This window comes from Microtus oregoni, unplaced genomic scaffold (assembly GCF_018167655.1).
Source record: "Microtus oregoni isolate MIOR12 unplaced genomic scaffold, Mior012 000050F_000, whole genome shotgun sequence".
Classification (NCBI taxonomy): Eukaryota; Metazoa; Chordata; class Mammalia; order Rodentia; family Cricetidae; genus Microtus; species Microtus oregoni.
The window spans coordinates 829,679-901,767 of NW_024543224.1; positions in this window are offsets into that span (position 1 = coordinate 829,679).

Genomic DNA, 72,089 nt, shown 5'->3' on the forward strand with positions numbered 1-72,089 from the left:
CACCTGTATAAATATCATCATTGTGGATGAGTTGTTATTTCTCCTTTCCAGGAGGTTTCTCCTCTTCAAATCGTAACTTTATTAATTTTGATTGTATCTACAATTTTTCTTCTCCTGTGGCAACAAGAACAAAACCCCTTCCCCAACGTGGAACATCTCCTGGCTTCCATTGAGTGGTCAGCACATCTTTGAAATAAATCGGTTGATTTAGTTCAACAGACTTTTCCATTATCCAATGTCTTTCTGCTGCTGTCATTCCTTTCTCATTTGCGTTAAGAAAATTCAATGTTAATAAAGCATTACGTAATCTATTTCTGGGGGTATTTTCGGTCCCTTTCTGTTTGTTCAGCATATCCTTTATAGTATGATTTGATGTTTCTATAACTGCCTGACCTGTAGGATTATTTGGTATACATGTAATGTGTTTTATATTATAATAATCAAAAAAGTGTTTCATTTTCTTAGATACATATGCTGGACCATTATCTGTCTTTATTTGTGCAGGTATACCCATGATGGCCATGACTTCCAAAAAATGTGTGATTACTGAATCAGCCTTTTCTGAGCTCAGGGCAGTAGCTCATTGAAAACCTGAATATGTGTCTATGTTGTGGTGTACATATTTTAATTTACCAAATTCCATAAAGTGAAACACATCCATCTGCCAGATTTCATTCCTTTGAGTACCCTTTGGGTTACTCCCTGTAGGCAACAGTGTTTGATTATAGAAAGAACAAGTAGGACATCTCTCTTTAATGTCCTTAGCTTGTTGCCAAGTAATGGAAAATTCTTTCTTTAGGCCTTTACTATTGACATGATGCTTTTTTATGAAATTCTGAGGCCTGCAACATGATTCCAATTAATAATTGATCAATCTCCGTGTTACCTTTTGCTAGAGGACCAGGCAGACCTGTATGGACAGGATGTGTGTTATATACATTGGACAAAGCCAATTCCTGATTATGTCTTGTCTCTGGATAAAAAAAAAATGAAGTCAACTCTGAGTCATCTGGTATAATTTCAGCCGTTTCAATATGCAAGGTAACTCTTTCTGCATATTGTGAATCTGTAACTATATTAAGAGGTTCTTTAAAATCCCTTAGCACCATAAGAGTGGCATATAATTCTGCCTTCTGGACAGAATTATAAGGTCTTTGTTCCACATTACTCAATTCATCTGACTTGCACCCTGCTTTCCCTGATTTATTTGCATCAGTATTGAATGTATGGGCTCCAGTTATTGGAGCATCACGTACAATTCTAGGAAGAATCCAAGAAGTTCTCTTTATGAGGATAAGTCTACCACTTTTGGGATAGTTGCTATTAATTTCTCCCAAAAAATTAGCACAAGGTCTTTGCCACGGTTCATTGTCTTCCCATAAATTTTTTTATTTCCTCAGTGGTAAAAGGCACTATAATTTCTGCTGGGTCTATACCTGCTAGTTGACAAAGTCTCAGCTTACCTTTTATAATTAATTTAGAGACTTTTTCCACATAAATTTTTAATTTTTACTTGGTTTATTAGGTATAAATATCCACTCTAAAATAATATCTTCCCTCTGCATTAAAATCCCTGTAGGAAAATTCTGGAAGGCAATATGACTAGGGTGCTGCTAAGATTTGGGTTCACTGTATCCACATGTGCCTCCTGTAATTTTTCCTCAATCATTGTCAGTTCCTTTTCTGCTTCAGCTGTCAGTTTTCTTGGACTATTCAAATCTTTATCACCTTCCAGGACAGGCTCCAAAGCCACAGAGAAACCCTGTCTCAAAAAAACAAAAAACAAAAAACAAAAAAACAAAAACAAATCTTTATCACCATCTAAGTTTTTGTTTAAATGAACTATTAGATCAGGTGTTATCCCAACAGCTAGTCATAGACTGGATATGTCTTCTAACAATCTTTAGAAGTCATTAAGAGTCTTTAACCAGTCTCTCCTAATTTGTGCCTTTTGCGTTTTAATTTCCTCTAACCCTATTCTGTAACCTAGGTAATTAATAGAATTTCCTCTTTGAATCTTTTCAGGGGCAATTTGTAATTCCCACCTAGGCAAGACTTTCTTTACTTCTTCAAACATCCTTTCTAAAGTATTTTTATTTGAATCAGATAACAAGATGTCATCCATGTAATGATAAATTATGTACTTGGGGTTTTGTTTACAAATTATTTCCAATGGCTTACTTACAAAATATTGGCACAATGTAAGACTATTGAGCATACCCTGTGGGAGGACAGTCCATTGATACCTCCTATTAGGCTGAGAATTATTATAAGTAGGCACTGTGAAGGCAAATTTTTCTCTATCCTTTTCTTGTAACGGTATAGTGAAAAAACAATCATTCAAATCAATAACTATAAGAGGCCTTCCTTTTGGTAACAGAGAAGGCAAAGGAATTCAGGATTGTAGTGGGCCCATAGATTGAATTACCTTGTTGACAACTCTTAGATCTGTCACCATTCACCATTTACCAGATTTCATTTTTACAACAAATACAGGAGAATTCTAAGGGCTGGTTGATTCTTCAATATGGTGAGCATCTAGTTGCTCTTGCACCAGCTGTTCCTATGCTGGTAATTTATCTTCAGCTAGAGGCCACTGCTTGACCCATATTGGCTTCTCAGTTAGCCATTTTAAAGGTAGGGCTGTTGGTACCTCTAAAGGTTTGATATTTCCTGTATGTTCTTGTACAGCCTGAATGGCTGGTGACCTTTTTCCATAATATTTCATCATATCCTTCCCAGAATTATGAGTTCCTGGAACTACAGGAATGTTAATCTGGATATTCCATTGCTGTAGCAGGTCACGACCCCATAAATTTATTGCAATATTGGCTATATATGGCCTTAGTCTTCCTATTTGCCCTTTGGGCCCTATGCATTCAACCCATCCTGTGCTTTGTTTTGCACGAACTAGGGTTCCAATTCCCAAGAACTGAACATCTACCTCTTGAAGAGGCCAATTCGGATGCCAAGATTCTGGAGTAATGATACTTACATCCACACCTGTGTCTAATAAGCGTTCAATATATGTGCCATTTATACAGACTCTTAACTTTGGTCTTTGATTGTTAATAGAAGTCTGCCAAAATATACGTTTACTCTGTCCTTGGTTTTTTTACTCATCCTCCATTCGTAATGCATCATTTATACCATTATTATTTTTTGCATCAGAAATTATAGCTTTTAATTTTCTTGGTGAGGCACATTCTCCACTGTGACTGGGAATGACTGGGCCACTGTTGGCTTGGAAGCCTGCGAGAGGCCCCTCAAGGAGTTTCCCGACAGTATCGGGTTGCCTTGTCTGTCTCTTGTTGACCTGCATTCGTTGGATCAATGTCGGCCTTTACCGCATCTCCTACATGTACCTGAAGGCCGAGGTCTCCTATTTTTGTCATTTCCAGAGGAGATATTATTCTTAGAAATTCTGTGCCTGCAATCCTTTTTCAGATGCCCTAATTTACCACAGTTAAAACACCTGACAGTTTGGTGTCTCCTCATTGCTTTGGAAATCGCTTCTTCTACCCAAGATTCATCATTATAGCTAAACGTCTCAACATTCATCGTATTCTGAATCCATTCATCCATAGGTGCTGATCTAGACTTTAAAGGCCCAATTATCTTTTTGCATTCTATGTTTGCATTCTCAAAAGCTAGAGATTCAAGCAGTATTCATCTAGCTTCTGGGTCTGTTACCCCTATGTCCAGAGCCTTAATTAATCTTTGCAAAAAGTCAATAAAGGTTTCTCTCTGTCCCTGCCGAAATTTGGTATATGATTCAACCCCTTTTGCTGGATCTTGTATTCTATTCCAATCATTTAAACCTGCTTGGTGACATAGACACAGTACTTCATCGTCATAAAGTACTTGGACCTGTGGATCAGCATATTCTCCTGCACCAAGAATTTGATCTTGGGAAACCTCAACACCTTTTGCTCTTCCTTGCTGTTCCATATGCTTGGATTCTTCTCTGAAATAGATTCCAAACATCAAGGAAGGTCCATTATCTAAAACTGCAGACACTAACTGATGGAAATCATGGGGGTAGTTCTAGCTTTAGAAGCCCAAGTCCTTATCATTTCCTTAACATATGCAGCGTGCAAGCCAAATTTAACAGTAGCTTGCTTAATTTCTTTTAAATAATTCATTGCTATTGGCATCCATCTAGCTTCTCTGACTCTCTTTGAGCCTTTAGAAGTTGACGCTTTGTCAGAATTAAGTATAGGATATGTCGCTAACACTCTGGGTAAGCCAGTTCTAATAGGTGGTGGTGGCATTGTATCCTGTCCTTGTGCCTTCTTACTCTGTTCACCTGCTCCAATAATTTCTTCAATCATTTCAAGTCTTTTTATTATTGTCCCTTTGGAATCCTGAATCTCCTGACCTGCATGAGTTTCTAGTAAAGATTGTATGGTTCTTATGAGTGCCATATTTTTCCTAAATGATAGCATATTCAAAAGAATACTGAAACCTAGTAACCAGTAAATTAAGTTATCCCCATAGTCATATAAACTTTGCCTGATATGATCCATTGTATTAGCGAACAAAACAGTAAAATTTTTGTTGGAAATGAAAACCGCCATATTACCTATTATCCAGCAGGTGGCGCTGTTGCCAAGTCATGATGAAAACGGGTTCCTATTTCAGTGTCCACCTAGTATTTGTTAAAATTGGGAAATGCAAGTTGCTCAACAAAGTAAATGTAATTAAATCAATTCCGTACCTGGAACCATAAACCCAGAATCCAGGGGTAGAGAAGAGTAATCTGGAAGCCGTGTATGCCTCCATGTGACAGAGTCATCCTGAAGGGTTGCAGCTTTCGGCAACCGTGTGCTCTGGTTCGGGCCTCTTAAGAGCTGTGCTTACAAGGGAGATTTAAAAACGACTCAGAAAAGAGCAAACCGTGTGGGCAGAGACTATGCGGGCCTGTGGAGTTTAAATCCACGTAGGGATGCAGACAATAGGGTGTGTGGGGACTAGAAGTCAGTCTGAGGTGTCTAAAGGGAAAATATAAAGAACTGCAGCAAGAAAAGCCACTGAGTGATAATTTATATTAAACTGCTGGCTCCACGCATAAGGCACAGGCTGCAAGGCACAGGCCACGGCTGAGGAAGGGAGGGCTCGCAGGCAGCCGAGCAGGGGAAGTAGGGGGTCCTAAAACCAAAAGTTGGGCGGCAGATGAAGGTGTAAGTCACAAACAATGCTACACCAGTTTGGAATTATGATTAATAGGGTGGTATTTATTTAAAGGGGAAAAAACTTACAGATAACTGTCCCAGACAACAGCCCTCTGTGCAATCAGTAAGAAGTCTAGTCGCCGGAACCAGAGCAGGAAGCAAAGAGAGCGAGAAGGGAAGTAGCTGCTTTTTTAAAGGGAGAGAGACCATGGCCCAATGGGCTGGTATCTCAGCGGCTATTGGCTGGAGGAGCGGAAGGACTTCCCGCAACAGACATGGAAAGATTGTAAATGTCATCAGTTAAAGAAAGAACTTCAAACTGCATATTTTCTGCTTCAATGACAACAGTGAATGCAAAATGTTTGCAAGACAGATAGGATAATTTTCACTGTTTATTTTTTTGTTGTTGTTCCATGTGCAAACATTCAGAATTCATCCATAAGAACTATTTTCTTCTCAAGCTAAGTATTCTACTTGTTATTGCAAACATTTCTCAAGAATGCTTCAAATAAGAAGATAACCTGGCTAGTTGGATTGCATCAAAATAACAGACCATAGATATTATATTCTGATGATGTGTTTATTAATTTTTATTTTTAAAATTAAGGTTTAAAGATCTCCACAACACAGGTGGCAACAAGATGTCCAAAAAGAGTCTTAGTGGGGGCCCAGCACCCATCATGTAGTGTAGATCAGGTGGCTTGAAACAGACCAATGACTCTTTGAAATAAACACTTGCCAGTAGAAATTTATGGACAAAGGTGTATACTTTTTGGGTGACACTGCAGCTTCCATAATGAGGTTTTTAATTTTTTTCTGTATATTTTCATATATTTTCTTCCTTTTTTCTCTTCATTTATGTTCTGTTTGTAGGAGGTGTGGGGCAAAGGACAGATGCAAAGGTATGAGGAATGAATGTGATCAAGATATGTGATGTGAAAGACACATAAAATAAATAAAAATACTGTTTTTATCATTATAATGTGTATGAACAGTTTGTGTACATGTTTACCTGTGGATCAAGTGTGTTTCTAGTGTATACAGAAGTCAGAACAGACTTTCCAGTATCACTTCTGGAAATAGAGTTAAGCACACCTGGATGCTCTGGAAGAGCAGGCAGTATTCTTAGCTGCTGACTCATCTTTCCAACCCCTGTGATGATGCATTAAATGATAAGCTTGTAGAAATGATCATTGATAAGAAGTTTTCATATGTTAATAATGAAGTAATACATAAGCCATAGCATTTCACAACTGTAGAAAAGAAGTCCTACTAGGACTATAGCTCAGTGAAAAGAAAACATGTGTAGAAAGTCCTTGATTTGATTATTGGTCCTAGAAAAATGATATATATTAAATAAGAGAAATAAGAACATTGATTTTACAAAATTGGCAGAGAATGATATCAGTTGCAGTTGTTCAATGGAATTTCTGTCCATATTCTTACGGTCTTATGTGAAATAATCTTATATGAGAGTAGAATTTGAAAAGAGTTTCTGAAGTAGAAAAAGGAGATAAAAATTATAATTTTTTAGTATATTCAACACTACACCAAATCATTGTATACATTATATAATCAATAACAAAATGTAACCCAATATTAATGACTTAAAAATTCAGGCTTTGATCCTATATCTAATATTGTGGAATCCAGTTTTCTGCTTCTGTAATATGTTAATAAATTTACATAGATATAAAGTTTATTAGGACTTACATTTCTGGAGATTATTCATTTATAGTTTATTGAGATGATTGTTTCTGGACCTGTGGCAAGACAATAACTAGTTTTTGCATCATAAACAGGAGAAAACATACTTTTCAGGAAGTAAATCAGAAATAAATGAGAGAAAAGAACATATGGGTTTCCCATTATTACACTCTATGACATGACCACCAATGACCTAAGTTTTTTTCAGAGTCCCACTACTTAGTTTTCAAAATCTTTCTATAGCATATAATTAAGGACTAGCCTTTTATTACACTAGTCTTTAGTGTTGAAGCCAAGCATCATAAGCATATCACTTACCATGGTAGGGGCATGGGGGTTAGAAAAATAAGTAAAGATAATAAAGATCTAAGTGAAAATAATAAAAGAGAAAGATAGGATAGTACCAGGAAGGAGTTCCTGTTAATACTAAAAATCACCCACATTTAATTTTCCATACATTTTTATACCCCAATATAACAGGGGTAAGAAAGTAAAAGCCTTCTTTAAGAAGATACAAAGGACAACTCGAACAGTTACTTGCTTCAATACATTGAGATATCAAGCCATTAATTTTTGAGAAATTCATTCTGTTGTTTAGTCAGTGAGCCAAACAATAAACCAAGTATCTTGCATTTCTATGTCTTTTTTACTCAAGAATTAAAGACATTGATATTTAAAGTCATTACTGAAATGTGTGTGTCAATTGTGGTCATTATGTTGCTGACTTTTGGTGTTGTGTTCTCAGTAGCACTTTGTGTTTTAGTAAACATGGCTTTTGAAAATTTAATTTTTATTTGTTTTCAAATACATGCTGTCTGTAGTTTCCCCTCCCGGCACTCTTCCCAGTTCCTACTCCACCAACCTTCCTTCTTCAATGGATCCTCTGCTTCTTTCTTTCCCTTCAGCAATGAGTTGACTTCCCATGGATATCAAAGCACAAGATACTATAAGATTAGGCACAAACCGTCATCTCAAGGATGAATAATGCAACTCAGTAAGAGGCAAAAAGTCCCTCAAGCTGGTGAAAGAGTCAGGCACACCCCCACTTACATTATTAGGAGTCCAACAAAACACCAAGCTAACAAAAATAACATATATAGAGTACCTAACATAGATCGATGCAGGCCCTGTGATTGCTGTTGCAGTCTTATGCACCCTGTTTTGTCGGATGTCTGTGGGCCAAGTTTTCCTGGTGTCCTCAATCCCCCCTGACTTCTACAGTTACTTCTCTACAACTTTCTTTGTGTTTCCTGAGCTCCAAGGGGAGGAAATCAGTGGAGATCTCCAACTGGGCTCTCTTTCTTCCTAACATTTGGTTGTGAATCTCAGTATCTGCATCCAGAGGAAGGTTGTCTGAATACACTTGGACTAGTCACCAATCTATGAGTATATAACAATATTATTAGGAGTCATTTATTTATTTTTCTTTTTTTTAAATTTATTTATTTTTCCATTCAAAAATTTACATTTCCTCCCCTCCTGCCATTCCCCTCCTGCTCCCCCACTCATCTTCCTCCCTTTCCCTCCCTCCTTAAGAGGGGGCAGGGAATCCAGCCCTGTGGGAAGTCCAACCCCCCCCCCCCCCATCCAGGCCTAGGAAGCTTTGCATCCAAATAGACTAGGATCCCAAAAAGATAGTACATGCAATAGAAACAATTCCCAGTGCCTTTATCAGTGGCTTCTTAGTCAGCTCCCATTTTCAGCCACTTTTAGAGAGTTCCGTTTGGTTGCAGGTTCATTCACTCCTGGTCCAGCTGGATTTGGTGAGTTCTCATTAGAACAGGCACACTGTTTCAGTGGGTGGACCAACCCTGTGTGGTCCAGACTTCCTTGCTCATTTTCTCCCTCCTTCTGCTCTTCAACTGGACCTTGGGGGCTCATTCCGTTGCTCTGATGAGGGTCTCTGTCTCTATCTCCACCCATTGCTGGATGAAGATTCTATGGAGATATTTGAGATAATCATCAGTGTGATGGTGGGACAAGGCCAGTTCAGGCACCCTCTACTCTGCTGCCCAAGGACCTAACTGGGGACATCCCCATGGACACATGGGATCCCCATTAGAGCCAAGGCTCTTGCCAACCCTAAAATGGCTCCCTTAATGTAGATATCTTCTTCCCTGCTCCTATATCCACCCTTCCTCCATCTCCACCCTCCCACTCCCACAAATTCCCTCTAGTCTTTCCCTTTTTCCCTTCTCTCTCCCCTTCTCCCCTTCCCCCATTCCTACACCCAACCCTCCCCTACCCCCATGCTCCCAACTTTTGCCCGGCAATCTTGTTTGCTTCCAATTTCCAAAAGGATCTATATATGTTTTTCTTTGTGTTCACCTTGTTATTTGGCTTCTCTAGGCTTGTGAATTATAGGCTTAATGTCCTTTGTATATGGCTAGAGTTCACTAATGAGTGAGTACATATTATATTCATCTTTTTGGGTCTGGGTTATCTCACTTAGTAAAGTATTTTCTAATTCCATCCATTTGCATGCAAAATTCAAAATGTCATTATTTTTTACCACTGAGTAGTACTCTAATGTTTATATATTCCATACATTCTTTATCCATTCTTCGATTTAGAGGCATCTAGGTTGTTTCCAGGATCTGGCAAATACATATAATGCTATTATGAACATAGTTGAACAAATACTTTTGTAGTATGATTGGGCATTTCTTGGGTATATTCCCAAGAGTTAAATTCCTGGATCCTGAGGTAGATTGATTCCCAATTTTCTGAGAAACCGCCACACTGATTTCCAAAGTGGTTGCACAAGTTTGCATTCCCACCAAGAATGGATGAGTGTTTCTGTTGCTCCACATCCTCTCCAGCATAGGCTATCATTAGTGTTTTTGATTTTAGCCATTCTGACAGGTGTAAGATGGTATCTCAAAGTTGTTTTGATTTGAATTTCCCTGATCACTAAAGAGGTTGAACATGACCTTAAGTGTCTTTTGGCCATTTGAACTTCATCTGCTGAGAATTCTCTTTTCAGTTCAATACCCCATTTTTTAATTGGGTTAATTAGAGTTTTTATGTCTAGTTTCTGGAGTTCTTTATATATTTTGGAGATCAGACCTTTGTCTGTTGTGGGGTTGGTGAAGATCTTCTCCCAGTCAGTAGGTTGCCTTTTTGTCTTAATGACCATTTCCTTTGCTTTACAGAAGCTTCTCAGTTTCAGGAGGTCCCATTTATTCACTGTTGCTCTCCTTGTCTGTGCTCCTGGGTTTATATGCAGGAGGTGGTCTCCTGTGTTCACGTGTTGCAATCTACTTCCCACTTTCTCGTCTATCAGGTTCAGTGTGATTGGATTTATATTGTGGTCTTTAATCTATTTTGACTTGAGTTTTGTGCATGGTGATAGATATGGATCTATTTTCATTCTTCTACATGTTGACATCCAGTTATGTCAGCACCATTTTTTGAAGATGGTTTCTTTCTTCTATTATATACTTTTAGCTCCTTTGTAGAAAATCAGGTGTTCATAGATTTGTGGATTAATATCCGTGGCTTCAATTCGATTCCATTGGTCAATGTCTCTGTTTTTATGCCAATACCAAGCTGTTTTCATTACTGTAGCTCTGTAATAGAGTTTGAAGTCAGGGATGGTGATGCCTCCAGAAGTTCCTTTATTAGATAGGATTGTTTTGGCTATCCTGTTTTTTTTTTTTTTTGGTTTATCCATATTAAGTTGATTATTGTTCCCTCAAGGTCTGTGAAGGATTTTGTTGAGATTTTGATAGGGATTGCATTGAATTTATAGATTGCCTTTAGTAGAACTGCCATTTTTACAATGTTGCTCCTACTATCTTAGGTCTCTGGTCTATCCAGCCTACAATTTGTGATCACCCTGGCAATGTAAGGCATTGGCTGCCTCTTGTGGCATGGGCCTCAAATTACACCAGTCGTTGGATGGCCAGTTGTACAGGTTATGGGAGTTCCATTTCCCCCAGCATGTCTTGCATGTAAGATAGATTTTAAGTAGAAGATTTTGTTGCTGGTTTGGTGTCCCAGTGCCACCACTTGTCTGATTATAGAAAATGGTGCATTCAGGCTCTGAATACTCCATTACTAGGAGTCCTGGAAAAGGTCACTATCATAGAATCCTGAGATTTTTTTACTGAACTAGATTTTCACTTCACCCCCATAATTCCCCTCCAATTTCAGTAGTCTCTCTACAGAGTCTTCCTCCGTTCTTCTCCACCCACTGGACCATAGTGTTTCCATTCACCCCTGCCTGCAGTATACCTCCTAAATCTATTTCCCCTTCCCAATGGCATACACACATCCCTCCCCCTGAGGCTCTTCCTTGTTACTTAACTTTTATTGGTCTGTGGATTGTAGCATAATTATCATTTACTTTATAGATAATGTTTACTTACAAGTAAGTACATATCATGTTTGTCTTTCTACGTCTAGGTCACCAAGCTGAAGATAAATTTTAGAGGTTCTCTCCATTTGCCTACAAATTTCATGATATCATTTTAAAAGCTGCATAATACTCTATTGTGTGTGATGGTACCACATTTCCTTTATCCATTCTTCAATTGATGGATTTCTAGGTTGTTTCTACTTTTCAGCTACTCCTAATAAAGCTGCTTTGAGCATAGTTGTACAAGTGTTTTTATGATAGGAAGGATCATCCTTTCAGTGTATGCTCAAGTGGTATAGTTGGGTCTTTAATTGGATCCATACAGTTTTCTGAGGGATGGTCATATTGATTTACATAGTGACTGTATAAGTTTTCAGTCCCACCGGATATGTTCTGTCTTAGGGTTTCTGTTGCTGTGATAAAACACCATGACCAAAACACATGTTGTCAAGGAAAGTGTTTAAATGCTTATATTTTCACGTTGTTATTCATCACCAAAGGAAGTCAGAACAAAAACTCATACACGGCAGGAACCTGGAGTCAGGGGCTGATGCAGAGGGCATAGATGGGAGCTTCTGACTTCTTTGTTTCACAGCCTGCTTTCTTATACACTCAGGACTACCAGCCCAGGGATGGCATCATGTTCACCCACTCAACACAGGCTGATGCTTCTTACATTGTTCACTAATTATAAAAATACCTTACCAGTCTAATAAAGTACCTCATTTCTAAGGACTTTCTTATTTTAAACCCTGAAATAAAACTGTATCCTATCAAATAAACTTGACTTTGCCTCAATGCAAAACAAACAAACAAAAAAAAACAAAAAACAAAAACAAAAAACAACAACATAAGTTACCAAGTCTGGTCCCAGGTTACTCGTGTATACAGTACAGTCTACAAATTTACAGACCTAAAAGAGCACACTTGAGAACCACTTTTGTACATGACTTCTTAGTAATGTTGCAGTCAGCTGTGGGAAACCTGACGAACCAAGCCTCCCCACACTGTCTTGCTCAAGTAATATATAAGCTTGTATTTTCCTACCTGTGTTTTATACCTGAATTGAGAAATGTAATTAAAGTTTTAATTTTTTTATTATGAGCTGAACTTTCATTCCTAACACTTTTTGTGGTTTCCCCATATTCATATTATTTTTCTATGCATTTATATAATGTATTAAAATGCAATTTTTCTTATGAAACTAGGATAACTTTTTTTTATTTTTTTTTAGGATAACTTTTATAAACATTTGTAGAATCTTGTTTTAAAAACAAGAAAGACAATGCCTTACATCTGTATCTCATGGAGTCATTTCCTCAACTGGGTCTCATTGCTCTCTAATATTTATAACTTCTGTCAAGTTGATATACAAAACCATTCAGTACAGAGAGCTTATGTTTTTTTAATAGTTAATCTTGTATCCAGTTTTTTTTTTACACTGAAGTTATCAACTGTAGGATCTCTATGCTAGAATATTTGTGGGTTGCCTATGAGTACTATGATATCATTTGTGTATATTGATACTTGGACTTTCTTTCCAATTTGTGTTCCCTTCATATTTTCAGTTGTCTTATTGCTCTGGCCTAAAACTTCAAGTATTATATTGAATAGATATGGAGGGGGTGGACAAAATTTCTTGTTCCTGATATTAGTAGAATTGCTTTAAGTTTCTCTCCATTTAATTTGGTGTTGATTATAGACTCTAAAGGCCTGAAGAGCCTGGGCAGATGTCCAATAGACTCTAATAGACTAAAGATTCCAGCCAATAGAACTATACCCAGTAAAACTTTCAATCATCATAGATGGAGAAAACAAGATATTTCATGATAAAGTCAAATTTAAACAATATGTACCCAATAATCCAGCCCTACAGAAAGTGCTAGAAGGAAAACTCCAACATAAGAAGGTTAACGACACTGAAGAATTTACAGGAAATAATCTCACACCAGCAAGACCAAAAGAAGAGAAAAATGCCATCACCACTACCTAAACTTATGAGACACTATAAAAGCAGTGTTAAGAGGAAAGTTTATAGTGATAAGTGCTTAAGAAAAAAAAGATAGAGAGATCTCATACAAGCAAATAGCAGCATATCCAAATACTTCAGGGCAAAACGAAGTAAGCACACCCAAGAGGAATAAAAGGCAGCAAATAATCAAACTGAATTCTGGAATTAATAAAGTAAAAACAAAGAGAACAAAACAAAGACCCAAGTAAACAGAGTTGGTTCTTTGAGAAAATCAACGTACACAGATTTACTTTGTATTTTGGCTCCATAACATTTAGATTTAACATTTTCTTTGACTGATGAATCTATCTCTTTTATCATATCCTCACTGTTTAAGATTTTTTTCTTCCATCTCTTATATTCTCTTGGTTAAATGTATCTGTAGTTCCTGCTCACTTACATAGATTTTTCATTTCCAAAATTTCTTCATTTTGTGTTTTTTTTTTATTGTTTTTATTTCCAATTTTAGGTACTGAACAGTTCTCTCAATTTCATTTAACTGTTATTTTATTTTAGCTTTCTTTATAGGATTTATTCACTTCCTCTTTAAGGACCTCCATTATTTTCCTAAAGTTAGTTTTAAGGTCTTTTTCTTGTGATCCAGCTGTGTTGAAATATTATGACATGCTATGATAAGATAGATGGACTCTGGTGGTTACTTATTGACTTGGATGTTGTTGTTTGTGCTCTTATGCTGGTGTCAAGGCATGTGGGTTTGAGGTGACTGTAGTTCTCAAGTCCAATTTCTGGGATTGTCTTTGTAGTATGGGTACTTTGATCCTTGGTATCTGTTTCCTCTCTTGTCTTCGGGCCATTGAGACCTGTGGTTGAATAGGGGTATTCTGATCATGTTGGTAACTGAAACAGCAAGATATGAAGGGTGTGGGGCTAGAGAATAGTATTATGGTGACACCAAGAAAGTGGGGGTGGTCAAAGGGCAAGTGGCCTATCTGCATTTCTAGCAGCTAGGATGGTCTCTAATAAATATGGCTTGGTATTTCATCCCACAGTCTCTTGGTTATGCTCAATTTTCTCTTTAGCCCAAAATACTGCTTCTGTATTTTCTTTAGATTGGGTTTGTTAGATATATTTTTGAGGATATTTATTCCAGGGAAAATTTTCTTTCTCCTTCTAATATGGCACAGAATTTTTCTGGGTATACTACTCTAAGGTAGCAATCATGGTATTTGAAGATATATAGTGCATATTTTCAGAAGCTCTGGATTTTAAGTTTTCTGTTGAGAAACAAACTAGCATTACTTTTTCTTTATATATGACTTCTGTTTTTCCACTCAAATCTTTCAGCATACTTTCTTTTTGCTGCATATTTAATGTTTTCACTACAATGTGACACGGCCAATTTATTTTGTGGTCTTGCTTATTTTGTGTTCTGTGTGTTCTTGTATTTATATGAGTATGTATTTATTTAATTTGAGGATGTTTTATTCTTGGTCATGATATTGCTGAAGATCTTGTCTATGGCATCAACATTGAGTCCTTTTCCTTCATCTATTGATCTTTTAATGATATCTCGCATTACTTGTAAGTGCATTTCCTGTTGATTTGTTTTATATTTTTAGTCATGGTTTCCACTTAGAAATAAACTAACATTTTGATAGTTTTTTTTTATAGGTGACTTTTTTTCTACTTGAATATTTCAATATACTTTCCTTTATACTGTTCAATTAGTTTTTTTTACTCTGATTTGACATAGCTATTTAATTTTATATGTATATTGCTTATTTGTTCTAGATTATTTATTTCTATTCAAGTCCTAATATTCTATCTTCTGCTTGATTCTTAATTTTTTTCTTTGATCAGGAATATACTAGTCAGGCTATTGGGTTTTTTATTCCCATTTTCATTTATGGTTGCATTCACATCAATGTTTCCATGTCTTTATTGAATCTTTTGTCTTGGATTGTCTTTGTCCCTTCAATTAACCTTATGTTTGTGTTTTATTGGGCATCACCCAGGTTTTTCCTTTAAGTTATTTCTTTTTAATTTGATTGTACTGTTTGTGTTTTCGTTAAACTCTTTAAATCCTTGATGAAGATATCATTTTACTTTCAAATTCTATGTCCTGTACCCATTTTGGTATTTTTCATGGATAAATGTTCTACACAACTAGTAGATTTCAGAGGGCAGATAGTGGCTTGCTATTTCATATTTGTGCTTTTGCAATAAGACATGAGCATGTGGATTTCTTTCATTACTACTGTTTTTAATATAGGCATAGTAGTTTTAGGCAGAAGGTAGCATATGAGGGTGGACTGGCCCCGGAAGTCATAAATGTCTTAGAAGGAATGAAGTCAAGTGTACAGAAAAGAAAGGGAGTTCAGGATGGGCATCCTTATGAAGTGATGGGATTAGTTCTGGCTTTTTAGATACATTGGATCTGGAAAGGGAGGTACTTGTGCATCAGGGGTCATGCAGAATAGCTACTGGCAGTAGCCTAGAGCTCTGGCTAGGAGCTCCTGGTCCATATTCTTTGCATGTGGACATACTGAACAGACTGTGTCTATTAAATCTAATCCTCTCTGAATTTCTGGGATACTAGGAATTGCAGACCTAATAACTACAGACCCTTGGATCTTATTTTTCTACCTTACTTGTGGGAACTGCATCTTCTACCTACTGTACTTCCAGACATTCCCCTTGGATGCCTTTTGGGAAATCTTTTTACACTTAGTGCCTAACTTAAGGGCTTCTAAAATCATCCATCTTTGCAACCAATTCTGGTCCCAGTACTCATTAGATAATCAATCAAAATGACATCCTATTAGCAACTTGGATTCCAATATTATATGTGACATTTGCAACTTTTGCCCAATATTAGGCAAGTGGAAGGAGGTACTCTCTATATAAGACTTTTCCTAACTTAGCTCCAAACTTTCCTTCTGTTCTGTTGTCACAATCTGGCCCATATTTTAACTTTTAAGGGATTACATGCTCTACCTCCTTCATTGTTGAAAGAGCTGCTTGTTCATTTTCTGGCTGCTCTGCACCAAAATAATCACACAGAAACCATACTATTTAAATGACTGTTTGACACATTCACTCTAGCTTCTTATTGGCTAACTCTTACATCTTATTTTAACCCATCTCTATTATTTTGTACATCACCATAAGGTCTAGGCCTACCAGCAAAGTTTTAGCTCATCTGTCTCCAGTGGCAGCTCCATGGCTTCTCTCAGATTCTGTGTCCTTTCTCTCATCATTCAAGTTAGTTTTCCCTGTCTATCTCTGCTCTAGTTTATCAACAGACCAAGGCAAATATTTTATTAACCAATGGTATTCACAGCATAAAGAGGGGAATCACATATTACCTCTTTTCTGTTTAAATAAAAGGAAGGTTTTAACTTTAACATAGTAAAATTGCATATAAAAAACAGGTATCAAGAATGAATTACAGTTACAATATTTATATCTACTTTATCTTTTATCATAACTAAGGAAATTTTTAACTATAACTATAAATTCTTCAACATCATCAAAGACTCCAGAATAATATATTATTACCTAAGTAAACAGGAATTACATTGTAAGCAACTTCCAAAACTCTACAATTGACAGAGACATCTCACTACTTGGATAATCAACCAAATTTCTTCTGTACCACTGGGGCATCCATCTTCAGCTTACAGGCCCATAGTGTACAGCAGACTTTTTCATGAAGCAGGAAATTTCTAAAACATTTCCACCAATATTGACAGCTTGTCAGTCACTTTCTTCAGTGTAGGCAAGTTCAGCCACCATCTCTCTCCAGGTCTTATATGCCTAGTTCATCAAGCAGTCCAGGCAAGAGAAGTTTCTTGTCCAAAAGACTAACAAACTCCATAAAGAGCTTCTTTGATGCTCATCATCTTCTTGAAGTAGATTGGTGCTACCAGGATCAGGTGAATCTCACTGTCATGAAAAGCCCTATTTTTTTTTTTTGATTCTCCAAACAGGGTTTCTCTGTAGTTTTTGGTGCTTATCCTGGAACTAGCTTTTGTAGACCAGACTGGCCTCGAACTCACAGAGATCCACCTGACTCTGCCTCCTGAGTGCTGGGATTAAAGGCATGTGCCACCATCACCCAGCCCTAAATACTTAAAAAACGTTTAATGCCGTATTCTGTGGTCTTTGAAAGGTTTGAAGAATGCCTAACTAAAATATATCTCTAAATGTATCTAGAAAACCTAACTAATATGACCACAATCTTAACTATAATAAATGACCATCTATTAACCTATATTTTTTAATTATACATTACATTTTTTAAATGAGCAATCAAAAATACATATACACAATATAGCAAAATTGAACTTAAATTTGCATCAACAGACCAAGATCTACACCAATGCAAAGAATTCATATCTATAGTATATCTCCTTTAAATGTAAACAAACATTTATAAACAATTGGGAATATGGCGATAGTTCTCTAGACTGCTTCCTGATGATTGTGGGTGCTGTTAATTGGGTCTTTCATGGTGTTTCCTTGTGCTAGTTTCACCTCAGTCAGCAGTTAGGCGAAGTAATTTTTTGAGGGGTGTTCAAGATGACCTTTCAGGGGATCTTGGTCCATCAAACCATATTAGCCTGGAAAGAATCCACAGGTTCTCATCATCTGTGGCTACAAAAGAAAAGCCTCTTTTCCAAAACAACATATCCTTATACAAAAATTTAGAAGTGATGGTGCCTTTAGAACATATATGCTGGTTTAGCATAGCAGCCCATACAATGAAATCTCTCTCTGTACTTAGCTCCTTCACAGTCAAATAATTCAAAGAAAACACAATAATATATATAATCCAGATTCTCAGTGCATATTTCATCTTTATGTGACTTGTTTTTACTCTATTACTATATTTTAGATTATTTTATTGAAAAAAATTTCTGCCTCCTCCCAGCCTCCCATTTCCCTCCCCCTCCTCCCCCTCTTTTCCCCCTCCCCCTACTCCTCTCCCCCTCCCTCTCCAGTCTGAAGAGAAGTCAGGGTTCCCTGCCCTGTGGAAAGTCCAAAGTCCTCCCCCACCATCCTGGTCTAGGAAGGTGAACATCCAAACTGGCTAGGCTCCCACAAAGCCAGAGCATGAAGTAAGATCAAAACCCAGTGCCATTGTCCTTGGCTTCTCAGCAGCCCTCATTGTCCACCATATTCAGAGAGTCCAGTTTTATCCCATGCTTTTTCAGTCACAGTCCAGCTGGGCTTGGTGAGCTCCCAATAGATCCGTCCCACTGTCTCCGTGGGTGGATGCACCCCTTGTGGTCCTGACTTCATTGCTCATGTTCTCCCTCCTTCTGCTCCCCATTGGGACATTGGGAGCTCAGTCCGGTGCTCCAGTGTGGGTCTCTGTCTCTATCTCCATCCATTGCCAGATGAAGGTTCTATGATAATATGCAAGATATTCATCAGTATGGCTATAGGATAGGGTCATTTCAGGTTCCCTATCCTCAGCTGCCCCAGGAACTAATTGGGGACATCGCCCTGGGCACCTGGGAGCCCCTCTAGGTCCATGTCTCTTGCCAACCCTAAGATAGCTCCCTTAATTAAGATATGTGCTTCCCTGCTCCCCTATCCACCCTTCCTTTATCCCAATCATCCCGTTTCCCCAAGTTCCCCCCATTCTCCCCTTCTCACTTTTCTCTCCCCATCTCCCCTTACCCCCATCCCACCCCACCCCCAAGATCCCAATTTTTTGCCTGGCAATCTTATCTACTTCCCATAACCAGGAGGATAGCTATATGTTTTTCTTTGGGTTCACCTTCTTATTTAGCTTCTTTAAGATATCAAATTATAGACTCAATGACCTTTATTTATGGCTAGAAACCAATTATGAGTGAGTACATCCCATGTTCCTCTTTTTGGGACTGGGTTACCTCACTCAGGATAGTGTTTTCTATTTCCATCCATTCGCATACAAAATTCTAGAAGTCATTGTTTTTTACCGCCGACTAGTACTCTAATGTGTATGTATTCCACTTTCTTCATCCATTCTTCCATTGAAGGGCATCTAGGTTGTTTCCAGGTTCTGGCTATTACAAATAATGCTGCTATGAACGTAGTTGAACAAATGCCCTTGTCATATGATCGGGCATCTCTTGAGTATTTTCCCAAGATTGGCATTGCTGGGTCCAGGGGTAGGTTGATCCCGAATTTCCTAAGAAACCGCCACACTGCTTTCCAAAGTGGTTGCACAAGTTTGCATTCCCACCAGCAATGGATGAGGGTACCCCTTTCTCCACAACCTGAAAGCGTAAGTCACAAACAATGCCACACCAGTTTGGAATTATGATTAATAGGGTGGTATTTATTTAAAGGGGAAAAAACTTACAGATCACCATCCCAGACAACAGCCCTCTGGGCAATCAGGAAGGGAGTCTAGTTGCCTGCGGAGCAGGAAGTGAAGAGAGAGAGGAGAGGGAAGTGGCTGCTTTTTTAAAGGGAGAGAAAACATGCCCAAATGGGATGGTATCTCAGCGGCAATAGGCTGGAGGAGCAGAAGGACCTCCCGCAACACCTCCACCTTTTTTTTTAATAAGAGAGTTCTAAACCTACTATGAAATTATATACAATAAGTACAAATATCCTATTCTAACTAACTTAGGTCTTGTATAATAAATAACTTGGCGAAGTCATGAGACAAAGTAACTACATTTATATATTCTTCAACCCCATCGAAGATCTGAGAAGGGAAATAATGTTACCTGGGTAATTAGGAAGTTCAGTAAAACAACTTCCAAAACATGCAACAAATCACAGAGACAACTAGCTACCTGGGCAATCACCCAAAATCACGTTAGCAGCGTTGAAGCAACCAACTTTGGCTAAGGCCTAACATAACTGACATACCATTTTCAAATGCAAGCAACTTTTCAAAACTATCTTACCCTGTCTCGGCAGGATATGACAGTCCTGTTTTATCCATTGATGCATGCTCTGTATCTCTGTCAGTGTTTGAGGTATGGGCATTTCTTTATGCAAAGGCCAGTTCTCCCAAAAAGAAAGGCTCCAGGTGGAGTGTCTTTGGTCCTCAACATTCTCACGGGAATAGATCGGTGCTGCCAGGAGCAATTGTGTCTCACTACCACAATACTCTGAGTTTGATTAAAGGACATTTTCTCCAGCTCTTTGAAGAAGTTGAAGATTATCTATCTATACTGAGTATAATCTCTATATATCTAAAGAACCTGATTAGTCTAATTAGAAATGACAAACTTAGAAGACTATTAATTTATATAATTCTCAATATCTATCTAACTTAAAAACTAAAAAAATAAACGAGTGTGAAACAAATGAGGACAATGACCTCCAAATATAAACAATGTACAAATATACATTGCAGTAGGTAAATATATGTCAATACATAAACATTATATAAGTATCTTCATCAGAGGTAGAAATGTACACTGCAATATGATAAATATATACAATATATATATATCAATACAATATATGTCAATACATAAAAAATGTTTTAAACAGAGGTAGAAACATGTATGCATACAATAGTCAATATAATTTTACTTTGTATCAATATACAAGAATCTATACCAATATATTTGTCTAAAAGCAGTAACTCACAATTACAAATCTATTATTCCATCATCCCTCTTTTTTTTCAAAATGATTCCTGAGCTTCCCCCCTCAACCCTCGATCGTATACTAATTATAATCAACCCCTAAATGATGTCCCTAAACCCAAGGGCAAACTTTACTGGGAGAGAAGACATCATCCTCTAGAATTACTTCCAGCTGTCATGGGGGCGATGTTCTTTCTGAGGGATCCTGTGAAAGTAAAATGATGGTTAAATTTCAAGATCAATGTCTTTTAAAATTGCCAACAGTTTCTGAGTATTTTGTGCAGGTCTGGCCAAAATGTTGCATAAGATGTGCACCATTTCAGCTACCCAAGTTGGAACCATCTTGTGCAGCTGGTACCCAAAACAGGTCTTGTAGTAGCGCTGTCAATATCATGACGTCATATCAACCAGGTGGAGTTGTTGTTATGGGGCCCCATCTTCTTCCTGGAAACTTCAAATGTCACATCAGGAAAAACTCATTGTTCATTGTGAAAAACTTAAAAATTAATCATATAGGCATATATATATATATATATATATATTCACTGAAAGGTATGATAGATATATTCAATGTAAGTATGATAGATATGAAGAAAAGTAAAGATGTTTTCTAAACTCATATTTCTTTCTTTCCCATATCATGGCTCTTGACATGAGACAGAAACTCCAGAAACTCTGGGTTTTTCTCTTACTAACAGGCTTGGAATTGGAGAGGGACTGAGCCAGAGTCCAACTTCAAAACCAGCTTTATAAATTTAGAAATATGGTTTAATATATTTTATTTACACAACTCATTCAGTTTTCTTGATATTTCCTATTGGGCAGGAATTTTTCCATCTGTCAGTAGCCAAACATCCAGGGTCCCATGAATTTTTCAAAGATGAGTGTTTTTCTGTGGAGATAAGAACAGAACCCTGCCCCCATTTTATATGTTTTTCTTACCACCTGTATGAATATCATCATTGTGGATGAGTTGTCATTTCTCCTTTCCAAGAGGTTTCTCCTCTTCAAATCGAAACTTTATTAATTTTGATGGTATCCACAATTTTTCTTCTCCTGTGGAAACAAGAGCAAAACCCCTTCCCCAACGTACCACATCTCCTGGCTTCCATTGAGAAGTCAGCACATCTTTGAAATAAACCGGTTGATTTAGTTCAACAGACTTTTCCATTATCCAATGTCTTTCTGCTGCTGCCGTTCCTTTCTCATTAGCATTAAGAAAATTCAAGGTTAATAAAGCATTATGTAATCTATTTCTGGGGGTATTTTCGGTCCCTTTCTGTTTGTTCACCATATCCTTTATAGTACGATTTGATCTTTCTATAACTGCCTGACCTGTAGGATTATTTGGTATACCTGTAATGTGTTTTATATTATAATAATCAAAAAAGCATTTCATTGTCATAGATACATATGCTGGACCATTTTCTGTCTTTATTTGTGCAGGTATACCCATGATGGCCATAACTTCCAATAAATGTGTGATTACTGAAACAGCCTTTTCTGAGCTCAGGGCAGTAGCCCATTGAAAACCTGAATACGTGTCTATGTTATGGTGTACATATTTAATTTACCAAATTTCATAAAGTGGAACACATCCATCTGCCAGATTTCATTTCTCTTAGTACCCTTTGGGTTACTCCCTGCAGGCAATGGTGTTTAATTATAGAAAGAACAAGTAGGACATCTCTCTATAATGTCCTTTGCTTGTTGCCAAGTAATGGAAAATTCTTTCTTTAGGCCTTTACTATTGACAAGATGCTTCTTTCGAAATTATGAGGCCTGCAACACACTTCCAATCAATAATTGATTAATCTCAGTGTTGCCTTGTGCTAGATGGCCAGCCAGACCTGTATGGGACCGGATGTGTGTTATGTACATCAGACAATTCCTGTTCCTGTTTATTTCTTGTACCTGGATAAACAATGAAGTCAACTCTGTGTCATCTGGTATAAATTCACCGGTTTCAAAATGCAAGATAACTGTTTCTGCATATTGTGAATCTGTAACTATATTAAGAGGTTCTTTAAAATCCCTTAGCACCATAAGAGTGGCATATAATTCTGCCTTCTGGACAGAATTATAAGGTCTTTGTTCCACATTACTTAATTCATCTGACTTGTAACCTGCTTTCCCTGATTTATTTGCATCAGTATAGAACGTACGGGCTCCAGTTATTGGAGCATCACGTACAATTCTAGGAAGAATCTAAGAAGTTGTTTTTATGAGGGTAAGTCTACCACTTTTGGGATAGTTGCTATTAATTTCTCCCAACAAATTAGCACAAGCTCTTTGCCACAGTTCATTGTCTTCCCATATATTTTTTATTTCCTCAGTAGTAAAAGGCACTATTTCTGCTGAGTCTATACCTGCTAGTTGATGAAGTCTCAGCTTACCTTTTATAATTAATTCAGAGTCTTTTTCCACATAAGTTTTTAATTTTTACTTGGTTTATTAGGTATAAATATCCACTCAAAAATAATATCTTCCCTCTGCATTAGAATCCCTGTAGGAGAAATTCTGGAAGGCAATATGACTAGGGTGCTGCTAAGATTTGGGTTCACTGTATCCACATGTGCCTCCTGTAATTTTTCCTCAATCATTGTCAGTTCCTTTTCTGCTTCAGCTGTCAGTTTTCTTGGACTATTCAAATCTTTATCACCATCTAAGGTTTTGTTTAAATGAAATATTAGATCAGGTGTTATCCCAACAGTTGGTCGTAGACTGGAAATGTCTCCTAACAATCTTTGGAAGTCATTAAAAATCTTTAACCAGTCTCTCCTAACTTGTGCCTTTTGCGTTTTAATTTTCTCTAACCCTATTCTGTAACCTAGGTAATTAATAGAATTTCCTCTTTGAATCTTTTCAGGGGCAATTTGTAATCCCCACCTAGGCAAGACTTTATTTACTTCTTCAAACATCCTTTCTAAAGTCTTTATTTGAATCAGATAACAAAATGTCATCCATGTAATAATAAATTATGGACTTGGGGAATTGTTTACGAATTATTTCCAATGGCTTACTTACAAAATATTGGCACAATGTAGGACTATTGAGCATACCCTGTGGGAGGACAGTCCATTGATATCTCCTATTAGGCTGAGAATTAATATAAGTAGGCACTGTGAAGGCAAATTTTTCTCTATCCTTTACTTGTAACGGTATAGTGAAAAAAACACTCTTTCAAATCAATAAATAAAAGAGGCCATCTTTTTGATAACAGAGAAGGCAAAGGAATTCAGGATTGTAGTGGGCCCATAGATTGAATTACTTTGTTGACAGCTCTTAGATCTGTTACCATTTTCCATTTACCAGATTTCATTTTTACAACAAACAGGAAAATTCCAAGGGCTGGTTGATTCTTCAATATGGTGAGTATCTAGTTGCTCTTGCACCAGCTGTTCCAATGCCTGTAGTTTATCTTCAGCTAGAGGCCACTGTTTGACCCATAAGGCTTCTCAGTTAGCCATTTTAAAGGTAGGGCTGTTGGTACCTCTAAAGGTTTGGTATTTGCTGTATGTTCTTTTACAGCCGGAATGGCTGGTGACCTTTTTACATAATACCTCATCATATCCTTCCCAGAATTATGAGTTCCTGGAACTACAAGAATGTTAATCTTGGTATTCCATTGCTGTAGCAGGTCACAGCCCCATAAATTTATGGCAATATTGGCTATATATGGCCTTAGTCTTCCTATTTGCCCTTTGGGCCCTATGCATTCAACCCATCCTGTGCTTTATTTTGCACGAGATAGGGTTCCAATTCCCAGGAACTGAACATCTACCTCTTGAAGAGGCCAATTCGGATGCCAAGATTCTGGGGTAATGATACTTACATCCGCACCTGTGTCTAATAAGCCTTCAATAAATGTGCCATTTATACAGACTCTTAGCTTTGGTCTTTGATAATTAATAGAAGTCTGCCAAAATATACGTTTACTCTGTCCTACTGGTTTTTTTTGACTCATCCTCCACATGTAATTCATCATTTAGACTAGTATTACTTTTTACAGCAGAAATTGGAGCTTTTAATTTTTTTGGTGAGGCACGTTCTCCACTGTGGCTGGGAAAGACTGGGCCACTGTTGGCTTGGGGGCCTGCGAGATTTTCCCCAAGGAGTTTCCCGATGATATCGGATTGCCCTGTCTGTCTGTTGTTGACCTGCATTTGTTGGACCAATGTCTGCCTTTACCACATCTCCTACATATACCAGAAGGCCTAGGTCTCCTATTTTTGTCATTCCCATAAGAGTTATTATTCCTAGAAATTCTTTGCCTGCAATCCCTTTGCAAATGTCCTAATTTACCACAATTAAAACACCTTGCAGTTTGATGTCTCCTCATTGCTTTGGAAATTGCTTCTCCTACCCAATATTCATCATTATAGCTAAACGTCTCAACATTCATCGTATTCTGAATCCATTCATCCATAGGTGCTGATCTAGACTTTAAAGGCCCAATTATCTTTTTGCATTCTATGTTTGCATTCTCAAAAGCTAGAGTTTCAAGAAGTATTCATCTAGCTTCTTTGTTTGTTACCCCTATGTCCAGAACCTAAATTAATCTTTGCAAAATGTCAATAAAGGGTTCTCTCTGTCCCTGTCTAACTCTGGTATATGATTCAACCCCTTTTGCTGGATCTTGTATCCTATTCCAAGCATTTAAAGCTGCTTGGTGACATAGACACAGTACTTCATCATCATAAAGTACTTGGACCTGTGGATCAGCATATTCTCCTGCACCAAGAATTTGATCTTGGGAAACCTCAACACCTTTTGCTCTTCCTTACTTTTCCATATGTTTTGATTCTTCTCTGAAATAAATTCCAAACATCAAGGATGGTCCATTATCTAAAACTGCAGACACTAATTGATGGAAATCATGGGGCGTAGCTCTAGCATTAGAAGCCGAAGTCCTTATCATTTCCTTTACATATGCATTGTGCAAGCCAAAATAAACAACAGCTTGCTTTATTTCTTTCATTGCTATTGGCATCCATCTAGCTTCTCTGACTCCCTTTGAGCCTTTAGAAGTTGACGCTTTGTCAGAATTAAGTATTGGGTATGTCGCTAGAACCCTGGGTAAGCCAGTTCTAATAGCTGGTGGAGGCATTGTATCCTGTCTTTGTGCCTTCTTACTCTGTTCACCAGCTGCAATACTTTCTCCAATCTTTTCAAATCTTTTTATCATTGTCTCTCTTAAATCCTGAATCTCCTGACCTGTATATATTTCCAGTGATTTCACTGACGTATCAATTTTTTGTTCCCCATTCTGCACCTGTGATTCCAAAGCTTTAATTTTTTCCTTCAAAGATAACATGTCCTCCTTAAACTTTTCTTTTATATCAAGTAGATTCCCATCTTGGAGGTACATTCTGTCTGTTACCTTATCAAAACTTTGTGATAAAGTCTGAAGATCAAATTCAACAGCCTGAACCCTTTCAGGTAACTTTCTAATACCCTTTGATATGGAGTTAATTTTGTCTGTCATAGTATCCACTTGTTCATATAACCTCTGCTTTTCAATAATTTTAATCCTGTCAATTAGTTGTTCATTATTAGTTCGTAAAGATTCTATCATTCTTAGGAGCGCCATATTCTTTTTTAATGAGAAAATATGGAAAAGACATCTGAAACCTAGTAACAAGCAAATTAAGGTATCCCCATAATCATATAAACCTTGTATGATGTAATCCATTGTATTAGTAAATATAAATCTACTAAACCATTTTATTAGTGAAAACAAAGCAGTAAACTTTGCGGGTTTTTGATCCTACTGCACGTACTGGCTTTGTAGGAGCCTAGGCAGTTTGGATGCTCACATTACTAGACCTGGACGGAGGTGGGTGGTCCTTGGACTTCCCACAGGTCAGGGAACCCTGATTGCTCTTTGGGCTGACAAGGGAGGGGGAATTGATTGGGGGAGGGGGAGGGAAATGGGAAGTGGTGGTGGGGAAGAGACATAAATCTTTATTAAATAAATAAATAAATTAAAAAAAAGAAACGAAAACTTCCATATTACCTATTATCCAGCAGGTGGCATTGTTGCCGAGTCGTGATGAAAACGGGGTCCTGTTTCAGTGCCTTAGTAGATGTTAAAAACTGGAAAATGCAAATTTCTCAACAAAGTAAATGTAATTAAATCAATTCCAGAGACGGAACCAGAAACCCAGAAAACAGGGGTAGAGAAGAGCAACCTGGAAGCCGCTTATGCCTCCACGTGACAGAGTCACCCTGAGGGGTTGCAGCTTTCAGCAATTGGCAACCACATGCTCTGGTTTGCAACACTTAAGAGTTGTGCTTGCAAGGGAGATTTAAAAACGACTCAGAAAAGAGCAAACCATGTGGGCAGAGACTACGCAGGCCTGTGGAGTTTAAATCCACGTAGGGTGGCAGACGATAGGGTGCGTGGGGACTGGAAGTCAATCTGAGGTGTCTAAAGGAAAAATATAAAGAACTGTAGCAAGAAACGCCAGTAAGTGATGATTTATATTAAGTTGCTGGCTCCACGCACAAGACACAGGCTACAAGGGTGCCGCCGCCGCAAGGCACAGGTGGCAGCTGAGGAAGGGAGGCTCATGCCAAGCCAAACTCTCGGCCTGTAGCCGAGCTGGGGAAGGAGAGGTCCTAACACCAAACGTTGGGTGCCAACTGAAGGCTTAAGTCACAAACAATGCCACACCAGTTTGAAATTATGATTAATAGGGTGGTATTTATTTAAAGGGGAAAAAACTTACAGATCACCTTCCCAGACAACAGCCCTCTGCACAACCAGGAAGGGAGTCTAGTTGCCTGCAGAGCAGGAAGTGAAGAGAGAGAGGAGAGGGAAGTGGCCGCTTTTTTAAAGGGAGAGAGACCACGCTCCAATGGGCTGGTATCTCAGCGGCTATAGGCTACAGGAGCGGGAGGACCTCCCGCAAAAACAACCTCTCCAGCAAAGGCTATCATTGGTGTTTTTGATTTTAGCCATTCTGATAGGTGTAAGATGATATCTCAAAGTTGTTTTGTTTTGCATTTCCCTGAACGTTAAGGAGGTTGAGCATGACCTTAAGTGTATTTTGGACATTTGAACTTCTTCTGATGAGAATTCTCTGTTCAGATAAGTGCCCCAGTTTAGTTGGGTTAATTAGCATTTTAAAGTCTAGTTTCCTGAGTTCTTTATACATTTTGGAGATCAGACCTTTGTCTGTTGCGGGGTTGGTGAAGATCTTCTCCCAGTCAGTGGGTTGCCTTTTTGTCTTAATGACAGTGTCCTTTGCTTTATAGAAGCTTCTCAGTTTCAGTAGGTCCCATTTTTTCAATGTTGCCCTTAATGTCTGTGCTGCTGGGGTTATACCTAGGAAATGACCGCCTGTGCCCATATGTTGTAGGGTACTTCCCACTATATTTTCTATCAGGTTCAGTGTGTTCAGACTGATATTGAGGTCTTTGATCCATTTGGACTTGAGTTTTGTGCATGGTGATAGATATGGGTCTATTTTCATTCTTCTAAAGGTTGACATTCAGTTGTGACAGCACCATTTGTTGAAGATGCTTTCTTTCTTCCATTGTATACTTTTAGCTCCTTTATCGAAAATGAGGTGTTCATAGGTTTGTGTGTTAAAATCCAGGTCTTCTATATGATTCCATTTGTCGACTTCTCTGTTTTTATGCCAATACCACACTGTTTTCATTACTGTAGCTCTGTAATAAAGTTTGAAGTCAGGGATGGTAATGCCTCCAGCAGATCCTTTATTGTATAGGATTGTTTTGGCTATCATGTATTTTTTTTTCATATAAAGCTGATTATTGTCCTCTCAAGATCTGTGAAGAATTTTGATGGGACCTTGATGGGGATTGCATTGAATCTATAAATTGCCTTTGGTAGAATTGCCATTTTTACTATGTTGATCCTCCCAATCCAAGAGCAAGGGAGGTCCTTCCATTTTCTGGTATCCTCTTCAATTTCTTTCTTCAGTGCCTTAAAGTTCTTGTCACATAGATCTTACACTTCCTTGGTTAGAGTAACCCCAAGATATTTTATGCTGTTTGTGGCTAACGTGAAAGGTGATGCTTCTCTGATTTCCCTCTCTGCTTCCATAGCCTTTGTGTATAGGAGGGCGAGGGATTTTTTGGAGTTGATCTTGTATCCTGCCACATTACTAATGGTGTTTATCAGCTGTAGGAGTTCTTTGGTGGAGTTTTTGGGGTTGCTTATGTACACTATCATATCGTCTGCAAATAACGAAAGTTTAACTTCTTCCTTTCCAATTTGAATCCCCTTGATCCCCTTATGTTGTCTTATTGCTATTGCTAGCACTTCAAGCACTATATTGAATAGGTATGACGAGAGTGGACAGCCTTGTCTTGTTCCTGAGTTTAGTTGGATGGCTTTGAGTTTCTCTCCATTTAATTTGGTGTTAGCTGTCGGCTTGCTGTATATAGCTTTTATTATATTTAGGTATGACCCTTGTATCCCTAATCTCTAATACTTTTATCATAGAGGGATGTTGAATTTTGTCAAATGCTTTTTCAGCATCTAATTAAATGATCATATGTTTTTTTTCTTTCAGTTTATTTATATGCTGGATTACATTGATAGATTTTCATATGTTGAACCAGCCCTGCATCTCTGGGATGAAGACTCCTTGACCATAATGGATAATTTTTCTAATGTGTTCTTGGATTCGGTTTGCCAGTATTTTGATGAGGACTTTTGCATTGATGTTCATGAGTGAGATTGGCCTGTAATTCTCTTTCCTGGTTGAGTCTTTGTGTGGTTTTGGTATCAGAGTTACTGTAGCTTCATTAAAGGAATTTGGTAATGACTCTTCTATTTCTATATTGTGAAATACATTTAGGAGTATAGGTATAAGCTCTTCTTGGAAGTTCTGGTAGAATTCTGCATTGAAACTGTCTGGTCCTGGGCTTTTTTTGGTAGGGAGGTTTTTGATAACAGCTTCTAATTCTTTGCGACTAACAGGTCTATTTAGATTGTTCACCTGTTCCTGGTTTAACTTTGGCATATGGTATTTATCTAAAAAAGTGTCCATTTCTTTTATATTTCCCAGTTTTGTGTCATACAGGCTTTTGTAGTAAGATCTAACGATTCTCTGAATTTCCTCTGTGTCTGTGGTTATGTCCCCATTTTCATTTCTGATCTTATTAATTTGCATATTCTCTCTCTGCCATTTGATTAGTTTGGATAGGGGTTTATCAATCTTGTTGATTTTATCCAGGAACCAGCTTTTTGTTTCATTGATTCTTTGGATTGTTTTCTGTGTTTCTATTTTGTTGATTTCCACCCTCATTTTGATTATTTCCAGTCTTCTACTCCTCCTAGTTGAGTCTTCTTCTTTTTTATCCTAGAGCTTTCAGGTGGACTGTTAAGTCTCCAATGTGTGCTTTCTCTGTTTTCTTTAAGTGGGCACTTAGTGCTATGAACTTTCCTCTCAGGACTGCTTTCATAGTGTCCCATAAGTTTGAGTAGGTTGTTTCTTTTTTTTTTCATTGAATTCAAGGAAGACTTTAATTTCTTTCTTTATTTTTTCCTTGTTCCAGGTGTTTTTCAGTAGTTGACAGTTGAGTTTCCACGAGTTTGTAGGCTTTCTGCGGGTAGCATTGTTGTTGATTTCTAACTTTAATCCATGGTGATCTGATAAGACACAGGAGGTTAAGAATATTTTTTTTGTAACTGAGGAAGTTAGCTTTGTTACAGAATATGTGGTCAATTTTTGAGAAGGATCCATGAGCTTCACAGAAGGTATATTCTTTCCTATTTGGGCGGAATGTTCTATAGATATTTGTTAAGTCCATTTGATTCTTTACCTCCATTAATTCTCTTATTTCTCTGTTAGGTTTCTGTCTGATTGACCTGTCCATTGGTGAGAGAGGATTGTTGAAGTCTCCTACTATTAGTGTGTGCGGTTTGATGGCATCCTTGAGTTTTAGTAATGTTTCTTTTACATGTGTGGTTGCTTTTATATTAGGGGCATAGATATTCAGGATTGAGACTTCATCCTGATGAATTGTTCCTGTTCTGAGTATAAAATGTCCCTCTCCATCTCTTCTGATTGATTTAAGTTTGAAGTCAACTTTGTTAGAGATTAGTATGGACACACCTGCTTGTTTCTTAGGTCCATTTGCTTGATAAACCTTTTACCATACCTTTATTCTGAATGGGTGCCTGTCTTTATGGTTGAGGCGTGTTTCTTGTATACAGCAGAATGTTGGATCCAGTTTTCTTATCCAATCTCTTAGCCTGTGCCTTTTTATAGGTGAGTCGAGTCCATTGACATTAAGTAATATTAATGACCAGTGGTTGCTAACTCCGGTCACTTTTTTAGTAGTAGAATTTGTGTTTTTCTCTTCTTTGAGTTGTGCTAGTGAACGGTCTCTAGATTTTTGAGTTATTGTGGTCATTGATGGATTCCTTGGTTTGTGATTTTCCTTCTATTACTGTCTGCAAGGCTCTATTTGTGGCTACATATTGTTTAAATTTGTTTCTATCCTGGAAAATTTTGTTTTCTCCATTTATAGTGAATGAAATCTTGGCTGGGTATAGTAGTCTGGGCTTGTATCCACGTTCTCTTAGTGTCTGCAGTACATCTATTCAGGACCTTCTGGCTTTCATGGTTTCCATAGAGAAGTCAGGTCTAAGTCTGATAGGTTTACCTTTATAAGTAACTTGACCTTTTTCCTTTGCAGCTCTTAATAATCTTTCTTCATTCTGTATGTTTTGTGTTTTGATTACTATATGGCGAGGAGATGTGTGGGTTTTTTTTTGTTTGTTTGTTTGTTTTTTGTCCAGTCTATTTGGTGTTCTCTATGCTTCTTGAACCTTCAAAGGAATATCTTTCTTTAGGTTGGGAAAGTTTTCTTCTATAATTTTATTAAATACATTTTCTGGAATGTTGAGCTGTACTTCTTCCTTCTTCTCCTTCTTGTATCCCAATTATTCTTATGTTTGGTCTTTTTATTGTGTCCCAGATTTCCTGAATATTTTCTGATGAGAATTTGTTGGTTTTGCTGTTTTCTTTGATCAGTGTGTTTATTGTCTCTATAGTATCGACAGTGTCTGACATTCTTTCTTTTATCTCTTGTAATCTGTTGGTAGTACTTGTCTCTGTAGTTCCTGTTCTTTTACCCAGATTTTCCATCTCCATCCTTCCCCCGGTTTGTGTTTTCTTCATTACTTCCATTTCATTCTTCAAGTCTTGCACCACTTCCCTTACCTGTTTGATTGCTTTTTATTTTTTCTCTTTGTTTTCTTGGGTGTCTTTGAGTGATTTATTCATTTCCTCTACTATCTCTAATAGTTTATTTCAGTTTTTCACCTTCTGTTTAAGGTCTTCTATTATTTTATATAATTCACTTTTGAGTCGATTTCTTCTAATTCTTCTCGAGTAGGATGTACAATTCTTCTTATTTCGGGATCCCTGGATTCTGGTGATTTTATGTTTCCTTTTAGGTTGTTGGAGGAATTCTTGCATTGGCGCCTTCCCATCTCTTCCTTCAAATGGAGCCAGGAGAGGCTTGGTGTCTTGGTCCAGTCTTTGCTGTGACTGACTCTCTGGGTGTATCTTTTCAGTGTAGAAGCAGGAACCGTCCCGTCCAGATGGAACTCCTCAGCACCAAAACATGGACGCCTGGTAGTCCAATGACCCATGGACAAACGGGGAACTTGGGGGGCAGGGTGGGTACGAGTAGAACACAGGACACCCTGCCGCACAAGCTGAAGATGCGCATGCTCCCTTTCGGGGGTCCTTGAGGCCTGCCCGTTAGGCAGGCACTCACCGCTCTGGGTGGGTAGCCTTAGTGTAGGAGCTTACAACTGTTCTTGAGCCCTGGTCCTAGCATACAGCAGGGCAGGGTGGGGGGGTTGCTGGGGGGCTGGGTCATGTGTAAGAAAGACAGCCCTGCAGAAGGAGCTGGGGGATGGGTGTTTGTACTCTCTTCTGGGACAATCTGTCCCTGGATAGCAAACACTCACCCATCCAGATGAAACTCCTCAGCACCTAAACAGGGCCGCCTGGTAGCCCAATGATCCGGGGACAAAAGGAAGAACAGGGCAGGCTGGGCAGGATAGAGGAGAGCACAGGGGACCCTGGAGCACAAGCTGAAGGTGCCCGGGCTCCCTTACAGGGGACCTTGAGGCCTGCCCGGTAGGCAGGTACTCACCGCTCTCTACTCTATTACTTTTTAATAATTATTTTATTATCTTACTTCTTTAATCTATGACTGTCTGTAATCTGTCTCTTTAAGACTTTTAATAAACAATTACTTCCTTTTATAACTCTGTATACTCTTTTTCTTCTTTCTCCCAAGCTTATATACATTTATCTAACATTGTGACCCATTTAGAGGTCTTTTCAACTTGAAATTGTCTTTATTGTGTATTTATAATTATTTTCTGACTAGAAGTGCTTCTTAAAATGGTAAGCCCTTCTTATGAACTTAAGCAAACCATTGTTAGGGGAAATACAGCACTTCCTGCTTGCCCCAAATAGTCCTGTATGGCAGAGCTCTTTGCTACCACAGAGAGGCATCCTCACAGTCCCATTTTTAAGTGCACAGCCAGTATATGTTGCCATCAAGCAAGTTGTAGCACTTTGTTCACAAATCCATTGAAATGTTCAGATTCCTGTAAGAACCAGAGTTTGCACTGGCAGCATGGCCCAAAAAGCTGACATTACAAAACAACACAGCATTTTTTCTGTTACAGCTGAGTCAGAAAACCTCTCATAAAGAAGCCATGGCCTCTGCTTGTTTCTAGCAAACAGAGCCCACCCAAGAAAATACTGCTTCCAAACCATGCTTAACTCTGTTCTTTTGTGTCTAGGACTCCTTTTTAAGCTTTCTCAGTTTTTTTTTTAAGTTCAGCAATGACTTTTTTTATTAATTTTTTTTAATTAAAAATTTCTGCCTTTTACCCTCCTCCCTTTTCCCTCTTCCCACTCCCCAAACCCCACTCCCTCCCCCTCCTTCTCCTGTCCAAAGAGCAGTCAGTGTTCCCTGCCCTGTGGGCAGTCCAAGTTCCTCCCCCCTCCATCCAGGTTTAGGAAGGTGAGCATCCAAACCAGCTAGGCTCACACAAAGCCAGTACATGCATTAGGAACAAAACCCAGTATGATTCTCCTTGACTTCTCAGCAGCCCTCATTGTCTACCATATTCAGTGAGTCTGGTTTTATTGCATGCATTTTCAGTCCCAGTCCAGCTGGCCTTGGTGATCCCCTAATAGATCAGCCCCACTGTCTCAGTGGGTGGGTGCCCCCCTCGCTGTCTTGACTTACTTGCTCATGTTCTCCCTCCTTCTGTTCCTTATTTGGACCTTGGGAGCTCAGTCTATTGCTCCAATGTTGGTCTCTGTCTCTATCTCCATCCATCGACAGATGAAGGTTCTATGGTGATATGCAAGATATTCATAAGTATGGCTATAGGATTGGGCCATTTCAGGCACTCCCTCCTCAGCTGCCCAAGGACCTAGTTGGGTACATTTCTCTGAACCCCTGGGAACCTCTCTAGAGTCAAGACTCTTGCCAAGCCTAAAATGGCTCCCTTAATTAAGATATATACTTCCCTGCTCCCATATCCTTTCTTCCATTATCCCCACCATCCAATTCCACCAAGTTCTCCCTATCCTCCCCTTCTCACTTTTCTCTCCCCATCTCCCCTTTCCCCCATCCCACCCCACCCCCCAGTTCCCAAATTTTTGCCCAGCAATCTTGACTACTTCCAATATCCAGGAGGACAACTATATGTTTTCTTTGGGTTCACCTTCTTATTTAGCTTCTCTAGGATTGCGAATTATAGGCTCAATGTCCTATATTTATGGCTAAAAACTAATTATGAGTGAGTACATCCCATGTTCATCTTTTTGGGTCTGGGTTACCTCACTCATGATAATGTTTTCTATTTCCATCCATTTGCATACAAAATTCAAGAAGTCATTGTTTTTACCGCTGAGAAGTTCTCTAATATATATATTCCACACTTTTTTCATCCATTTTTCCATGGAAGTGCATCTAGGTTATTTCCAGGTTTTGGCTATTACAAATAATGCTGCTATGAACATAGTTGAACAAATACTTCTATAGTATGATAGGGCATATCTTGGGTATATTCCCAAGAGTGGTATTGCTGGGTCTTGGGGTAGGTTGATCACGATTTTCCAGAGAAACCGCAAAACTGCTTTCCATAGTGGTTGCACAAGATTGCATTCCCACCAGCAATGGATGAGTGTATCCCTTACTCCACAACCTCTCCAGCAAAGGCTATCATTGATGTTTTTGATTTTAGCTATTCTGACAGGTTGTAAGATGATATCTCAAAGTTGTTTTGATTTGCATTTCCCTGATCGCTAAGTAGGTTGAGCATGACCTTAAGTGTATTTTGGCCATGTGAACTTCTTCTGTTGAGAATTCTCTGTTCAGTTCAGTGCCCCATTTTTGAATTGGTTAATTTAGCATTTTAAAGTCTAGTTTCTTGAGTTCTTTATATATTTTGGAGATCACACCTTTGTCTGTTACAGGGTTGGTGAAGATCTTCTCCCAGTCAGTGGGTTGCCTTTTTGTCTTAATGACAGTGTCCTTTTCTTTATAGAAGCTTCTCAGTTTCAGGACGTCCCATTTATTCAGGGTTGCCCTTAATGTCTGTGCTGCTGGGGTTATGTGTAAGATGTGTTCTCCTATGCCCATATGTTGTAGAGTACTTCCCACTTTTTCTTCTATCAGGTTCAGTGTGTTCAGACTGATATTGAGGTCTTTAATTCATTTGGACTTGAGTTTTGTGCATGGTGATAGATATGGATCTATTTTCATTCTTCTACAGGTTGACAACCAGTTGTGCCAGCACCATTTGTTGAAGATGCTCTCTTTCTTCCATTGTATACTTTTAGCTCCTTTATCAAAAATCAGGTGTTCATAGGTTTGTGGGTTAAAATCTGGGTCTTCTGCTCAATTTCATTTTTCTACTTCTCTGTTTTTATGCCAATACCAAGCTGTTTTCAATACTGAAGCTCTGTAATAAAGGTTGACGTCATGGATGGTAATGCTTCCAAAAGTTCCTTTATTGTATAAAATTGTTTTGTCTTTCCTGGGTATTTTGTTTTTCCATATAAAGTTGATTATTGTCCTCTCAAGGTCTGTGAAGAATTTTGATGGGACCTTGATGGGGATTGCATTGAATCTATAGATTGCTTTTGGGAGAATTGCCATTTTTACTATGTTGATCCTCCCAATCCAAGAGCAAGGGAAATACTTCCATTTTCTGGTATCCTCTTCAATTTCTTTCTTCAAAGTCTTAAAGTTCTTGTCAAATAGATCTTTCACTTCCTTGGTCAGAGTTACCCCAAGATATTTTATGCTATTTGTGGCTATCGTGAAAGGTGATGCTCCTCTGATTTCCCTCTCTGCTTCTTTATCCTTTGTGTATAGGAGGGCGAGTGATTTTTTGGAGTTGATCTTGTATCCTGCCACATCACTAAAGGAGTTTATCAGCTGTAGGAGTTCTTTGGTGGAGTTTTTGGGGTCGCTTAAGTACACTATCATATCATCTTCAAATAACGACAGTTATTTCCTATTCAAATACCCTTGATCCCCTTATGTTGTCTTATTGCTATTGCTAGCACTTCAAGCAGTATATTGAAGAGGTATGGAGAGAGTGGACAGCCTTGTTGTGTTCCTGATTTTAGTGGGATGGCGTTGAGTATCTCTCCATTTATTTTGAGGTTAACTGTAAATAGCTTTTATTATGTTTAGATATAACCCTTTATCCCTACTATCTCTAAGACCTTTATCATAAAGGGATGTTGAATTTTGTCAAATGCTTTTTCAGAATCTAAACAAATGATCCTATGTCTTTTTTTCTTTCAGTTTATTTATATGATGGATTACATTGACAGATTTGCGTATGGTGAACCAGCCCTGTATCTCTGGGATGAAGCCTACTTGATCATAATGGATAATTTTCTAATGTGATCTTGGATTCGGTTTGCCAGTATTTTATGGAGAATTTTTGGGTCGATGTTTATGAGTGAGATAGGCCTGTAATTCTCTTTCTTGTTTGGGTCTTTGTGTGTTTTTTGGTATCAGGGTAACTGTAGCTTCATAAAAGTAATTTGGCAATGACTCTTCTGTTTCTATATTGTGAAATACATTAAGGAGTATAGGTATAAGCTCTTCTTGGAAGTTCTGGTAGAATTCTGCATTGAAAACATCTGGTCCTGGGCTTTTTTTTTGGAAGGCAGGTTTTTGATAACAGTCTCTAATTCTTTGTGACTAACAGGTATATTTAGATTGTTCACCTGGTCTTGGTTTATCTTTGGTATACGGTACGTATCTAAAAAGATGTCCATTTCTTTTGCATTTTCCAGTTTTGTGTCATACAGGCTTTTGTAGTAAGATCTAAAGATTTTCTGAAATTCCTCTGTGTCTGTGGTTATGTCCCCCTTTTCATTTCTGATCTTATTAATTTCTGTGTTCTCTCTCTGCTCTTTGATTAGTTTGGATAGGGGTTTGACGATCTTGTTGATTTTCTCCAAGAACCACGTTTTTGTTTCATTGATTCTTTGGATTGTTTTCTGTGTTTCTATTTTGTTGATTTCCACCCTCAGTTTGATTATTTCCAGTCTTCTACTTCTCCTGGGTGAGTCTGCTTCTTTTTTTCTAGAGTTTTCAGGTGTGCTGTTAAGTCTCTCATGTATGCTTTCTCCATTTTCTTTAAGTGGGCACTTAGTGCTATGAACTTTCCTCTTAGCACTGCTTTCATCGTGTCCCATAGGTTTGAGTATGTTGTCTCTTTATTTTCATTCAATTCAAGGAAGACTTTAATTTCTTTCTTCATTTCTTCCTTGATCCAGGTGTGGTTCTGCAGTTGACTGTTCAGTTTTCATGAGTTTGTCGACTTTCTGGGTGTTGCCTCATTGTTGAATTCTAACTTTAATCCATGGTGATCCGATAAAACACATGTGTTCACTAAATGTGTTTTTTTTTTGTATCTGTGGAGGTTTGCTTTGTTACTGAGTATGTGGTAAATTTTTGAGAAGGTTCTATGAGCAGCTTAGAAGTAGGTATATTCTTTCCTATTTGGATGGAATGTCCTATAGATGTCTGTTAAGTCCATTTGCTTCATTGCCTCCATTAATTCTCTTATTTCTCTGTTAGGTGTCTGTCTAATTGACTTGTCCATTGTTGAGAGAGGTGTGTTGAAGTCTCCTAATATTATTGTGTGAGGTTTGATGTCTGCCTTGAGTTATATTAATGCTTCTTTTACATATGTGGGTGCTTTTATATTAGGGGCATAGATATTCAAGATCGAGGCTTCATCTTGATGAATTGTTCCTGTTATGAATATAAAATGGCCATCTATATCTCTTCTGATTGATTTTAGTTTGAAGTCAGATTTGTTAGAAATTAGTATGGCCACACCTGCTTGTTTGTTAGGTCCATTTGCCTGAAAACCTTTCCCTGCCCTTTACTCTGAGTAGATGTCTATCTTTGTGGTTGAGGTGTGTTTTTTGTAAAGAGCAGAATGTTGGATCCTATTTTTGTATCCAATCTCTTTGCCTGTTCCTTTTTATAGGTGAATTGAGTCCATTGATATTAAGTGATATTAATGATCAGTGTTTGTCGACTCTGGTTGTTATTATTTTTTTGGTAGTAGAGTTTGTGTGTTTCCCTTCTTTGAGTTTTGCTGGTGAAGGGTCTCTTGTTGTCTGAGTTCTTATAGGCAATGTTGGTAATGTTGGATTCCTTGGATTGTGATTTTCCTTCTATTACTTTCTGTAAGGCTGGGTTTGTTGCTACATATTGTTTAAATTTGTTCTTATCCTGGAATATTTTGTTTTCTCCATTGATATTGAACAATAGCTTGGCTGGGTATAGTAGTCTGGGCTTGCATCCATGGTCTCTTATTTTCTGAAGTACCTCTATCCAGGACCTTCTGGCTTTCATGATTTCCATAGAGAAGTCTGGTATAAGTCTGATAGGTTTTCCTTTATAAGTAACTTGACCTTTTCCTTTGCAGCTGTTAGTATTCTTTCTTTAATCTGTATGCTTTGTGTTTTGATTATTATATGGCAAGGGGATTTTTTTTGTTCCAGTCTATTTGGTGTTCTGTACACTTCTTGAATATTCATAGGAATATCTTTCTTTATGTTGGGAAAGTTTTCTTCCATAATTTTGTTAAATAAATTTTTTGGGCCTTTGAGCTGTAATTGAAGCAAAGCAATTCCGCCGGTCCCTTTGCCCTCAGCACCACGTCCCAGCGCCCAAACAGGCTGATCCGGCAGATGCTGTGGCCCCACAGAAGGGAGGAAGAAGGGAGGATGTTCATGGTTGCAAACTGGGATCGGTTAGGGAGAGAGAAAGGCCCCAGCAGAGGGGAGCAACTCCTGCTGAATGACCGGGGAGTGAAGGGGTTCAGGTAATGTCCCTGTTCTGTTTCCGGGCTCCTGCTGCAGGTCAAGAGCACACTCACCAGTCACTCTGATGGGTCCTGCAGAACAGGATCAGGTTCCTTTGTTGGCCAGGAACCTCACTAAGATAGGGCCTACCTTGCAGCAGACAGGCTATTGAAGCAAAGCAATTCCGCAGGCCTCTTTGCCCTAAGCACCCAGTCCCAATGCCCAAATAGGCTGAGCTGGTGAATCCCGTGGTTCCACAGAAGGGAGGAAGAAGGGAGGAAGTTCATGGTTGCAAACTGGGATAGGTTAGGGAGAGAGAGGCCCCAGCAGAGGGGAGCATCCCTTGCTGAATGACTGGGGAGTGAAGGGGGTCGGGGAATGTCCTTTCTCAGGTTTTATGTGGATTTAGTTCACCATGTTGACACACCAATTTTTTTTTTTTTTTTTTTTTTTTTTTTTGGTTTTTGGTTTTTTGAGACAGGGTTTCTCTGTGGCTTTGGAGCCTGTCCTGGAACTAGCTCTGTAGACCAGGCTGGTCTCGAACTCACAGAGATCCACCTGCCTCTGCCTCCCGAGTGCTGGGATTAAAGGCGTGCGCCACCACCGCCCGGCTACACCAATTTGTTGTACAAGCTGCTTTTTTATTTTCAAGTGGCTCAGCCCTGAAGTAATCACACAGAAACAATATTATTCAAATCACTGCTTGGCCCATTGCTTTAGCTTCTTATTGGCTAACTCTTACATCTTATTTTAACCTATCTCTATTAATCTGTGCATCACCACAAGGTTGTGGCCTACCAGCAAAGTTTCAACACATCTTGCTCTGCCAGCAGCTCCAGGGTTTCTCTCTGATTCTGCCTCCTTTCTCCCAGCATTCAGCTTAGTTTCCCTGCCTATCTCTGTTCTACCATATCAACAGGCCAAGGAAGTTATTTTATTAACCAGTGGCATTCACAACTTATAGAGGGGAATCCCACATCACTTCAAAGGTTCTTTTTTTTTTAGATGGCACAAGTAGAAGATGCCATATCTATGTTCCAATCTTTACCACCCCACAATATCTCAAATCTTCTTCTCTGACCAAACACCAACTCTTCTTCATCTCATTATTACATTTTCAATCCCACCAGACCAGCAACACTATAATCTCTTAGGGAAACTGTAGTGATATTTTGTTTGTAATAAAAAAAAAAACTTATCTAAAGATCAGAGTTCAGAGCTAAGTCACTAGTTAGCCATAGAGGCCAGGCAATGGTGGTACACACCTTTATTTCCAGCAATTGGTAGCTTCATAAAAGGAATTAGGTAATGACCCTTCTGTTTCTATATTGTGGAATACATTAAGGAGTATGGGTATTAGCTCTTCTTAGAAGTTCTGGTAGAATTCCGCATTGAAACCATCTGGTCCTGGGCTTTTTTTGGTAGTGAGGTTTTTGATAACAGCTTCTAATTATTTGCGACTAACAGGTCTATTTAGATTGTTCACCTGGTCCTGGTGTAACTTTGGTATATGGTATTTATCTAAAAAAGTGTCCATTTCTTTTACATTTTCCAGTTTTGTGTTATACAGGCTTTTGTAATATGATCTGATGATTCTCTGAATTTCCTCTGTGTCTGTGGTTATGTCCCCCTTTTCATTTCTGATCTTATTAATTTGCATATTCTCTCTCTGCCGTTTGATTAGTTTGGATAGGGGTTTATCAATCTTGTTGATTTTCTCCAGGAACCAGCTTTTTGTTTCATTGATTCTTTGGATTGTTCTCTGTGTTTCTATTTTGTTGATTTCAGCCCTCAGTTTGATTATTTCCAATCTTCTACTCCTCCTAGGTGAGTCTGCTTCTTTTTTTTCTAGAGCTTTCAGGTGGGCTGTTAAGTCTTCAATATGTGCTTTCTCTGTTTTCTTTAAGTGGGCACTTAGTGCGATGAACTTTCCTCTTAGCACTGCTTTCATAGTGTCCCATAAGTTCGAGTATGTTGTTTCTTTATTTTCATTGAATTCAAGGAAGACTTTAATTTCTTTCTTTATTTCTTCCTTAATCCAAGTATGGTTCAGAAGTTGACTGCTCAGTTTCCATGAGTTTGTAGGCTTTCTGGGGGTAGCATTGTTGTTGAATTCTAACTTTAATCCATGGTGATCTGATAAGACACAGGTGGTTACTAATATTTTTTTGTAACTGTGTAAGTTAGCTTTGTTACCGAGTATGCGGTCAATTTTCGAGAAGGTTCCATGAGCTGCAGAGAAGAAGGTATATTCTTTCCTCTTCGGGTGGAATAATCTATGGATGTGTGTTAAGTCCATTTGCTTCATTACTTCCATTACTCTGCTCCTTGAAGTTTCATTTTAAACATATGTAAAGAGGAGATAAAAATAGTTCAAATAAGGTTATTGGGATTGAAATACCTCCCATCCCAAGGACCCAAATAAATTAGCTGTCATTTTAACATGAATTTGTTAGAATAGAAACTCATGCTGATACCTAGGTGAACCTTTTTAAGAGAGAAATAAGAACAGTAAAGTTTCTATTTTATAAATTTGCTTTGTCTTGTTTTTTTTTGTAAGTACAGGGACAGATATTTCAAGAATATTGCATAGCCTCATGAAGTGATCACTGTTTTCTTTATGTGTGACATAACTTCCAAGGCATCAGGAAGATGTTTAAGTAGATAAGGATAACTCTTTAAAGGCAGAGGGGTATTATTTTCAGTACTGTCATGAGAAAGCTTAGAAGCAGCATTCCTGGGAAAAGAAATTATTTATTCATAAGAAATTTTCCATCAATTCAATGTATCTAAATTTTAAAGTCTCCCAAGTATGCAGCAGGTTAATATGAAAACCAAAATTGACACAGCAACCATCATGCTGCTCAGCTTTGCTGGATCTTTGTTAAGAAGATGTGCTGGCTTTATACATTTGTCATTCCAATCATTACTCTTCCATGTAATCTCTCAGAATTTATGCTTTTATTCATCCCAGGCCTTTTAAGAAAAATCTTAAGCATTGTTTTAGACTTATATGTGTTGTCACTTGTGCTTTACAACATCCTAAGTGACTTGTATGTTACCTTGGGGCCAGGCCAATCCTGACACCCACTGGCAATATATTTACTTCAATCAAACTCTCTAAACTCTACATCCTGGGCACTATCTATGAGACTAAAGAATATCAATTCTTGTGAAAGAATCCAAATGTACTTTGTAAGGTATCTTAATGTAATCATGTCTCTAATCATTGTGCCCTTGTGACTGAGTTGTTATCAGAAAACATTTTTTTTTCTAAAATTGTGCTGTGCTTAAATGTGAGAAAAGTAAAATAATCTGGACCAGACTCTAGAAGTCTTGGTCCAGCCCTGGTTATAATAAAATCTGGCTCTTCTAAGTTTCTAATATGGAATAATATTCTTGTACAAGTTGGATTAATAAAATGCTGACTGGCCAGTAGTCAGGCAGGAAGTATAGGTGGAGTGAGGAAACTAAAAATTCTGGAAAGAGAAAATTCAGAATCAGAGAGTGGCTGGAAAACACAGAGAATCAAGATGAAAACGCTGTACTAAGAAAAATTACTGAGCCATGTGGCTTAACATAGATAAGAATTATGGCTGAATTTAAGCGTAAGAATTAGCTAGTAAATATATTCCATACTTTCTTCATCCATTCTTCCATTGAAGGACATCTAGGTTGTTTCCAGGTTCTGTCTATTACAAATAATGCTGCTATGAACATAGTTAAACAAATGCTCTTGTCATATGATCAGGCATCTCTTGGGAATATTCCCAAGATTGGCATGGCTGGGTCCAGGGGTAGGTTGATCCCGAATTTCCTGAGAAACCGAAACACTGCTTTCCAAAGTGGTTGCACAAGTTTGCATTCCCACCAGCAATGGATGAGGGTACCCCTTCCTCCACAACCTCTCCAGCAGAGGCTATCATTGGTGTTTTTGATTTTAGCCAATCTGACAGGTGTAAGATGATATCTCAAAGTAGTTTTGATTTGCATTTCCCTGATCACTAAGGAGGTTGTGCATGACCTTAAGTGTCTTTTGGCCATTTGAACTTCTTCTGTTGAGAATTCTCTGTTCAGCTCAGTGCCCCATTTTTAATTGGGTTAATTAGCATTTTAAAGTCTAGTTTCTTGAGTTCTTTATATATTTTGGAGATCAGACCTTTGTCTGTTGCGGGGTTGGTGAAGATCTTCTCCCAGTCAGTGGGTTGCCTTTTTGTCTTAGTGACAGTGTCCTTTGCTTTACAGAAGCTTCTCAGTTTCAGTAGGTCCCATTTATTCAATGTTGCCCTTAATGTCTGTGCTGCTGACTCAGTGGTAAAAAAAAATGACTTCTCAAATTTTGCATGCAAATGGAGGGAAATAGAAAATAGTATCCTGAGTGAGGTAACCCAGACCCAAAAAAGATGAACAAGGGATATACTCACTCATAATTGGGTTCTAGCCATAAATAAAGGTCAGTGAGTCTATAATTTGTTATCCTAATGAAGCTAGATAAGAAGGTGAACCCAAAGAAAAACATATAGCTATCCTCCTGGGTATGGGAAGTAGTCAAGATTGCCGAGTAAAAAATTGGGATCTTGGGGGTGGAGTGGGAGGGGGTAGCGGGAGATGGGGAGAAAAAAGTGAGAAGGGTAGGATGGGGAGAACTTGGGGGCAATGGGATGATTGGGATAAAGGAAGGTTGGATAGAGGAGCAGGGAAGCACATATCTTAATTAAGGGAGCCATCTTAGGGTTGGCAAGAGACTTGGACCTAGAGGGGCTTCCAGGTGCCCATGGTGAGGTCTCCAGTTAGTTCCTGGGGCAGCTGAGGATAGGGAACCTGAAATGATCCTATCCTATAGCCATACTGATGAATATTTTGCATATCACCATAGAACCTTCATCTGGCGATGGATGGCGATAGAGATAGAGACCCACACTGGAGCAATGGACTGAGCTCCCAAAGTCCCAATGAGGAACAGAAGGAGGGAGAACATGTGCAAAGAAGTCAGGACCACAAGGGGTGCATCCATCCACGGAGTCAGTGGGGTTGATCTATTGGAGCTCACCAAGGCCAGCTGGACTGTGATTGAAAAAGCATGGGATAAAACAGGACTCTCTGAATATGGCGGACAATGAGGGCTGCTGAGAAGCCAAGGATAATGGCACTGGGTTTTGATACTACTTCATGTTCTGGCTTTGTGGGAGCCTAGCCAGTTTGGATGTTCTCCTTCCTAGACCAGGATGGAGGGGGGAGGACTTTGGACTTTCCACAGGGCAGGGAACCCTGACTGATCTTCAGACTGGAGAGGGAGGGGGAGAAGAGTGGGGGAGGGGGAGAGGAGTGGGGGAGGGGGGAGGAGTGGGAGGCTGGGAGGAGGCTGAAATTTTTTTTCCTCAATAAAAAAAAAAGAATTAGCTAGTAAGAAGCCTGAACTATCAGCTGAGAATTTATAAGTAATATTAAGTCTTTTAGTCAATTATTTGGGAAATGGATGCCAGGTATTTGAGAACAGGCTGGCAAGAGAGAAACATCTGTTGACAAGTTTTATTCTCGTCTCTTCGTGGGTCATTTTTTTCTGCCTGATGTAAAGCCTGTAGGGGAAATATCACAGAATCTGAAAGAGATTAGTTCCAGAACCCCTTTTAGATACACTAAACACTAGGGGACACTGAGAAACATTTATTTGAAAAGATAATACTTTCAAAATAATGACTTAGAATATTTTATCACTCAGAATGAGGAAGGAGTTTTGTGAGTTCAAGGTAATGTAGCAAATTCCTTTCCCAAAGATAAGACAGGAAATGGTAATTATACCAGGACTTGGATCAGGTCCATATCATTTGGACTCTGACTTGAATCTGGACTCTGTAGAGATGAGGTCTCTGAAGAGACCCAGATCCATCTTAGGCATAATCCCTGCCTAGATTCATATAGTGCCAAGAACACTACTCTTACCTGTAACAGAATGAGACTTTATCTCATTCCATTTTGGAATCAGGACCAGTCTAAGACCTTAACTAGAACATAGCCCTTAAGTCCCCAGTCAAAACTGAGAGACACACCTGGACCCAGACCCAGATAAGAACTCTACCATATATCACAACTTATGGAGACTTGGAAGCAACAGAATCATGGATATTTCTGACAATGGATCCGATGAAACCAGTACCAGCTCTTTGTCCAGACATGGGCCTAGATTCAGTCAAGAAAAGAACCTGGACCTTGCTAAGATGGCATGCACATGGTCCCTGCTGGAACCTTCAGAAACACAGGCACTGCAATAACAATTCTGTAGTTTTTGAAAGTTATGAAGAATGCCTATATAACTGAAATATATCTCTATATATCTAGAAAATATAACTAACGTGACTACAAGCTTGACTATTATTGATGATTATCCATTAACAACCTATATTTCCTAATTATGCATTCATTTTCAAATGAACTACACAATCACAATACCTTAATCATGATTAGATATATGAACATACATATAACAAAATTGACCTTAAACTTGTATCAATAAATCACGATTTGTACCAATGCAAATTATTCATCTTTATATCATATCCCCCTTTAAATGTAAAAGAACATTTATGAACAATATTTGGGAATACGGGCATAGTTTTTTCTCTCCAAACTGCTTCATGCTGTATGGGGGCACTGTTAATCAGTTTTTTTTTAATTTTATTTTTTTATTGAGAAAAGGAAAAAAAAAACAAATTTCCCCCTCCTCCCACTCTTCTCCCCCTCCTCCCACCCTTCTTCCCCTCCCCCCACTCCTCTCCCCCTCCCTGTCCAGCCCAAAGAGCAGTCAGGGTTCCCTGCCCTGTGGTAAGTCCTAGGTCCTCCCCCCTCCGTCCATTTCTAGGAAGGTGAACATGCAAACTGGCTAGACTCCCACAAAGCCAGCACATTACATAGGTTCAAAACCCCATGCCATTCATTGTCCTTGGGTTCTCATCAGCCCTCATTGTTCGCCATGCTCAGAGAGTCCAGTTTTATCCCACGCTTTTTCAGTCACAGTCCAGCTGGCCTTGGTGAGCTCCCAATAGATCAGCTCCACTGTCTCAGTGGGTGGGTGCTCCTCTCGTGGTCCTGACTTCTTTGCTCATGTTCTCCCTCCTCTGCTCCTCATTGGGACCTTGGGAGCTCAGTCCAGTGCTCCACTGTGGGTCTCTGTCTCTGTCTCCATCCATCACCAGATGAAGGTTCTATGATGATATGCAAGATATTCGTCAGTATTGCTATAGGATAGGGTCATTTCAGGTTCCCTATCCTCAGCTGCCCAAGGAACTAACTGGGGACATCGGCTTGGGCATCTGGGAGCCACTCTAGGTTCAAGTCTCTTGCCAACCCTAAGGTGGCTCCCTTAACTAAGAATTGTGCTTCCGTGCTCCCCTATCCAACCTCCCTTTATCCCAATCCTCCTTTTTCCCCAAGTTCCGCCCATTGTCCCCTTCTCACTTTTTTCTCCCCATCTCCCCTTACCCCCATCCCACCCCACCCACAAGATCTCAATTTTCTCCCCGGCCATTTTGTCTACTTCCCATAGCCAAGAGGACAACTATATGCTTTTCCTTTGGTTCACCTTCTTACTTAGCTTCTTTGGGATCACCAATTGTAGACTCCGTGACCCTTGTTTATGGCTAGAAAACAATTATGAGTGAGTAAATCCCATATTCATCTTTTTGGGTCTGGGTTACCTCACTCAGTATAGTGTTTTCTATTTCCATCCATTTGCATGCAAAATTTGAGAAGTCATTGTTTTTTACCACAGCATAGTACTCTAATGTACAGATATTCCACACTTTCTTCATCCATTCTTCCATTGAAGGGCATCTAGGTTGTTTCCAGGTTCTGGCTATTACAAATAATACTGCTATGAACATAGTTGAACAAATGCTCTTGTCATATGATCAGGCATCTCTTGGGTATATTCCCAGGAGTGGTATTGCTGGGTCCAAGGGTAAGTTGATCCCGAATTTTCTGAGAAACCGAAACACCGATTTCCAAAGTGGTTGCACCAGCAATGGATGAGGGTTCCCCTTCCTCCACAACCTCTCCAGCAGAGGCTATCATTGGTGTTTTTGATTTTAGCCAATCTGACAGGTGTAAGATGATATCTCAAAGTTGTTTTGATTTGCATTTCTCTGATCGCTAAGGAGGTTGAGCATGACCTTAAGTGTCTTTTGGCCATTTGAAATTCTTCTGTTGAGAATTCTCTGTTCAGATCAGTGCCCCATTTTTTAATTGGGTTAATTAGCATTTTAAAGTCTAGTTTCTTGAGTTCTTTATATATTTTGGAGATCAGACCTTTGTCTGTTGCGGGGTTGGTGAAGATCTTCTCCCAGTCAGTAGGTTGCCTTTTTGTCTTGGTGACAGTGTCCTTTGCTTTACAGAAGCTTCTCAGTTTTAGTTGGTCCCATTTATTCAATGTTGTCCTTAAAGTCTGTGCTGTTGGGGTTACACAGAGGAAGCGATCTGCTGTGCCCATCTCCTGTAGGGTACTTCCCACTTTCTCTTCTATCAGGTTCAATGTGTTCTAACTGATAGTGAGGTCTTTAATCCATTTGGTCTTGAGTTTTGTGCATGGTGATAGATATGGGTCTATTTTCATTCTTCTACAGGTTGACATCCAGTTGTGCCAGCACCATTTTTTAAAGATGCTATCTTTCTTCCATTGTAAAATTTTGGCTCCTTTATCAAAAATGAGGTGTTCATAGGTTTGTGGGTTAAAATTCGGGTCTTCTATACGATTCCATTGGTCGACTTCTCTGTTTTTATGCCAGTACCACACTGTTTTCATCACTGTAGCTCTGCAATAGAGTTTGAAGTCAGGGATGGTAATGCCTCCAGAAGATCCTTTATTGTATAGGATTGTTTTGCTATCCTGGGTTTTTTGTTTTTCCATATAAAGTTGATTATTGTCCTCTCAAGATCTGTGAAGAATTTTGATGCGAACCTGATGGGGATTGCATTGAATCTATAAATTGCCTTTGGTAAAATTGCCATTTTTACTATGTTGATCCTCCCAGTCCAAGACCAAGGGAGGTCCTTCCATTTTCTGGTATACTCCTCAGTTTCTTTCTTCAATGCCTTAAAGTTCTTGTCAAATAGATCTTTCACTTCCTTGGTTAGAGTTACCCCAAGATATTTTATGCTGTTTGTGGCTATCGTGAAAGGTGAAGCTTCTCTGATTTCCCTCTCTGCTGCAATATCCTTTGTTTATAAGAGGGCGACTGATTTTTTGGAGTTGATCTTGTATCCTGCCACATTACTAAAGCTGTTTTTCAGCTGTAAAAGGTTTTGGTGGAGTTTTGGGGGTCGCTTATGTACACTATCATATCATCTGCAAATAACGAAAGTTTAACTTCTTCCTTTACAATTCGAATCCCCTTGATCCCCTTATGTTGTCTTATTGCTATTGCTAGAACTTCAAGTACTATATTGAAGAGGTATGGCGAGAGTGGACAGCCTTGTCGTGCTCCTGAGTTTAGTGGGATGGCTTTGAGTTTCTCTCCATTTAATTTAATGTTAGCTGTCGGCTTGCTGTATATAGCTTTTATTATATTTAGGTATGGCCCTTGTATCCCTAATCTCTCCAATACTTTTTTCATAAAAGGGTGTTGAATTTTGTCAAATGCTTTTTCAGCATCTAATGAAATGATCATATGTTTTTTTTTTCTTTCAGTTTATTTATATGCTGGATTACATTGATAGATTTTCGTATGTTGAACCAGCCCTGCATCCCTGGGATGAAGCCTACTTGATCATAATGGATAATTTTCCTAATGTGTTCTTGGATTCGGTTTGCCAGTATTTTGTTGAGGATTTTTGCATCGATGTTCAAGAGTGAGATTGGTCTATAATTTTCTTTCTTGGTTGAGTCTTTGTGCGGTATTGGTATCAGAGTTACTGTAGCTTCATAAAAGGAATTTGGCAATGCCTCTTCTGTTTCTATATTGTGAAATACATTAAGGAGTATAGGTATTAGGTCTTCTTGTAAGTTCTGGTAGAATTATGCATTGAAACCATCAGGTCCTGGGCTTTTTTTGTTAGGGAGTTTTTTGATAACAGCTTCTAATTCTTTGCGACTAACAGGTCTATTTAGATTGTACACCTGGTCCTGGTTTAACTTTGGTATATGGTATTTATCTAAAAAAGTCTCCATGTCCTTTACATTTTCCAGTTTTGTGGCATATAGGCTTTTGTAGTAAGATCTAATGATTCTCTGAATTTCCTCTGTGTCTGTGGTTATGTCCCCATTTTCATTTCTGATCTTATTAATTTGTAAATTCTCTCTCTGCTGTTTGATTAGTTTGGATAGGGGTTCGTCAATCTTGTTGATTTTCTCCAGGAACAAGCTTTTTGTGTAATTGATTTTTTGGATTGTTTTCTGTGTTTCTATTTTGTTGATTTCAGCCCTCAGTTTGATTATTTCCAGTCTACTACTCCTCCTAGGTGAGTCTGCTTCTTTTTTTTTCTAGAGCTTTCAGGTGGGCTGTTAATTCTCCAATGTGAGCTTTCTCTGTTTTCTTTAAGTGGGCACTTAGTGCTATGAACTTTCCTCTTAGGACTGCTTTCATAGTGTCCCATAAGTTTAAGTATGTTTTTTCTTTATTTTCATTGAATTCCAGGAAGACTTTAATTTCTTTCTTAATTTCTTCCTTAATCCAGGTATGGTTCTGTAGTTGACTATTTAGTTTCCATGAGTTTGTAGGCTTTCTGAGGGTAGCATTGTTGTTGAATTCTAACTTTAATCCGTGGTGATCTGATAAGACACAGGTGGTTACTAATATTTTTTTGTAACTGTGGATGTTTGCTTTGTTACTGACTATGTGGTCGATTTTTGAGAAGGTCCCATGAGCTGCAGAGAAGAAGGTATATTCTTTCCTATTTGGGTGGAAAGTTCTATAGATGTCTGTTAAGTCCATTTGATTCATTACCTCCATTAATTCTCTTATTTCTCTGTTAGTTTTCTGTCTGGTTGACCTGTCCATTGGTGAGAGAGGAGTGTTGAAGTCTCCTACTATTAGTGTGTGTGGTTTGATCCCTGCCTTGAGTTTTAGCAATGTTTCTTTTATGTTCGTGGGTGCTTTTATATTAGGGGCATAGATGTTCAGGATTGAGACTTCATCCTAATGAACTGTTCCTGTTATGAGTACAAAATGCCCATCTCCATCTCTTCTGATTGATTTAAGTTTGAAGTCAACTTTGTTAGAGATTACTATGGCCACACCTGCTTGTTTCTTAGGTCCATTTGCTTGATAAGCCTTTTCCCAGTCCTTTACTCTGAGTAGGTGCCTGTCTTTGTGGTTGAGGTGTGTTTCTTGTAAACAGCAGAATGTTGGATCCTGTTTTTGTATCCAATCTCTTAGCCTGTGCCTTTTAATAGGTGAGTTGAGTCCATTGACATTTAGTGATATTAATGACCAGTGGTTGTTAACTCCGGTCATTTTTTTAGTTGTAGAGTTTGTGTGTTTCCCTTCTTTGATTTGTGTTGGTGAAGGGTCTCTAGATGTCTGAGTTATTGTGGTCATTGTTGGATTCCTTGGTTAGTGATTTTCCTTCTATTACTTTCTGTAAGGCTGGATTTGTGGCTGCATAATTTTTAAATTTGTTTTTATCCTGGAAAATTTTATTTTCTCCATTTTTAGTGAACGAAAGCTTGGCTGGGTATAATAATCTGGGCTTGCATCCATGGTCTCTTAGATTCTGAAGTACATCTATCCAGGACCTTCTGGCTTTCATGGTTTCCATGGAGAAGTCAGGTGTAAGTCTGATAGGTTTACCTTTATAAGTAATTTGGCCTTTTTCCTTTGCAGCTCTTAATATTCTTTCCTTTTTCTGTATGCTTTGTGTTTTGATAATTATATGGCTAGGGGATGTTCTTTTTTGATCCAGCCTATTCAGTGTTCTGTATGCTTCTTGAACCTTCATAGCTATATCTTTCTTTAGGTCGGGAAAGTTTTCTTCTATAATTTTATTAAATATATTTTCTGGACCATTGAGCTGCACTTCTTCTCCTTCTTCTACTCCTATTATTCTTAGGTTTGGTCTTTTTATCGTGTCCCATATTTCCTGAATATTTTGTGATGAGAGTTTGTTGGACTTGCTGTTTTCTTCGATCAGTGTGTTTATTTTCTCTATGATATCTTCAGAATCTGAGATTCTTTCTTCTAACTCGTGTATTCTGTTTGTTATGCTTGTTTCTGTAGACTCTGTTTGTTTACTTAAATTTTCCATGTCCAGCCGGCCCTCTGTTTGTGTTTTCTTCTTTGCCTCCATTTCAGTTTTCAAGTCTTGCACTGTTTCCATTATCTGTTTGATTGTTTTTCCTTGGTTTTCTAGGGTATCATTCACTGATTTATTCAGTTCTTCAAACTTTCTGTTATATTTCTCATCCATTTCTTTAAGGGCATTTTTTACATGCTGTTTAAGGGCCTCAATCACTTTATGAAGTCAATCTTTTCTACTTCTTCTTGATTAAGGTGTTCATGTCCTCCCGTTGTGAGGTCGCTGGTTTCTGGTGGGTTCATGTTGCTTTTCAGCTTGTTGGGCGAATTCTTGCCTTGGCGTCTACCCATCTCTTCTTCCAAATGCTCCCTTATGGATCTTCTTTACCGGATCAGGTCTCCTTGCCTACCCAATGCTGTCTCTCCCCAACGTTGTCTCTCCCCAACGTTGGGTCTCCCCAACGCTGGGTTTCCTGGCGCCGAGAGATCAGGCCTCTGTGCCCAACGCTGGGTCTCCTGGTACCGAGAGATCAGGCCTCCGTGCTGGTGGGCAGGTGGCAAACAAAGCGCCTATCCTGCTTGGTGCAGGCAGGCCAAAGAAACAAAGAGCCTCCAGCCCGCTTGGGTGCCCCGAGGATTCGGACCCAGTGCCCAGACAGGCTGGGCTGGGTGATGTTATGTGCAGAAAGAGGGTGGTGGGGCAAAATGGGGAGGGTTCTGGATGGAAGCTGGGTGGGCTAGGAAGAAAGAGGAGGTATGCAGGGAGTGAGGCCCTGCTGAGAGCTCAAGAAGGATTTGTTAATCAGTTTTTAATGGTATATCCTGTTTGCTAGGTTCATCTCAGTTGGCAGTTGAGTGAAGTAATTTTACTATGTTAAAGTTAAAGCCTTCCTTTCCTTTTTAAACAGAAAAGGGGAAACGGTGCAGTACTTCCTTCTGACTATGTGTCACTTTTATTGGTTAATCAATAAAGAAACTGCTTTCACTGATAGGGCAGAACTTAGGTAGGCAGAGAAGACAGAACTGAATTCTGGGAGGAAGAAAGCAGAGTCAGAGAGCCACCATGGAGCTTCTAGTTGAGACATGCTGAATCTTTCCCAATAAGCAACAACCTCATGGTGATATACAGAATATTAGAAATGGGTTAAATCGAGATGTGAGAATTAACCAATAAGAGGTTAGAGATAATGGGCCAGGCGATGTTTAAGATAGCCAGGTGAATGGGATGACAAGCAGCCCTGCTCCTCCTGTTACATTTAGTGAATATCTGTGAACCTTGAAGTAGAGAAAGGCATTGGTATGCTGTGTATTTCTCATTTGAGGCTGAGCAAACCTCCAACTCTTTCTATTTGCACATTGACAAGTTGAGTATTTATTAACTGCCATCTACTAAATGGTGCATCTCTGATGAGAGATGAAAGATGCACTGATATATTTGTATATAATAAGTCATCAGATGTTCCTTTGATTACTATATCCATTTATCAGAATAATAGTAGTAGGTCTTCTCCTAGGTCCATAGCCTATAGTGTTACAAGTTCTAAGTCCTATTAATAGTATCAGATAAGTGTTTCATTTCAAACCCAGATCTTAGATCTAAAATGAAAGTGGTTAATACTCGTGTAATATTTATGCCACTATTGCACCAGATGGCATACATTTTCAGGGCAGTCATTATTTTAGCTAGAAGGTTCACAGCTTGCTGACAATTCAATCATCAAAGATTCTTGTAATATCCTTAAACTTTATTTTTCAGAATGTAATTGGGCATACATGTAGGATCATTTATTTGTTCTCTCTCATAAGCATGTAGTAAAATTTAAGCATTGTATTTGTTAGGGCTTCTTTGTGTGAAGAACCATCATGTCCAGAGCAACTATTATAAAGGAAAGTAATTAATTGATACTGACTTATGCTACAGAGGCTCATTCTATTGTCATAATTGCAGGAAGCATTTCAGTACATAGGTAGACATTTTGCTAAAGAGGTGGCTAAGAGTTTTATATATTGGTTGGCAAACAGAAGGATAAGAATGAAACACTGGGCCTGGCTTGAGCATCTGAGGTCTCAAGGCATATCCCCAGTGTCCTGTTTCTTCTATGAAAACTGCACCTACTCCAACAAGGCTATGCCTCATAATAGTGCCACTCTCTACAGTCCTATGGAGATCATATCCATTTAAACAACCACAATCACTTTTATTTTTGTGATAGGTCAAAATATATAATTTTCCCATAAGTGGGGTTAATTTTTCCACATATCATTTCCATTTTAATTATGTATGTTTATTCTTTGTTTTCATAACTGTATAATGACTAAATTACCACCCAATAACTCTAATTTATGTTAAATAATAGACCTCTAACTGTATCTCACTGTCTCTTAGAAATCTGATCTCCAATTTTTGTATTTCTGTTCTCTTTTATACCTCCTGTAACTGTAATAGGGATTTGTTTAAAAAATGTTCTTCATTGTCTTTTTCTTCGTGTATATAGTGTTGATTTATAAACAAATTTTATGACTTATCTCTGACATTCTGAAAAGTAACTCTGATACCTATCCCAAAACTAACTGTTTTGAGTTATTGCCAGACACCCCACACCCTGAAGAAAATTTATAAAAGAGAGTGCTCTCTGCTCTGAAATAATCCTTTTGTACACTGAGAATATGTATTACTCTCATTTGTAAATAAAATCTTACCAATAAAAACAGTTTTACCAGGTGATCCAGTATCCAGAAAGCTTCAAGGCTGCCAGCTAAGATGGTCCAGCCTCACAGAATACTCCAGCCAAGACTTAACAATAGTCCTGGTTTTCTTAAGGTTTTCCCACAGATTACCAGTGCCCCAAAGAACAGGAAACAGTCTAGAGAATGACATCCATCTTCCAAAATACTAGTTTTATTTTTTTTAATCATTCAAGGGGGTTGGTTACAAGTTGTTATTGAAAATATTACAAAACCAAATAAAGGAGATTAGATTTCAGGGATCTTCTTCAAAAAGAAAAATAAGGAATATAGAAATGATAGGATAAAAGGGCATATTATTGAATCTACTTTTAAATTAGAAAACAACTACTAATTTTAAATATTTTACATTGTTATGGATTTTTAATTGATACAAATTTAAAGTTATTTATGATATGTTTCTACTCTTATTTTGGGTATCATATTTATGCAGCTCATTAAAAATATAATGTAAAATTAAGAAATACAGATTTATACTCATCTATAGTAGTAAAGTTTATAGGAATATTAAATATGTTTTCAAGGTCACACACAGATATATTTTGATAGATGGTCTTCAAACACTTCAAAGACCTATAAAATATAGTACTTAAATGTTTTATTAACATAAGCCTTTTCTTGACAGTGAGACATGTCTGCTCCTGACAGCACTAATTTACTTTAGAGAAGATGCTAGGCCTTGAAGAACCTCAGCATGAAGTTTGCTTTCTTTAGGGGAAAAGCTAACCATTTGGGAAAAATTCTGCTCTTTCCTCAGTTGCTAACAGCATGCTGTCCAGATTGGATGAGGAGGATGAAAAAGAAAGTGACTGCCAAACTATGTCAAGACAAGAAATGACACTCTTTTAAAATTCCCTGATTCTCAGAAACATCTGCCAGATATACCAGAACTGCAGGCTGAAGTTGGATGCTCTAAAATTTAAGAAGAATCTAGAGTGACTCTCCAGGTAGCAAGATGTTCTTGTCATTAAGAGAAATTTCATTCTTCTGGGGTTTTTGACAGAATTAAAGACTAGATAGTCATAGTTAATGTTTTCCTTAGGTATGATAAAAGGTAGATTAGGAATAAAAGTTTTGAGTCAAAAAGATAAGATAGATAATAGAAAGTATTCTTTAAATTTGCCAGATACAAATGGACTAGACTTTATAACTGTAATTCTTACTTAACTGCTATTTTCTTACACATAGTTTTACTATGTTAAGTTTGAAAGGTTCCTTTTTAGTTAGACAAAAATGGGGAAATAATTCAGTACATAGTAAATCTGTATTACTCTCATTGGTTAATAAAGAATTGACTGACCTATAACTCAGCAAGAATAAAATGGGCAACAGAGCCAGACTAAGAGGATGCTGAAAAGGAGGGTGGAGTATGTAATAGGGAGCCGATTCAGAGAGAAGCAAGATGGGAATGCCATACTGAGAAAAAACACAAAACCATGTGACAAAGCATAGATATGAAATATGGGTTAATTTAAATATAAAAGTTAGATAGTAACAAGATTGAGCTATTGACCAAACATTTATAATTAATATTATGTTTCCTTATATTTATTTGGGAGCTGTTAGTGAGACAAAAAGCTTCCAACAAAAGCTGTCTCTGTGTGCCAATGTTTTCCACAACATCTATCTCAATCACTCTTTTACTTTAAGGTATCACTTCTAATAATATCATAATGCCTATTGTTCTCACCAACATAAAGACTCCATTATAATGCCCAGTGGTGGTGGCTCATGCTTTTAGTCTAAGTGTTTGGGAGGCAGAGACAGGTGGATCTCTGACTTCAAGTCCACCCTGGTCTACAGAGCAAGTCATTTTTGTGCTTTCTCTTGTAATTTTGTATTCTCTTGGTGCTCTTAATCCCACATATAATAACCAATGAAAATACAGAAACAGACCAAAATATACTTTCATTTTTCAGTCTAAGGAGATTATATTTTGAAAAATTTATGTATCCATGTACACATATGTATATATTTATGTGTATATATGTATATACATATTTGCATGTCACAACAATTAAGGGTTATTAAAGCCAAAAATCATATCTTGGTATCTCACTCAGCAGCTACAGTGAGAGATTTTGCAAAATTGGCATGAGAGCCAAGATTACATTTTAAGTTTTAATTACTATGCCTAAGATATCCATGAAATAAAATATGCCTCTGATCTTCAAATTTCTTTCTCAAAGAGAGATAGTTCCTGAAATGCTTGAGGATGTTATTTATAGGAGAAAACAAATCACATGTTTTCACTCCCCTAAACAAGTTTGGCTAATTTATCTGTACCTCATGTGTTTGATCCTATATGGGGTTAAGTTTCACAGGCAGGAAATGCATCAGAACATAAGCTTGCCTTTGGATGTAGGCAGGGGGTATGTCAGAATATATGCTTGTCCCTGATTAGACCTGGTGGGAAACACTTAAGCTGAGGCAAACCTTGATTCAGGACATTTACTGGAAAACCAGTTATTTACCTGGCCAGAGTCCATCCACTTGGCCAGTATTTAATTAAAATTTGTTTCAAATTTGGATTTAAAGTGTGGTAGTGATCGTAGTCTCAATAGGTGGGAAAAAGATATATAGGAAAGGGAAGCTGGGTAAAGGGAAATGAAGAATAGGTGCTCAACAGGTTTAGAGTAGGTAGCCTGAGGTGAGAAAAAAAGGAGGAAGAGCCAGGACTCTATAACAGATATTTGCTGAGAACTTTGTCACCTGTGTCTTCTTTGATATGTTAATAGGCACCTCAGATAGACATTTGTTCTGGGTTACTTTGAGACCTAACATCCACCATGTGGAGAGAAAATCTTTAAAGACATTAATTTGTGGGAGACATGTTACATTCAAACCAGAACATATTGCTCCTGGCCCTCACAGAGTGATGATCATCTTATGCAAAATGCATTTGTTTCCATATCAAATATTTACATAGTTTCAAAATAACTAACATTATTCAAACTTCCAAAGTCTACAAGGTCTCTTTTGAAACCCAATGAAATCTCTTAACAGAGAGCTCTCTTAAATACCTTAAATAAGAATTTATAGAAACAAAGATGGTGGCACCCACTGCTACCTGATGTGGGACTACTAGGCATCAGAGATACCCATGAAGGCAACAAAGGGTAATACCTCTGTAGAAAAGGAATCTTCAGGGTCTACAATAACGCTAAAGCAATTAAGAGAAAAAGGGAGCACGTTTTAATGAAAGAAGCTTTTAAATTGTGGACTCATAAATTGGAAGGAAGATGCTGTATAGAGCCACATGAGGAGAATGACAAATAGGGCTGTCTTGATTACATCCTATGTTGCTTGACCTGCTGGGAAAAGGAAAGTAGGACAGTGGTTTGACCTACAGACTACAAGCACTACAATTATACTTGGTGAATCAAGCTGAAGGTCAGACATCACCAAGGACATGGCAGAATATAGTAGCCTGGAGCTCCCACAGAAGCATGTCATAATTGAATAGGGCCTGTTTTAGGTAAGCTGACATCCAATATGGAGCTTCTGTAGCAGTGGTCAGAGCTGCTTGCCCTGCTGAGAGATAGAAAGTGAAGTGCAGTAGCACTGCCCTCCAGCTACAAACATTAAGTTCAAGCTTGGTAAGCCCTGAGGTAACATGCATCAAGAGAACAGGAAGGTATGAGGGAGCCAGCTCTCACAGAATGTTTCCCCAGATACCTTGCCTAGCTATAACATCACCCTGATTCTGGTTAACAGCAGAATATCAGAGAAAAGTCTTGGCAATTGTGCAGTATTTATTGTGCCTCAGGAGCAAGAAACCTTGAACCGAACTAACAGCTTGTTTAAACGAATATTCTCTTTTCTTTTTTTAATTTTTTTATTGAGAAAAAGAAAAAACAAGTTTCCGCCTCCTCCCAGCCTCCCATTTCCCTCTCCCTCCTCCCACCCTTCTCCCCCTGCCCCCACTCCTCTCCCCCTCCCTCTCCAGTCCAAAGAATAGTCAGGGTTCCCCGCCCTGTGGAAAGTCCAAGGTCCTCCCCCCTCCCTCCATGTCTAGGAAGGTGAACATCCAAACTATCTAGGCTCCCACAAAGCCAGAACATGAAGTACGATCAAAACCCCATGCCATTGTCCTTGGCTTCTCATCAGCATTCATTATTTGCCATGTTCAGAGAGTCCGGTTTTATCCAATGCATTTTCAGTCACAGTCCAGCTGGCCTTGGTGAGCTCCAATAGATCAGCCCCACTGTCTCAGTGGGTGGGTGCACCCCTCGTGGCCCTGACTTCCTTGCTCATGTTCTCCCTCCTTCTGTTCCTCATTGGGACCTTGGGAGCTCAGTCCACTGCTCCAGTGTGGGTCTCTGTCTCTATCTCCATCCATCGCCAGATGAAGGCTCTATGGTGATATGCAAGATATTCGTCAGTATTGCTATAGGATAGGGTCATTTCAGGTTCCCTATCCTCAGCTGCCCAAGGAACTAAATGGGGAAAATGCCTTGGGCTCCTGGGAGCCACTCTAGGTTCAAGTCTCTTGCCAACCCTAAGGTGGATCCCTTAACTAAGATTTGTTCTTCCCTGCTCCCCTATCCAAACTTCCTTTATCCCAATCATCCTGTTTCCCCAAGTTCTCCCCATCCTCCCCTTCTCACTTTTCTCTCCCCATCTCCCCTTCTCACTTTTCTCTCCCCATCTCCCCTTACCCTTATCCCACTCCACCCCACCCACAAGATCCCATTTTTTTTCCTGGCAGTTTTGTCTACTTCCCATAGCCAGGAGGCTAACTATATGTTTTTCTTTGGGTTCACCTCCTTATTTAGCTTCTTTAGGATCACCAATTATAGACTCTGTGACCTTTATTTATGGCTAAAATCCAATTATGGGTGAGTACATCCCATGTTCATCTTTTTGGGTCTGGGTTACCTCACTCGGGACAGTGTTTTCTATTTCCCTCCATTTGCATGCAAAATTCGAGAAGTCATTGTTTTTTACCACAGCATAGTACTCTAATGTGTATATATTCCACACATTCTTCATCCATTCTTCCAATGAAGGACATCTAGGTTGTTTCCAGGTTCTGGCTATTACAAATAACACTGCTATGAACATAGTAGAACAAATGCTTTTGTCATATGATGGGGCATCTCTTGGGTATATTCCCAAGAGTGGTATTGCTGGGTCTAGGGGTAGGTTGATCCCGAATTTCCTGAGAAACTGCCACAATGATTTCCAAAGTGGTTGCACAAATTTGCATTCCCACCAGCAATGGATGAGTGGGGCAGTTCCTCCCCAACCTCTCCAGCAAGGGCTATCATTTGTGTTTTTGATTTTAGCCATTCTGACAGGTGTAAAATGATATCTCAAAGTAGTTTTGATTTGCATTTCCCTGATTGCTAAGGAGGTTGAGCATGACCTTAGGTGTCTTTTGTCCATTTGAACATCTTCTGTTGAGATTTCTCTGTTCAGTTCAGTGCCCCATTTTTTAGTTGGGTTAATTAGCATTTTAAAGTCTAATTTCTTGAGTTCTCTTTATATTTTGGAGATCAGACCTTTGTCTGCTGCGGGATTGGTGAAGATCTTTTCCCAGTCAGTAGGTTGCATTTTTGTCTTAGTGACAGTGTCCTTTCCTTTACAGAAGCTTCTCAGTTTTAGTAGGTCCCATTTATTCAATGTAGCCCTTAATGTCCGTGCTGCAGGGGTTATATATAGGAAACGATCTCCTGTGAACATCTGTTGTAGGGTACTTCCCACTTTCTCTTCTATCAGGTTCAGTGTGTTCAGACTGATATTGAGGTCTTTGATCCATTTGGACTTGAGTTTTGTGCATGGTGATAGATATGGGTCTATTTTGATTCTTCTACAGGTTGACATCCAGTTGTGCCAGCACCATTTGTTGAAGATGCTTTCTTTCTTCCATTGTATACTTTTAGCTCCTTTATCGAAAATGAGGTATTCACAGGTTTGTGGGTTAAAATCTGGGTCTTCTATATGATTCCATTGGTTGATTTCTCTGTTTTTATGCCAGTACCACACTGTTTTCATTACTGTAGCTCTGTAATAGAGTTTGAACTCAGGGATGGTAATGCCTCCAGCAGATCCTTTATTGTATAGGATTGTTTTGGCTATCCTGGGTTTTTGTTTTTCCATATAAAGTTGATTATTGTCCTCTCAAGATCTGTGAAGAATTTTGATGGGACCTTGATGGGGATTGCATTGAATCTATAAATTGCCTTTGGTAGAATTGCCCTTTTTACTATGTTTATCCTCTCAATCAGGAGCAAGGGAGGTCTTTCCATTTTCTGGTATCCTCTTCAATTTCTTTCTTCAATGCCTTAAAGTTCTTGTCAAATAGATCTTTCATTTCCTTGGTTAGAGTTACCCCAAGATATTTTATGCTGTTTGTGGCTATCGTGAAAGGTGAAGCTTCTCTGATTTCCCTCTCTGCTTCCATATCCATTTGTATAAGAGGGCAACTAATTTTTTGAGTTGATCTTGTATCCTGCCACAATACTAAACGTGTTTATCATCTGTAAAAGTTCTTTGGTGGAGTTTTTGGGGTCGCTTAAGTACACTATCATATCATCTGCAAATAACGAAAGTTTAACTTCTTCCTTTCCAATTCAAATCCCCTTGATCCCCTTACGTTGTCTTCTTGCTATTGCTAGAACTTCAAGCACTATATTGAAGAGGTATGGAGAGAGTGGACAGCCTTGTAGTGGTCCTGATTTTGGTGGGATTGCTTTGAGTTTCTCTCCGTTTAATTTGATGTTAGCTATTGGCTTGCTGTATATAGCTTTTATTATATTTAGGTATGACCCTTGTATCCATAATTTCTCCAAGACTTTTATCATAAAGGGATGTTGAATTTTTTTTTTTTGGTTTTTTGAGACAGAGTTTCTCTGTAGCTTCGTTGCCTGTCCTGGAACTAGCTCTTGTAGGCCTTGAACTCACAGAGATCCGCCTGCCTCTGCCTCCCGAGTGCTGGGATTAAAGGCGTGCACCACCACCGCCTGGCAGTAATATTGAATTTTCATGTGTTGAACCAGCACTGCATCTCTGGGATGAAGCCTACTTGATCATAATAGATAATTTTTCTAATGTGTTCTTGGATTCGATTTGCCAGTATTTTGTTGAGAATTTTTACATTGATGTTCATGAGTGAGTTTGGCCTGTAATTCTCTTTCTTGGTTGAGTCTTTGTGTGGTTTTGCTATAAGAGTAATTGAAGCTTCATAAAAGGATTTTGGTAATGACTCTTCTGTTTCTATATTGTGAAATACATTAAGGAGTATAGGTATTAGGTCTTCTTGGAAGTTCTGGTAGAATTATGCATTGAAACCATCAGGTCCTGGGCTTTTTTTGGTAGGGAGGTTTTTGATAACAGCTTCTAATTCTTTGCAACTAACAGGTCTATTTAAATTGTTCACCTGGTCTTGGTTTAACTTTGGTATATGGTATTTATCTAAAAAAGTCTCCATTTCTTTTACATTTTCCGGTTTTGTGGCATACAGGCTTTTGTAGTAAGATCTAATGACTGTGTGAATTTCCTCTGTGTCTGTGGTTATGTCCCCCTTTTCATTTCTGATCTTATTAATTTGCATATTCTCTCTCTGCCGTTTGATTAGTTTGGATAGGGGTTTATCAATCTTGTTGATTTTCTCCAGAAACCAGCTTTTTGTTTCATTGATTCTTTGGATTGTTTTCTATGTTTCTATTTTGTTGATTTCAGCCCTCAGTTTGATTATTTTCAGTTTTCTACTCCTCCTAGGTGAGTCTGCTCTGCTTCTTTTTTTCTAGAGCTTTCAGGTGCGCTGTTAAGTCTCCAATATGTGCTTTCTTCGTTTTCTTTAAGTGGGCACTTAGTGCGGAGAACTTTCCTCTTAGGACTGCTTTCATAGTGTCCCATAAGTTCGAGTATGTTGTTTCTTTATTTTCATTGAATTCAAGGAAGGCTTTAATTTCTTTCTTTATTTCTTCCTTAATCCGGGTATGGTTCAGTAGTTGACTGTTCAGTTTCCATGAGTTTGTAGGCTTTCTGGGGGTAGCATTGTTTTTGAATTCTAACTTTAATCCATGGTGATCTGATAAGATACAGGTGGTTACTAATATTTTTTTGTAACTGTGGAATTTTGCTTTGTTACCGAGTATGTGGTCAATTTTCGAGAAGGTTGTATGAGCTGCAGAGAAGATATATTCTGTCTTATTTGGGTGGAATATTCTATAGATGTCTGTTAAGTCCTTTTGATTCATTACCTCCATTAATTCTCTTATTTCTATGTTAGGTTTCTTTCTGATTGACCTGTCCATTGGTTAGAGAGGAGTGTTGAAGTCTCCTACTATTAGTGTGTGCGGTTTGATGTCTGCCTTGAGTTTTAGTAATGTTTCTTTTACGTACGTGGGTGCTTTTATATTAGGGGCATAGATATTCAGGATTGAGACTTCATCCTGATGAAATGTTCCTGTTATGAGTATAAAATGTCCCTCTCCATCTCTTCTGATTGATTTAAGTTTGAAGTCAACTTTGTTAGAGATTAGTATGGACACACCTGCTTGTTTCTTAGTTCCATTTTCTTCATAAGCCTTTTCCCAGCCCTTTACTCTGAGTTGGTGCCTGTCTTTGTGGTTGAGGTGTGTTTCTTGTAGACAGCAGAATGTTGGATCCTGTTTTCGTATCCAATCTCTTAGTCTGTGCCTTTTTATAGGTGAGTTGAGCCCATTGACATTAAGTGATATTAATGACCAGTGGTTGTTAACTCCGATCACATTTTTAGTAGTAGAGTTGGTGTGTTTCCCTTCTTTGAGTTGTGCTGGTGAAGGGTCTCTACATGTCTGAGTTATTGTGGTCATTGTTTAACTCCTTGGTTAGTGATATTCCTTCTATTACTTTCTGTAAGGCTGGATTTGTGGCTACGTGTTGTTTAAATTTGTTTTGTTCCTGAAAAACTTTGTTTTCTCCATTTATAGTGAATGAAAGTTTTGCTGGGTATAGTAGTCTGGGCTTGCATCCATGGTCTCTTAGTTTTTGCAGTACATCTATCCAGGACCTTCTGGCTTTCATGGTTTCCATAGAGAAGTCAGGTGTAAGTCTGATAGGTTTACCTTTATAAGTAATTTGGCCTTTTTCCTTTGCAGCTTTTAATATTCTTTATTTATTCTGTATGCTTTGTGTTTTGATTATTATATGGCTAGGGGATGTTTTTCTTTGATCCAGCCTATTCAGTGTTCTGTATGCTTCTTGAACCTTAATAGGTACATCTTTCTTTAGGTTGGGAAAGTTTTCTTCTATAATTTTATTAAATATATTTTCTGGACCGTTGAGCTGTACTTCTCCTTCTTCTATTCCTATTTTCCTTAGGTTTGGTCTTTTTTTTTTTTAATTGAGAAAAGGAAAAAAAAGTTTCTGCCTCCTCCCAGCCTCCCATTTCCCTCCCCCTCCTCCCACCATTCTTCCCCTCCCCACACTCCTCTCCCACTAACTCTCCATTCCAAAGTATAGTCAGGGTTCCCTGACTTGTGGAAAGTCCAAGGTCCTCCCCCTCCGTCCCTCTCTAGGAAGGTGAGCATCCAAACTGGCTAGGTTCTCACAAAGCCAGAACATGAAAAAGGATCAAAACCCTGTGCCATTGTCCTTGGCTTCTCATCAGCCCTCCTTGCTCGCCATGTTCAAAGAGTCTGGTTTTATCCCATGCTTTTTCAGTCATAGTCCAGCTGGCCTTGGTGAGCTCCCAATAGATCAGCTCCACTGTCTCAGTGGGTGGGTGCACCATTCGTGGTCCTGACTTCCTTGCTCATGTTCTCCCTCCTTCTGCTCCGCATTGGGACCTTGGGAGCTCAGTCTGGTGCTCCAGTGTGGGTCTCTGTCTCTATCTCCATCCATCACCAGACGAAGGCTCTATGGTGATATGCAAGATATTCATCAGTATTGCTATAGGATACGGTCATTTCAGGTTCCCTATCCTCAGCTGCCCAAGGAACTAACTGGGGACATCGCCTTGGGCTCCTGGGAGCCACTCTAGGTTCAAGTCTCTTGCCAACCCTAAGGTGGCTTGCTTAACTAAGAATTGTGCTTCCGTGCACCCCTATCCAACCTTCCTATATCCCAATCATTATGTTTCCCCAAGTTCCCCTCATCCTCCCTTTCTCACTTTTCTCTCCCTATCTCCCCATACCCCCATCCCACCCGACCCCCAAGATCCCAATTTTTTCCCCGGCAATTTTGTCTACTTCCCATAGCCAAGATGATAACTTTACGTTTTTCCATGGGTTCACCTTCTTACTTAGCTTCTTTTGTTTCACCAATTGTAGACTCTGTGACTCTTATTTATGGCTAGAAACCAATTATGTGTGAGTACATCCCATGTTCATCTTTTTGGGTCTGGGTTACCACACTCAGGATAGTTTTTTCTATTTCCATCCATTTGCATGCAAAATTCGAGAAGTCATTGTTTTTTACCGCAGCGTAGTACTCTACTGTGTATATATTCCACACATTCTTCATCCATACTTCCAATGAAGGACATCTAGGTTGTTTCGAGGACCTGGCTATTACAAATAATACTGCTATGAACACAGTTGAACAAATGCTTTTGTCATATGATCGGGCATCTCTTGGGTATATTCCAAAGAGTGTTAATGCTGGGTCTAGGGGTAGGTTGATCCCGAATTTTCTGAGAAACCGCCACACTGATTTCCAAAGTGGTAGCACAAATTGCATTTCCACCAGCAATGGATGAGGGTTTCCCTTCCTCCACAACCTCTCCAGCAGAGGCTATCATTGGTGTTTTTGATTTTAGCCATTCTGACAGGTGTAAGATGATATCTCAAAGTAGTTTTATTTGCATTTCCCTGATTGCTAAGGAGGTTGAGCATGACCTTAAGTGTCTTTTGTCCATTTGAAATTCTTCTGTTGAGAATTCTCTGTTCAGTTCAGTGCCCCATTTTTTAGTTGGGTTAATTAGCATTTTAAAGTGTAGTTTCTTGAGTTCTCTATATATTTTAGAGATTAGACCTTTGTCTGTTGCGTGGTTGGTGAAGATCTTCTCACAGTCAGTAGGTTGCCTTTTTATCTTAGTGACAGTGTTCTTTGCTTTACAAAAGCTTCTCAGGTTTAATAGGTAATTTATTCAGTGAGGCCCTTAATGTCTGTGCTGCTGGGGCTATACATAGGAATTGGTCTCCTGTGCCCATGTGTTGTAGTGTACTTCCCACTTTCTGTTCTATCAGGTTCAGTGTGTTCAGACTGATATTGAGGTCTTTTATCCATTTGGATTTGAGTTTTGTGCATGGTGATAGATATGGGTCTATTTTGGTTCTTCTACAGGTTGACATCCAGTTGTGCCAGCACCATTTGTTGAAGATGCTTTCTTTCTTCCATTGTATACTTTTAGCTCCTCTATCGAAAATGAGGTGTTCATTGGTTTGTGGGTTCAAATCCCGGTCTTCTATATGATTCCATTGGTCGACTTCACTGTTTTTATGCCAGTAGCACACTGTTTTCATTACTGTAGCTCTGTAATAGAGTTTAAAGTCAGGGATGGTAATGCCTCCAGCAGATCCTTTATTGTATAGGATTGTTTTGGCTATCCGGGTTTTTTTTTTTTTGTTTTTCCATTTAAAGTTGATTATTGTCCTCTCAAGATCTGTGAAGAATTTTGATGGGACCTTGATGGGGATTGCATTGAATCTATAAATTGCCTTTGGTAGAATTGCCCTTTTTACTATGTTTATCCTCTCAATCAGGAGCAAGGGAGGTCTTTCCATTTTCTGGTATCCTCTTCAATTTCTTTCTTCAATGCCTTAAAGTTCTTGTCAAATAGATCTTTCATTTCCTTGGTTAGAGTTACCCCAAGATATTTTATGCTGTTTGTGGCTATCGTGAAAGGTGAAGCTTCTCTGATTTCCCTCTCTGCTTCCATATCCATTTGTATAAGAGGGCAACTAATTTTTTGAGTTGATCTTGTATCCTGCCACAATACTAAACGTGTTTATCATCTGTAAAAGTTCTTTGGTGGAGTTTTTGGGGTCGCTTAAGTACACTATCATATCATCTGCAAATAACGAAAGTTTAACTTCTTCCTTTCCAATTCAAATCCCCTTGATCCCCTTACGTTGTCTTCTTGCTATTGCTAGAACTTCAAGCACTATATTGAAGAGGTATGGAGAGAGTGGACAGCCTTGTAGTGGTCCTGATTTTGGTGGGATTGCTTTGAGTTTCTCTCCGTTTAATTTGATGTTAGCTATTGGCTTGCTGTATATAGCTTTTATTATATTTAGGTATGACCCTTGTATCCATAATTTCTCCAAGACTTTTATCATAAAGGGATGTTGAATTTTTTTTTTTTTGGTTTTTTGAGACAGAGTTTCTCTGTAGCTTCGTTGCCTGTCCTGGAACTAGCTCTTGTAGGCCTTGAACTCACAGAGATCCGCCTGCCTCTGCCTCCCGAGTGCTGGGATTAAAGGCGTGCACCACCACCGCCTGGCAGTAATATTGAATTTTCATGTGTTGAACCAGCACTGCATCTCTGGGATGAAGCCTACTTGATCATAATAGATAATTTTTCTAATGTGTTCTTGGATTCGATTTGCCAGTATTTTGTTGAGAATTTTTACATTGATGTTCATGAGTGAGTTTGGCCTGTAATTCTCTTTCTTGGTTGAGTCTTTGTGTGGTTTTGCTATAAGAGTAATTGAAGCTTCATAAAAGGATTTTGGTAATGACTCTTCTGTTTCTATATTGTGAAATACATTAAGGAGTATAGGTATTAGGTCTTCTTGGAAGTTCTGGTAGAATTATGCATTGAAACCATCAGGTCCTGGGCTTTTTTTGGTAGGGAGGTTTTTGATAACAGCTTCTAATTCTTTGCAACTAACAGGTCTATTTAAATTGTTCACCTGGTCTTGGTTTAACTTTGGTATATGGTATTTATCTAAAAAAGTCTCCATTTCTTTTACATTTTCCGGTTTTGTGGCATACAGGCTTTTGTAGTAAGATCTAATGACTGTGTGAATTTCCTCTGTGTCTGTGGTTATGTCCCCCTTTTCATTTCTGATCTTATTAATTTGCATATTCTCTCTCTGCCGTTTGATTAGTTTGGATAGGGGTTTATCAATCTTGTTGATTTTCTCCAGAAACCAGCTTTTTGTTTCATTGATTCTTTGGATTGTTTTCTATGTTTCTATTTTGTTGATTTCAGCCCTCAGTTTGATTATTTTCAGTTTTCTACTCCTCCTAGGTGAGTCTGCTCTGCTTCTTTTTTTCTAGAGCTTTCAGGTGCGCTGTTAAGTCTCCAATATGTGCTTTCTTCGTTTTCTTTAAGTGGGCACTTAGTGCGGAGAACTTTCCTCTTAGGACTGCTTTCATAGTGTCCCATAAGTTCGAGTATGTTGTTTCTTTATTTTCATTGAATTCAAGGAAGGCTTTAATTTCTTTCTTTATTTCTTCCTTAATCCGGGTATGGTTCAGTAGTTGACTGTTCAGTTTCCATGAGTTTGTAGGCTTTCTGGGGGTAGCATTGTTTTTGAATTCTAACTTTAATCCATGGTGATCTGATAAGATACAGGTGGTTACTAATATTTTTTTGTAACTGTGGAATTTTGCTTTGTTACCGAGTATGTGGTCAATTTTCGAGAAGGTTGTATGAGCTGCAGAGAAGATATATTCTGTCTTATTTGGGTGGAATATTCTATAGATGTCTGTTAAGTCCTTTTGATTCATTACCTCCATTAATTCTCTTATTTCTATGTTAGGTTTCTTTCTGATTGACCTGTCCATTGGTTAGAGAGGAGTGTTGAAGTCTCCTACTATTAGTGTGTGCGGTTTGATGTCTGCCTTGAGTTTTAGTAATGTTTCTTTTACGTACGTGGGTGCTTTTATATTAGGGGCATAGATATTCAGGATTGAGACTTCATCCTGATGAAATGTTCCTGTTATGAGTATAAAATGTCCCTCTCCATCTCTTCTGATTGATTTAAGTTTGAAGTCAACTTTGTTAGAGATTAGTATGGACACACCTGCTTGTTTCTTAGTTCCATTTTCTTCATAAGCCTTTTCCCAGCCCTTTACTCTGAGTTGGTGCCTGTCTTTGTGGTTGAGGTGTGTTTCTTGTAGACAGCAGAATGTTGGATCCTGTTTTCGTATCCAATCTCTTAGTCTGTGCCTTTTTATAGGTGAGTTGAGCCCATTGACATTAAGTGATATTAATGACCAGTGGTTGTTAACTCCGATCACATTTTTAGTAGTAGAGTTGGTGTGTTTCCCTTCTTTGAGTTGTGCTGGTGAAGGGTCTCTACATGTCTGAGTTATTGTGGTCATTGTTTAACTCCTTGGTTAGTGATATTCCTTCTATTACTTTCTGTAAGGCTGGATTTGTGGCTACGTGTTGTTTAAATTTGTTTTGTTCCTGAAAAACTTTGTTTTCTCCATTTATAGTGAATGAAAGTTTTGCTGGGTATAGTAGTCTGGGCTTGCATCCATGGTCTCTTAGTTTTTGCAGTACATCTATCCAGGACCTTCTGGCTTTCATGGTTTCCATAGAGAAGTCAGGTGTAAGTCTGATAGGTTTACCTTTATAAGTAATTTGGCCTTTTTCCTTTGCAGCTTTTAATATTCTTTATTTATTCTGTATGCTTTGTGTTTTGATTATTATATGGCTAGGGGATGTTTTTCTTTGATCCAGCCTATTCAGTGTTCTGTATGCTTCTTGAACCTTAATAGGTACATCTTTCTTTAGGTTGGGAAAGTTTTCTTCTATAATTTTATTAAATATATTTTCTGGACCGTTGAGCTGTACTTCTCCTTCTTCTATTCCTATTTTCCTTAGGTTTGGTCTTTTTTTTTTTTAATTGAGAAAAGGAAAAAAAAGTTTCTGCCTCCTCCCAGCCTCCCATTTCCCTCCCCCTCCTCCCACCATTCTTCCCCTCCCCACACTCCTCTCCCACTAACTCTCCATTCCAAAGTATAGTCAGGGTTCCCTGACTTGTGGAAAGTCCAAGGTCCTCCCCCTCCGTCCCTCTCTAGGAAGGTGAGCATCCAAACTGGCTAGGTTCTCACAAAGCCAGAACATGAAAAAGGATCAAAACCCTGTGCCATTGTCCTTGGCTTCTCATCAGCCCTCCTTGCTCGCCATGTTCAAAGAGTCTGGTTTTATCCCATGCTTTTTCAGTCATAGTCCAGCTGGCCTTGGTGAGCTCCCAATAGATCAGCTCCACTGTCTCAGTGGGTGGGTGCACCATTCGTGGTCCTGACTTCCTTGCTCATGTTCTCCCTCCTTCTGCTCCGCATTGGGACCTTGGGAGCTCAGTCTGGTGCTCCAGTGTGGGTCTCTGTCTCTATCTCCATCCATCACCAGACGAAGGCTCTATGGTGATATGCAAGATATTCATCAGTATTGCTATAGGATACGGTCATTTCAGGTTCCCTATCCTCAGCTGCCCAAGGAACTAACTGGGGACATCGCCTTGGGCTCCTGGGAGCCACTCTAGGTTCAAGTCTCTTGCCAACCCTAAGGTGGCTTGCTTAACTAAGAATTGTGCTTCCGTGCACCCCTATCCAACCTTCCTATATCCCAATCATTATGTTTCCCCAAGTTCCCCTCATCCTCCCTTTCTCACTTTTCTCTCCCTATCTCCCCATACCCCCATCCCACCCGACCCCCAAGATCCCAATTTTTTCCCCGGCAATTTTGTCTACTTCCCATAGCCAAGATGATAACTTTACGTTTTTCCATGGGTTCACCTTCTTACTTAGCTTCTTTTGTTTCACCAATTGTAGACTCTGTGACTCTTATTTATGGCTAGAAACCAATTATGTGTGAGTACATCCCATGTTCATCTTTTTGGGTCTGGGTTACCACACTCAGGATAGTTTTTTCTATTTCCATCCATTTGCATGCAAAATTCGAGAAGTCATTGTTTTTTACCGCAGCGTAGTACTCTACTGTGTATATATTCCACACATTCTTCATCCATACTTCCAATGAAGGACATCTAGGTTGTTTCGAGGACCTGGCTATTACAAATAATACTGCTATGAACACAGTTGAACAAATGCTTTTGTCATATGATCGGGCATCTCTTGGGTATATTCCAAAGAGTGTTAATGCTGGGTCTAGGGGTAGGTTGATCCCGAATTTTCTGAGAAACCGCCACACTGATTTCCAAAGTGGTAGCACAAATTGCATTTCCACCAGCAATGGATGAGGGTTTCCCTTCCTCCACAACCTCTCCAGCAGAGGCTATCATTGGTGTTTTTGATTTTAGCCATTCTGACAGGTGTAAGATGATATCTCAAAGTAGTTTTATTTGCATTTCCCTGATTGCTAAGGAGGTTGAGCATGACCTTAAGTGTCTTTTGTCCATTTGAAATTCTTCTGTTGAGAATTCTCTGTTCAGTTCAGTGCCCCATTTTTTAGTTGGGTTAATTAGCATTTTAAAGTGTAGTTTCTTGAGTTCTCTATATATTTTAGAGATTAGACCTTTGTCTGTTGCGTGGTTGGTGAAGATCTTCTCACAGTCAGTAGGTTGCCTTTTTATCTTAGTGACAGTGTTCTTTGCTTTACAAAAGCTTCTCAGGTTTAATAGGTAATTTATTCAGTGAGGCCCTTAATGTCTGTGCTGCTGGGGCTATACATAGGAATTGGTCTCCTGTGCCCATGTGTTGTAGTGTACTTCCCACTTTCTGTTCTATCAGGTTCAGTGTGTTCAGACTGATATTGAGGTCTTTTATCCATTTGGATTTGAGTTTTGTGCATGGTGATAGATATGGGTCTATTTTGGTTCTTCTACAGGTTGACATCCAGTTGTGCCAGCACCATTTGTTGAAGATGCTTTCTTTCTTCCATTGTAAAATTTTGGCTCCTTTATCAAAAATGAGGTGTTCATAGGTTTGTGGGTTAAAATTCGGGTCTTCTATACGATTCCATTGGTCGACTTCTCTGTTTTTATGCCAGTACCACACTGTTTTCATCACTGTAGCTCTGCAATAGAGTTTGAAGTCAGGGATGGTAATGCCTCCAGAAGATCCTTTATTGTATAGGATTGTTTTGCTATCCTGGGTTTTTTGTTTTTCCATATAAAGTTGATTATTGTCCTCTCAAGATCTGTGAAGAATTTTGATGGGAACCTGATGGGGATTGCATTGAATCTATAAATTGCCTTTGGTAAAATTGCCATTTTTACTATGTTGATCCTTCCAATCCAATAGCAAGGGAGGTCTTTCCATTTTCTGGTATCCTCTTCAATTTCTTTCTTCAATGCCTTTAAGTTCTTGTCAAATAGATCTTTCACTTCCTTGGTTAGAGTTACCCCAAGATATTTTATGCTGTTTGTGGCTATCGTGAAAGGTGAAGCTTCTCTGATTTCCCTCTCTGCTTCCATATCCTTTGTGTATAAGAGGGCGACTGATTTTTGGAATTAATCTTGTATCCTGCCACATTGCTAAAGCTGTTTGTCGTTTGTAAAATTCGTTGGTGGAGTTTTTCGGGTTGCTTATGTACACTATCATATAATCTGCATATAACGAAAGTTTAACTTCTTCCATTCCAATTCTAATCCCCTTGATCCCGTTATGTTTTCTTCTTGTTTTGGCTAGAACTTCAAGCACTATATTGAAGAGGTATGGAGAGAGTGGACAGCCTTGTCATGTTCCTGAGATTAGTGGGATGGCTTTGATTTTCTCTCCGTTTAATTTGATGTTAGTTGTCGGGTTGTTGTATATAGCTTTTATTATATTTAAGTATGACCCTTGTATCCCTAATCTCTCCAAGACTTTTATCATAAAGGGATGTCCAATTTTGTCAAATGCTTTTTCACCATGTAATGAAATGATCATATGGTTTTTTTTCTTTCAGTTTATTTATTAGATGGATTACATTGATAGATTTTCATATGTTGAACCAGCCCTTCTTCTCTGGGATGAAGCCTACTTGATCATGATGGATAAATTTTCTAATGTGTTCTTA